General features: G+C 34.1%; 5 pseudogenes; 2 read left to right on the forward strand and 3 right to left on the reverse strand.

The window, feature by feature from the left end:
* Positions 1 to 15,944: 15,944 nt before the first annotated feature.
* On the reverse strand, positions 15,945 to 16,574 carry LOC136033531 (cytochrome c oxidase subunit 1-like; annotated as a pseudogene).
* A 7,088-nt stretch (positions 16,575 to 23,662) lies between these two features.
* LOC136034222 (cytochrome c oxidase subunit 3-like) lies at positions 23,663 to 24,431 on the reverse strand (annotated as a pseudogene).
* Positions 24,432 to 25,875: 1,444 nt separating this feature from the next.
* Positions 25,876 to 29,329, reverse strand: LOC136033532 (cytochrome c oxidase subunit 1-like; annotated as a pseudogene).
* A 4,368-nt stretch (positions 29,330 to 33,697) lies between these two features.
* Positions 33,698 to 34,436, forward strand: LOC136034150 (cytochrome c oxidase subunit 1-like; annotated as a pseudogene).
* Positions 34,437 to 36,120: 1,684 nt separating this feature from the next.
* LOC136033426 (cytochrome c oxidase subunit 3-like) lies at positions 36,121 to 36,822 on the forward strand (annotated as a pseudogene).
* Positions 36,823 to 72,089: the final 35,267 nt, after the last annotated feature.

Below are 72,089 nucleotides of genomic sequence, written 5' to 3' on the forward strand. Positions count from 1 at the left end.
GCCTGTGTCCCGGTCGCTATTTGTGTCCCGGTATCCCAGTCTGTAATTTCTCCTTGAGTGTCCCGGTCGTTATTTATATTCCCTCTGTCCCGGTCGTCATTTGTGTCCCGGTCTGTAATTTCTCTTTGAGTGTTTTTTCTTTTTAGTATTTTTTAGTTTTTTACATTTTTTCTTTTTTCAGTTTTCTTTTTCTTCTTTATTTTTCAGTTTCACTATGAAATACATATCGCCGAACCTTTGTTTTTTTAACTAAAATCTGGTAGGTATTGATGACCTTATCCAAGTCAAGATCCCAAACCCAATCACCATCGCTATCATTTTCAGTTTTGATATGTTTTGACTCTCGCTGTCCAGGTGGATCTTCATCTAACTGCGCGGTTTTGCGTTCTTTAGCCTCAAGCCTGTTTCCTTGCTGTTCTTTTGATTCCTCGGCACGCTTTCTTTTCTGACTTTCTCTATCAGCAGCAAGTTTTTTGGCATAGACTCTTTGAGCATCTTCATCGGCTTTTGCCATTGTAAGTTCATCAGTCATTTTAAACTTAAACATTAATAGATTTCTACGTGAACATATATGTCTTAAATATTTTTAATGACGTCACCGTCATAGCAAAAATGACGACAACTAACTTCAGGACGCCAGTCGACACAGAAACATGACGTCACCTGATCCACAGACAGACAAATTATTTTTATATATATAGATAGATATAATTCTAAAATTGTCGGGTAATTTTCTATTTTGAAATAAAAACTAAAAATTATTGCTCAGACAACATAAATATTTTTGATATTTACATAATAGCTTTAGTGGTTCTGGACTGAAAACTAAATATGCTAATCAAATTGGGAATTGCAATCTTTTAGGTTGAAAAGGCAGATCCATTGGAATCATGAGAATGCGTGGAATAAGAAAAGCGTCACCCTCAAAAGGCCCTGTCAAGATTGTTGCCTCTATTACGTTATAACAGACATAGCACGTCATTTGTATCCCGGTGTCCCGGTCTGTAGTTTCGTTAGTCGACAAACATGACGTCAGACGACAAACAACTTCATGACGACATACCACTCAATCCTTATAATGACGTCAGTCGACAAACATGACGTCAGTCGACACACAAACATGACGTCAGTCAACAGACAGACAAACAATTTATCTTTATATATATATATATGTATATATATATATATATATATATATATATATATATATATATATATATATATATATATATATATATATATATATATATATATATATATATATATCTATATATATAAAAATAAGTTGTCTGTGGATGGATGGATGGATGTGTCAGGTGACGTCACCTGAAAAAACTGGATCAGGTGACGTCAAAACTGAAAAAACTAAAAAAAGGCAAAAACTACAAAAAAAACTAAAAACTAATAAAAAAAATAAAAAAGCTAAAAAACTAAAAAAACTATAAAGGTAAAAACCAATAAAAAACTAAAAAAAAAACTGAAAAAACTAAAAAAAGGCAAAAACTACAAAAAAAACTAAAAACTAATAAAAAAAGTAAAAAAGCTAAAAAACTAAAAAAACTAAAAAAAGGTAAAAAACTAAAAAAAATAAAAAATAAAAAAAACTAAAAAAAAGGAAAAAAATGAAAAATAAGCTAAAATAAAGGTAAAAACCAATAAAAAACTAAAAAAAAAAAGGAAAAAACTAATAAATGACGACACTCAAAGAGAAAAAAAAGGCAAAAACTACAAAAAAAACTAAAAACTAATAAAAAAAATAAAAAAGCTAAAAAACTAAAAAAACTAAAAAAAGGCAAAAACTACAAAAAAAACTAAAAACTAATAAAAAAGCTAAAAAACTAAAAAAACTAAAAAAAAGGCAAAAACTACAAAAAAACTAAAAACTAATAAAAAAAATAAAAAAGCTAAAAAACTAAAAAAAACTAAAAAAACTAAAAAAAAGTAACAAACTAAAAAAACTAAAAACTAAAAAAAACTAAAAAAGGTAAAAACTAAAAGAACTAAAAAAGAAAAAAATAAATGACGACACTCAAAGAGAAAGCGACCAGGACAAAAGGAATGTTCGATTAGCAATCAACAAAGCACCGGGACACAGGGAGTATAAATGACGACCCGGGGGAAACAGGGGGATATAAATGACGACCGGGACAAAAAAACTAAAAAGAAAAAAAACTAAAAACTAATAAAAAAACTAAAAAATCTAAAAATCTAAATAAGCTAAAAAAGAAAAAAAAGGAAAAAAATAAAGGAGAAAAACAAAACTAAAAAACGAATGTATATACAGACCGGGACACCGGGATACAAATGACGACCGGGACCCGGGACACAGGGAATATAAATGACGACCGGGACACAGGGACACAACTCCGGTACACCGGGATACAAATGACGACCGGGACACAGGGAATATAAATGACGACCGGGACACAGGGACACAACTACAACGGGGACACCGGGGGAAACAGGGGGATATAAATGACGACCGGGACAAAAAAACTAAAAAGAAAAAAAAACTAAAAACTAATAAAAAAACTAAAAAATCTAAAAATCTAAATAAGCTAAAAAAGAAAAAAAAAGGAAAAAAAAAAAGGAGAAAAACAAAACTAAAAAACGAATGTATATACAGACCGGGACACCGGGATACAAATGACGACCGGGACCCGGGACACAGGGAATATAAATGACGACCGGGACACAGGGACACAACTACAACGGGGACACCGGGGGAAACAGGGGGATGTAAATGACGACCGGGACACCGGGACAGGGAATGGTCGATTAGCAATCACCATCAACAAAGCTCAAGGGCAATCATTAGAATCATGAGGTATAGATCTGAATACAGATTGTTTTCCCATGGACCATTATATGTTGCATGTTCAAGAGTCGGTAAACCTGACAATCTATTTATATGCAAAGACAATGGGACAGCAAAGAATGTTGTATATTCGCAAGTTTTACGTAGTTAAAACCATATATATATATCTATCTATATTCACAGGTGGGACATAGGGACACAACTACAATGGCGCGTAACTATTATGGCGCGTAACGACTTACGCGCGCGGGGGGGCTTGGGGGGGGCGCGAAGCGCCCCCACCAACTAGGTGTTGGGGTGGCGCGAAGCGCCACCCCAACAGCTAGTATATATATATATATATATATATATATATATATATATATATATATATATAAAAGATACATAAATAAGTTGTCTGTCTGTCAGGTGACGTCATGTTTCTGTGTCGACGGACGTCATGAAGTTAGTTGTCGTCATTTTTGCTATGACGGTGACGTCATTAAATATATTTAATCATGAAGTTAGTTGTCGTCATTTTCGCTATGACGGTGACGTCATTAAAGATATTTAAGACATATATGTTCACGTAGAAATCTATTAATGTTTAAGTTTAAAATGACTGATGAAATTACAATGGCAAAAGCCGATGAAGATGCTCAAAGAGTCTATGCCAAAAAACTTGCTGCTGATAGAGAAAGTCAGAAAAGAAAGCGTGCCGAGGAATCAAAAGAACAGCAAGGAAACAGGCTTGAGGCTGATAGAGAAAGAAAGAACAGAAAGCGTGCCGAGGAATCAAAAGAACAGCAAGGAAACAGGCTTGAGGCTGATAGAGAAAGAAAGAACAGAAAGCGTGCCGAGGAACTACCAGAGCAACGCGAAAGCAGACTTGCTGCTAAAAGAGAAAGTGAAAAAAGAAGGCGTGCCGAGGAATCACAAGAACAGCAAGAAATCAGGCTTGCTGCTGATAGAGAAAGTAAGAAAAGAAAGCGTGCCGAGGAATCACAAGAACAGCAAGAAATCAGGCTTGCTGCTGATAGAGAAAGTAAGAAAAGAAATCGTGCCGAGGAATTAGAACAACCTGAAAGTTATCGCCTGGCATTCAGATACAGCCCAGTCGATGATTATAGCTTGAGTAGATGTGTTCAAATCGGGACAATGTCTAAAATTTGTCCCTATTGCAAGGCCTTGAAATTCAATGGTGAAACAATGGGAATGTGTTGCGCCTCAGGAAAAGTTAAACTTCCTCTATTGGCTGCACCACCAGAGCCATTGAAGACTTTCCTTACTGGAACTACGTCAGAATCTAAGCGTTTTTTGTCAGAAATCAGAAAATACAACTCATGTTTCCAAATGACGTCGTTTGGAGCCCAAATCGAAAATCCAGATCAATTTATGTCTACTTTCAAAGTAAAAGGGCAAATTTATCTTAGAGCAGGGTCCCTTCTACCATTCTCAGGCGAGAATCATAAATTTTTACAATTATACTTCATCAGTGATAGAAATTCTGAATGCACGTTGCGAAATTTCTCCCAACGTTGAAAGGACAATCGTTTCCCAATTGCAACATCTTTTCCACGAAAATAATAATTTAGTGCGTCTGTTCAAAACAGCCATCGATTTGATGCCTACTGATACGCATAAAATTGTTATTTCCGCTGTCAAAACGCCTCCTAGCCAACATTGTGCGTACGTATGGCAAACAAACCTCTTCAGGATTTGGGAATGCCTTCACCTAACCGTATCGCTGCTGTTTCGACATGTGTAGAATTGGATCGTGAACAAAGTTACAGTGCAAGTGATCTATTGTCGTATGTACAAAATAACATTTCCAAGTTAACGTTGGAACAAAAAGACATTTATGATACGATAATGCATTGTGTCGATAACAACGTTGGAGAAATTTTCTTTTTGGATGCGCCAGGAGGTACTGGTAAAACGTTTGTGATAAAACTGATTATGGCATCAATTCGATCAAAAAATGATATAGCGTTGGCAATTGCGTCGTCCAGAATAGCTGCAACATTGCTGCCTGGTGGAAGAAATGCTCATTCCGCTTTGAAATTGCCTCTGAATCTGCATTCTACAGAAACTCCCACGTGCAATATTTCCAAATCATCTGGGATGGGTAAAGTATTGCAGCAATGCAAACTTATTATTTGGGATGAGTGAACAATGGCACACAAAAAATTGCTCGAGGCTCTGGATCAATGCTTGAAAGATTTGAGAGGGAAGTCAAAACCCTTTGGCAGCACATTAATATTGCTCGCGGGAGATTTCAGGCAAATATTACCTATAATACCTAGATCAACTCCTGCAGACGAAATGAATGCTTGCCTGAAAAATTCTAATTTATGGGCACACGTAAAAATATTAAAATTAACTACAAATATGCGTGTCCGATTGCAAAACGATGACTCTGGTCAAAAATTTTCAGATCAATTGCTGGCAATTGGAAACAGAAAGCTCCCAGTAGACTCAATTTCAGGACGTATACAACTACCTGCTGATTTCTGTAATTTAGTGACGTCCAAAAATGAATTGATTGAAAAAGTATTTCCGAATATTCTAAAAAATTATAAAAATAATAAATAGCTTAGTGAAAGAGTGATTCTCGCACCCAAAAATATAGACGTCCACGAAATCAACAATATTGTTTTGACCAAGATTCGAGACCAGGCAGTCCTTTACAAGTCAGTCAACACAGTTTTGGAACCAAATGAAGCGGTTAATATCCATCTGAATTTTTAAATTCCATAGATCTTTCAGGGTTTCCACCACACGTGCTACAACTAAAAATAGGCGTACCAATAATACTTTTAAGAAATATCAATCTACCAAAGCTTTGCAATGGCACGCGACTTGCCGTAAAAAAAACAATGGAAAACCTAATAGAGGCCACAATCTTGACAAGGCCTTTTGAGGGTGAGGCTGTTCTTAGTCCTCGCATTCCCATGATTCCAACAGATCTGCCTTTTCAATTTAAAAGATTGCAATTCCCAATTCGATTAGCATTTGCAATCACCATTAACAAAGCTCAAGGTCAATCATTAGAAAAATGTGGTATAGATCTTAATAGTGATTGTTTTTCCCATGGACAATTGTACGTTGCATGTTCGAGGGTCGGTAAACCTGACAATCTATTTATATGCAGCGACAATTGGACAGCGAAGAATGTTGTATATTCGCAAGTTTTACGCAGTTAATTTGTATTGTATCTATCTATCTATCTATCTATATAAAAACGAGTTGTGTGTATGCATGTTTGTTTGTTTGTAAAAAGAGCGTTTGCATATGACGTCATTATTAGTACATACGGCTTTGTATATGCACAGACAATGGGAAAACCAAGAATGTCGTATATTCGCAATTTTTACGTAGTTTGAAACACATATATAAATCTATCTATATTCACAGGTGGGACACAGGGACACAACTACAATGGCACGTAACTAATGTGGCGCGTAACGACTGACGCGCGCGGGGGGGCTTGGGGGGCGCGAAGCACACCACCAACTAGGTGTTGGGGTGGCGCGAAGTGCCACCCCAACAGCTAGTATATATATAAAAATAAGTTGTCTGTGTGTGTGTGTCGAGTGACGTCATGTTTGTGTGTCGACTGACGTCATGTTTGTCGACTGACGAAATTACAGACCGGGACATCGGGACACAAATGACGACCGGGACACCGAGACATAGGGAATATAAATGGCGACCGGGACACTCAAAAAGAAAGCGACCGGGACACAAGGAATGTTCGATTAGCAATCACCATCAACAAAGCACCGGGATACAAATGACGACCGGGACACTCAAAGACAAATTACAGACCGGGACACCAGAACACAAATGACGACCAGGAAAAAAATGACGACCGGGAAACAGGGAATATAAATGACGACCGCGACACTCAAAGAGAAATTACAGATTGGGACACCGGGACACAAATAACGACCGGGACACAGGGAAAAAACAGCAACGGGGACGCAGAGGGGCACAGGGGGATATATAAATGACGACGGGGACACAGGGAATGTTCTATTAGCAATCACAATCAACAAAGCTCAAGGGCAATCATTAGAATAATGAGGTATAGATCTGAATACAGATTGTTTTTCCCATGGACAATTATATGTTGCATATTCAAGAGTCGGTAAGCCTGACAATCTATTTAAATGCAAAGACAATGGGACAGCTAAGAATGCTGTATATTCGCAAGTTTTACGTAGTTAAATATATATATATATATATATATATATATCTATATTCACAGGTGGGACACAGGGACATTTTTACAATGGCACGTAACTAATATGGCGCGTAACGACTTACGCGCGCGGGGTGGGGGGGGCTTGGGGGGGCGAAATGCCTCCCCAACAGCTAGTATATATATATATATATATATATATATATATATATATATATATATATATATATATATATATATATATATATATATATATATATATATATATATATATATATATATATATATATATATATATATATATATATATATATATATATATATATATATATATATATATATATATATATATATATATATATATATATATATATATATATATATATATATATATATATATATATATATATATATATATATATATTTAGTTCCACCATAGCCGGTCCCAAGTCCGGTTGCAAAAGGAAGAGGGTCGGGCGATAGGCTTGCTACCTGTCCCTTTAAAAAAAGAAACCAGCAACTGAATCGTCGACTTTAGCCTCTGATATGACTACTACTTCCCTAACAACGTCAGCATGCCCCGGGACCCGATTTTTGACTACAAAGCAACAACTGAAGCTCGGATTTTGGATTATGAGAACAATGAGCCAGATCTCAAAAACTGAACAGTTAATGAAAGAACTGATACGGTACAATATAGACATAACAGCCATTAGTGAAACTAGATAGCTTGGTAGCGGGATGGAGCCCCTACAAGATGGCCACGTGCTTTCATACAGCAGACATGAAAACAGACGCCAAGCAGGTGTGGGTGTACTGATATCACCCGCAGCTAGGCGAGCGATGCTAAAGTGGACACCTGTAAACGAAAGAATTATTTACACACGATTTTGGTCAGCTCATGGAAAACTCTCAATCGTTGCCTGCTATGCAGCAACTAACGATGCGGATGAAATAGAGAAAGACAACTTTTATGAAACACTACAAAGTGTTGTTGCAGAAATTCTTAAACACGATATCATATGTGTCGTAGGTGATCTCAAAGCGAAAACAACATATTGATCTCAAAGCGTAAAAACAATAAACAATATATATATATATATATATATATATATATATATGTATATATATATATATATATATATATATATATATATATATATATATATATATATATATATATATATATATATATATATATATATATATATATATATATATATATATATATATATATATATATATATATATATATATATATATATATCTTCTATATATATAAAAATAAGTTGTCTGTCTGTCTGTGGATGGATCAGGTGACGTCACCTGAAAAAACTGGATCAGGTGACGTCAAAACTGAAAAAACAAAAAAAAAGGCAAAAACTACAAAAAAAAACTAAAAACTAATAAAAAAAATAAAAAAGCTAAAAAACTAAAAAAACTAAAAAAAGGCAAAAACTACAAAAAAAACTAAAAACTAATAAAAAAGCTAAAAAACTAAAAAAACTAAAAAAAGGCAAAAACTACAAAAAAAACTAAAAACTAATAAAAAAAATAAAAAAGCTAAAAAACTAAAAAAACTAAAAAAACTAAAAAAAGGTAAAAAACTAAAAAAACTAAAAACTAAAAAAAACTAAAAAAAAGGAAAAAACTGAAAAATAAGCTAAAATAAAGGTAAAAACCAATAAAAAACTAAAAAAAAACTGAAAAAACTAAAAAAAGGCAAAAACTACAAAAAAAAAATAAAAACTAATAAAAAAAGTAAAAAAGCTAAAAAACTAAAAAAACTAAAAAAACTAAAAAAAGGTAAAAAACTAAAAAAAATAAAAAATAAAAAAAAACTAAAAAAAAGGAAAAAACTGAAAAATAAGCTAAAATAAAGATAAAAACCAATAAAAAACTAAAAAGAAAAAAAGGAAAAAACTAAAAAAAATTTTCATCTAAAAAACTAAAAAAAACTAAAAAAGGTAAAAACTAAAAGAACTAAAAAAGAAAAAAATAAATGACGACACTCAAAGAGAAAGCGACCAGGACAAAAGGAATGTTCGATTAGCAATCAACAAAGCACCGGGACACAGGGAGTATAAATGACGACCAGGACATAAGTAAAAAAAAAAAAATATCTATATATATAAAAATAAGTTGTCTGTGGATCTGTGGATCGTGCATCAGGTGACGTCACCTGAAAAAACTGGATCAGGTGACGTCAAAACTGAAAAAACTAAAAAAAGGCAAAAACTACAAAAAAAACTAAAAACTAATAAAAAAAATAAAAAAGCTAAAAAACTAAAAAAACTAAAAAAAGGCAAAAACTACAAAAAAAACTAAAAACTAATAAAAAAGCTAAAAAACTAAAAAAACTAAAAAAAAGGCAAAAACTACAAAAAAAACTAAAAACTAATAAAAAAAAATAAAAAAGCTAAAAAACTAAAAAAACTAAAAAAACTAAAAAAAGGTAAAAAACTAAAAAAACTAAAAACAAAAAAAAACTAAAAAAAAGGAAAAAACTGAAAAATAAGCTAAAATAAAGGTAAAAACCAATAAAAAACTAAAAAAAAACTGAAAAAACTAAAAAAAGGCAAAAACTACAAAAAAACTAAAAACTAATAAAAAAAGTAAAAAAGCTAAAAAAAGGTAAAAAACTAAAAAAAAAAAAAAAAAAAAAAAACTAAAAAAAAAGGAAAAAACTGAAAAATAAGCTAACATAAAGGTAAAAACCAATAAAAAACTAAAAAGAAAAAAAGGAAAAAACTAAAAAAAATTTTCATCTAAAAAACTAAAAAAAACTAAAAAAGGTAAAAACTAAAAGAACTAAAAAAGAAAAAAATAAATGACGACACTCAAAGAGAAAGCGACCAGGACAAAAGGAATGTTCGATTAGCAATCAACAAAGCACCGGGACACAGGGAGTATAAATGACGACCAGGACATAAGTAAAAAAAAAAATTAACAAAACTAAAAAGAAGGTAAAAACTACAAAAAAACTAAAAAGAAAAAAAAAACTAAAAACTAATAAAAAAACTAAAAAATCTAAAAATCTAAATAAACTAAAAAAGAAAAAAAAAGGAAAAAAATAAAGGAGAAAAACAAAACTAAAAAACGAATGTATATACAGACCGGTACACCGGGATACAAATGACGACCGGGACACAGGGAATATAAATGACAACCGGGACACAGGGACACAACTACAACGGGGACACCGGGGGAAACAGGGGGATATAAATGACGACCGGGACAAAAAAACTAAAAAGAAAAAAAAACTAAAAACTAATAAAAAAAACTAAAAAATCTAAAAATCTAAATAAGCTAAAAAAGAAAAAAAAGGGAAAAAAATAAAGGAGAAAAACAAAACAAAAAACGAATGTATATACAGACCGGGACACCGGGATACAAATGACGACCGGGACACAGGGAATATAAATGACGACCGGGACACAGGGACACAACTACAACAGGGACACCGGGGGAAACAGGGGGATGTAAATGACGACCGGGACAGGGAATGGTCGATTAGCAATCACCATCAACAAAGCTCAAGGGCAATCATTAGAATCATGAGGTATAGATCTGAATACAGATTGTTTTCCCATGGACCATTATATGTTGCATGTTCAAGAGTCGGTAAACCTGACAATCTATTTATATGCAAAGACAATGGGACAGCAAAGAATGTTGTATATTCGCAAGTTTTACGTAGTTAAAACCATATATATATATATATATATATATATATATATATATATATATATATATATATATATATATATATATATATATATATATCTATCTATCTATATTCACAGGTGGGACATAGGGACACAACTACAATGGCGCGTAACTATTATGGCGCGTAACGAATTACGCGCGCGGGGGGGCTTTGGGGGGGCGCGAAGCGCCCCCACCAACTAGGTGTTGGGGTGGCGCGAAGCGCCACCCTAACAGCTAGTATCTATATAAAAATAAGTTGTTTGTCTGTCTGTCGACTGACGTCATGTTTGTGTGTCGACTGACGTCATGTTTGTGTGTCGACTGACGTCATGCTTGTCGACTGACGTCATTATAAGGATTGAGCTGTATGTCGTCATGAAGTTTTTTGTCGTCTGACGTCATGTTTGTCGACTAACGAAACTACAGACCGGGACACCGGACACAAATGACGTGTTATGTCTGTTATAACGTAATAGAGGCAACAATCTTGACAGGGCCTTTTGAGGGTGAGGCTTTTCTTATTCCACGCATTCTCATGATTCCAATGGATCTGCCTTTTCAACCTAAAAGGTTGCAATTCCCAATTTGATTAGCATATTTAGTTTTCAGTCCAGAAGCAATAAAGCTATTATGTAAATATCAAAAATATTTATGTTGTCTGAGCAATAATTTTTAGTTTTTATTTCAAAATAGAAAATTACCTGACAATTTTAGAATTATATCTATCTATATATATAAAAATAAGTTGTCTGTCTGTGGATCAGGTGACGTCATGTTTCTGTGTCGACTGGCATCATGAAGTTAGTTGTCGTCATTTTTGCTATGACGGTGACGTCATTAAAGATATTTAAGATATATGTTCACGTAGAAATCTATTAATATTTAAGCTTAAAATGACTGATGAACTTACAATGGCAAAAGCCGATGAAGATGCTCAAAGCGTCTATGCCAAAAAACTTGCTACTGATAGAGAAAGTCAGAAAAGAAAGCGTGCCGAGGAATCAAAAGAACAGCAAGGAAACAGGCTTGAGGCTAAAGAACGCAAAACCGCGCAGTTAGATGAAGATCCACCTGGACAGCGAGAGTCAAAACATATCAAAACTGAAAATGATAGCGATGATGATTGGGTTTGGGATCTTGACTTTGATAAGGTCATCAATGCCTACCAGATTTTAGTTAAAAAAACAAAGGTTCGGTGATATGTATTTCATAGTGAAGCTGAAAAATAAAGAAGAAAAAGAAAACTGAAAAAATGTAAAAAACTAGAAAAATACTAAAAAGAAAAAACACTCAAAGAGAAATTACAGACCGGGACACAAATGACGACCGGGACAGAGGGAATATAAATAACGACCGGGACACTCAAGGAGAAATTACAGACTGGGATACCGGGACACAAATGACGACCGGGACACAGGCAATATAAACGACGACCAGGACAACAATGGCAACACTCGAGGAAGCTGCTCAAAACGAATGTATTCACTCCAAAGCAGCTGAGTTGGTAAAGTCTTATGTTTCAGGTTCTAGGTCCGAGAGGCTCCAGGTTTGAACCTTGGCTTTAGCATTATTACAAAAGAAGAAAAAAAATAAAAAAGGTAAAAACTATAAAAAAACTAAAAAGAAAATATATATATATATATATTTATATATATCATCTTTTCCACAAAAATAATAATTTAGTGCTTCTGCTTAAAAACAGCAATCGAATTGATGCCTCCTGATACGCAACTATCAACAAAGTGGCAATCGTTGTGGTCGGTGATCAGTTCTTACCTCGAGATAATATTCTTTATAGGCGAAACAATCAGTTGACAAGAATTGCTTAAACTCATCGATGCTACGATGCCCTACAATATCCTGACGAATATAAATGACGCCTGGGACACTCAAATAGAAATCACAGACTGGGACACCGGGACACAAATACGACGGGGACACAGGGAATATAAATGACGACCCGGAACAGGGACACAACTATAACGGGGACGCCGGGGGGCACAGGGGGATATATAAATGACGACAGCAACAAAGGAAATTGTCGATTAGCAATCACCATCGACAAAGCTCAAGGGCAATCATTAGAAACATGAGGTATAGATCTGAATACGGATTGTTTTCCCATGGACCATTATGCGTTGCATGTTCAAGAGTCGGTAAACCTGACAATCTATTTATATGAACAGACGATGGGACAGCAAAGAATGTTGTATATTCGCCAGTTTTACATAGTTAAAAACACACACACACACACACACATATATATATATATATATATATATATATATATATATATATATATATATATATATATATATATATATATATATATATATATATATAAATCCGATGAAGATGCTCAAAGAGTCTATGCCAAAAAACTTGCTGCTGATAGAGAAAGTCAGAAAAGAAAGTGGGCCGAGGAATCAAAAGAACAGCAAGGAAACAGGCTTGAGGCTAAAGAACGCAAAACCGCGCAGTTAGATGAAGATCCACTCAGTCTATCGCAGATGGTTCATAAAGTTTCTTCTTCTTTTACTAAAATCGGTCTTTCGCTTAATGTTGATAAATGTGAGTATCTTTCTTTCAATGTTCCCTCTTCTCCTAGGCCTCTAATTTTTCAAAATTTTTCTATCCCTCATGTTGATTCGATCCGGTGGTTGGGTATTACACTTACAAAAAATCTTAAAACTCTTCGGGAGCGTGCTGTCTGGGATGCTAGAGTGAAAATCCAGATTGGTTACTCTAAAATTGTAGCCAATCGAGGGAAATACAATCGTATTGCCCTTGGTAAGCTTTATTCTACTTTTTCCGATCATTCTGTTCTTTACCTTTCTGGGCTTTACCCTATATTTAAGAAAAAAGATATTAGCGATATTCGATCCTCTTATTTCCGTTTCTGTAAATTTCTTCTCTATCTTCCTCTGTGGTATAGGAATCGAAAGATAATCAAAAAGTTCCATCTTCCGAACACTACTGAGAAGCTGACTGATCTACACAAAATGCTCTCAGAAACGGCGTATCGGCGTTTGTCGCCTCACCATGGTCTGATCCGTTTGTATGATTAATGTCTATTGTTGACTCTCGTTTTTTTTTTGTATCACATTTTTTTTTTATTTGTTTTCCGTTTTTCTTCAAGTTTTTACTCCACTATTTATCTTTTTGATGTAAGTGGGTTAGAAATAAATATTATTATTATAAATGACGACCGGGACAGAGGGAATATAAATAACGACCGGGACACTCAAGGAGAAATTACAGACTGGAATACCAGGACACAAATGACGACCGGGACACAGGCAATATAAATGACGACCAGGATACAGGTATTTAAGAATATCGTTCAAAGACAAATTTTTAATTGTAAGAAGACCGTTGAAAGAGAAATTTCTAATTGTAAAATGGCTGAAGAACCTACAATGGCAACACCCGAGGAAGCTGCTCAAAACGAATGTATTCACGCCGAAGTAGCTGAGTTGGTAAAGCGTTATGTTTCAGGTTCTAGGTCCGAGAGGCTCCAGGTTTGAACCTTGGCTTTAGCATTAATACAAAAGAAGAAAAAAACTAAAAAAGGTAAAAACTACAAAAAAACTAAAAAGAAAATATATATATATATTTATATATATATCATCTTTTCCACAAAAATAATAATTTAGTGCTTCTGCTTAAAAACAGCAATCGAATTGATGCCTCCTGATACGCAACTATCAACAAAGTGGCAATCGTTGTGGTCGGTGATCAGTTCTTACCTCGAGGTAATATTCTTTATAGGCGAAACAATCAGTTGACAAGAATTGCTTAAACTCATCGATGCTACGATGCCCTACAATATCCTGACGAATATAAATGACGCCTGGGACACTCAAATAGAAATCACAGACTGGGACACCGGGACACAAATGACGACGGGGACACAGGGAATATAAATGACGACCCGGACACAGGGACACAACTACAACGGGGACGCCGGGGGGCACAGGGGGATATATAAATGACGACGGCAACAAAGGAAATGGTCGATTAGCAATCACCATCAACAAAGCTCAAGGGCAATCAATAGAATCATGAGGTATAGATCTGAATACGGATTGTTTTCCCATGGACCATTATGCGTTGCATGTTCAAGAGTCGGTAAACCTGACAATCTATTTATATGCACAGACGATGGGACAGCAAAGAATGTTGTATATTCGCAAGTTTTACGTAGTTAAAAACATATATATATATATATATATATATATATATATATATATATATATATATATATATATATATATATATATATATATATATATATATATATATATATATATATATATATATATATATATATATATATATATATATGTTAAACCTAAAGCAGAGAAAAACACTCAAAATATATATTATTATTATTATTATTATTATTATTATTATTATTATTTAAGAATTAACGACGCTTTTTGACTACTAAAATCCCTGCGTCGGCCCTGCAGTGCATTCCTGCAGCGTGATTCGATCTATGGGTCCCGTATTACCAAGCTAAGGTCAAATCCACTGCGCCACCACAGGACTACTCAAAATATATAGCTTTCTAAGTTCTGTTTATTTGGAAATTCTGCTGGAAATTTTCTTTCTGGAAATCCAGCAGTTCTGCCGATTGCTGGAAATTTTCTCATGACTAACCATCAGTGTCCCTCATTCTTTACCTTGAATGTACTTTCTGATGCAACAGAGTTTGAAGGTGCTAATCTGGAAAAGGGCTTGTGTGTTTTGGGTCTATTTTTTGACTTTTAAAAGACCTTTGATATGGTTGGACACAATGTTTGTCTGTCTACACTATTTTTATTCTATTTTTACATGTTGAATTTAACTGGAGATATGTTGGATTTAACTGCGGACAAGTTGCATTGAACTGAGGACATGTTGGATTTAACTAGGGACATGTTGAATTTAACTGGGGATATGTCGCATTTCACTTCGGACATGTTGAATTTAACTGAGGTCATGTTGAATTTTAGTGGGGACAAGTAAATTACTGGGGACATGTTGAATTTAACTGGGGAAATAATCAATTTTACTAGGGACATAGACACGTTGATTTTTGCTGGAGACATATTAAATTTAACTGAGGAGATGATGAATTTAACTTTGGATATGTTGCATTCAATTGGGGACATGTTGAATTAACGGCGGACATGTCGAATTTAACTGAGGATTATGTTAATTTTAACTGATAACATATTTGTTTTACTGGAAACACCCTAGGACTGGAAGTGATAAGAAAAGAACAACGACCGTCATTCCCACTGCCCGAACGAAAAGAGGTATACGATCAATAGATATTGATTGAGGTCGTATATTAATAAAAGTAGTAATAAAATTCACAGCCAATAAAAGGGAAGAAACCCCAGCTAAATGAAGTGAAAAAAAATATAAGTCTACAGAAGGTCCGGCATGAGGAATAGCCGGTGAGAGTGGAGGATATACTGTCCATCCAGTTCCTGCACCTCTTTCCACTATATTTCTGGCCAAGAGAAGAGTTAGGGATGGAAGATGTATTCAAAATCTTAAGTGATTTAGTCGGGGGAAGGCTATATCCGTAGCACCTAGTATAATGGGTACTAGTCAGTTACCAAATCCTCCAATCAAGATTGGTATATCCATGAAAAAAATCATGATAAATGCATGAACTGTCACAATGACATTATATAATTGTTCGTAACCAATCAGAGAGCCTGGCTGGCTCAATTCTGCTCGGAAAAGCATTCTTAAAGAAGTCCCAACTATACCTGCTGAAGCCCAATAAATAAAGAACAAAGTTCCAATATCTTTTTGATTTGTAGAATAAAATCAACGTTGCATACAGAAAGTGGCCAACAATAGGTGCTAAATTGTAAATTTAGTTAAGGATTATTCCCTTTACTATGGTTAATTTGTGGCTCAGTAGTTTAAAAAAAATATAAGATTGCAAATCTTGAGTTGTGTCTAACCCGGCCTTAATCAGTTATATCACTTTTCAGGCAGGAAGTAATTTTGTATATAAGTGTTTTGTGCACGTAATATTTTGATTCTTAAAGAGAAATTTACATTTCATATATAATAAACAGATGGGGTGCCTGATAAAAAGGATTGCTTTGATACTGTAATTATGTAGATAATACCCCCATCTATTTTAAGTAGAAATTAATAGAGCTTAAGAATCTCTTATTTCCAGCTTTGAAGGCTAGTAGTTTAATTAACTTAAAGCTTTACAAAAATAACAGGGGAAGAAAAATATTGAGCCCTTTTGATAAAATGCCCAGGATCTCTATTTACTTAGACTTTACCTCTGAAGGGAATAAAAGAGAGATCACAGTAATCTTAAAATAAAAATAGACTGAGAGACAAGAGGATATGACAAGGGCTAGTACAAGAAAAGGGGGGGGGGAGAAACATTTATTTCTAGAGATATTCATTTAATAAGAAATCCCAAAAAGGGGGGTAGTCCGGCTAAAGAGAGGAGACTAAATGAAGTCGAAGCCTTACACATCAATCTGGCATTATTATTTATCTGGGTGAGGGAGCATTTCCCCTTTTGTTGTAGTAAAATTACTACAAAATATAGGATAGCTAGATAAGTGATATAATAAATTAATATCAAGAAAAATCTACTTATATTAACTATTAATTAGGATAAATTTCCAACAGAGGGAAACGTCATAACCAGCCGAAGGTTGGATTGGTTAATTCCCCCCAATCCACCAATCAATGCTCTAACAAGGATAAAAAAAGAATTTGTAATTTACATTATAACTAGTCGGAGAAGAGGTCCAATTTTCTGAAAAGTGATTAAAAGAGATAAAACTTTTCATGGCATAGACTCAGAAATACTTACTAGTCATAGGTAAAACGAGGCTGTGCCAATCTTAATTAGTAGGGCAAAAGGGATAAAGAATGCAAATGATTGATTCAAAATGCTCGCTAAAAAGATGACTGAGGCTACTGACTGAATTAAGAAATACTTTAATCTATTTTCCCTTCTCTCTTCAATCAAAATGGGGATAATGCTTAATAAATTTATTTCTATTCTAAGTCACAGACATAACCAGGAGTGGGAGGATAGTATAAGAACATAAGAAAAAATACGCATGACCACTTAATCATTTAAAGAGAGATTGCTCTATCATTGGGGTAAGAGCCCAGTAGCTTATCTTAACTTACTCTTTAACACCTACACTAGAGAGACTATGCTTCCCAGTGGCTATGCTTTAGAATGAGGCATTACAAGGGAGGTATTTCTTATCATAGGCCAACATCAATAAAACAACCACATTCTATTCCAATAGTAAACAATACTTAGCATACATCAAGTCTTCGATTTCTTCTCCAACTAATAGAGATTACGGTTGTCGCAAGTGATTAAGACGGTCAAATTACCCTCCTCCCCCCGACCAAACGGAACAAAATCCTTAATTTCATAATTTTTGGGGGAAAATTGAGGGCAGCTGAACCTAACCTTTTACAGAATCAAAGGCAGTACCCCAAAGTGGCCATTTTTTGAGGTAATATCAAGAACTGGTGCTTTATTGTGTAAAAGAGTGTTACAAAATACCCTAAACGTGACTTTTAAGCCGTTTTTTTTGTGATTTTAGGGGTTTTTGAATTTAAGATTTGAAAAAAATTTCCCTATACAGAAGGTCATTATCATGATGTTAAATAAAAAAAATAATCTTTTATTATAACTACATATAATAAGATATAAACTTATCCGTAGTATTTTTTCCTTGTCCTAACACTAAGGGTTAGGACAAAAATACTACAAATAAGTTTATAACTCTATTAAATTTCAAACCCTCCTAAGAGGGTTGTATTAAATGAGACAATGATTTTATTCATCCTGGAACACCAAATCTTCCAGGATAAATAGAAATCAATATCTCTAGGCTATTCAAGAAACCCTCTTAGGAGGGTTAGAAGGAAATTTAATATTATATAAATGATATAAATAACGCACATTCAACACACTTTTATTATCTCCCAACTCCCAAGGTAAGAATTTGGTGGTTTCTAAACTTAGAGGAACCTGCCCCGTAAAAGACAATCCACGAGACAATCAACCCGTTCTTGTGAAACAGATTATATACCGTCGTTCAGGGGATTAAACAAATAACTTCTAATCAGGCATAGACCTAGGAGGGAGCCAAAGTTCCATCAAATGGAAATGTTAGCAGGGACAGGCAGGTCTACTAAGGCAGAATTAATAATCTTGAGGGCAGGCTGGGTCTTGCATAAAGATAACATTTTATTTTTTTAAATCACGGGGGCATTAAACCATCGACCGTAGGGGCTTCTTATTGCTGTTTAAAAAGTCAATAGCTAGAACGAAGGCCAAAAATAAGTACACTACTACAAATGAATTGGCTAATAGAGTAGGTCTAGTAACTTTAAAATTAATGACCATGATATCAGCAGGATAGAGATTCCCCGAAGAAGAGCTTATAAATATATTATTATAATCAAAACCAAGAAAGAGAAGATAATTGTAGGAAGAACTCATATGAATGAAGTTAATTTCAATAGCAAAGTTCTCGTTAGCTCTAAGCGAAGATACATAAATAAATATTACCAGAATTCCACCCAAAAAGATCAAAAAAAGAATTAAGAAAATTCACAAGGAAATATTTTTAAGCAGAATACAAATTAATAGAGTTTGGATGAATAACAAGAGCGTAAAAGCAAGAGGATGATTTATTAGGAGCATAAGTATAGAAATAACGACAATAGATCGTAGCATTTAAAAAGGTAGATTAATAAAATTATTAACTTTGGAAGTTAAAGATGTTAATAACTCTTTTGAAGAACGAGACACTTCTTTAAATTTAGTTTACAAGACCTACATTATTTTTTAATTACTCAGTCTATTCAAGTAATTTATTTAGCTCTCTTCTTAGGGTTATTAATCTTCTTTTCAAGAAGCAAGCACCTGTAACTCTGCTGAGATTAGAATTCCTTTTACTGTTCGGATTATTAATATATTCAAATTACCTAAGAATAATCAATGCATTCATCTTCCTCAGAATTACAGTTTGTGAAGAATTACAGTTGCAATCATCTTCCTCAGAATTAAAGTTTGTGAAGGAGCTTTAGGATTATCAGTAGCCTACTAGTATATTTAGTGCGTCCATCAGGAACGGATCAAGTACAATTTTTAAATGAATAAGTGGTTCCTTACCTCAAGTCTAATATACTTAATATTAACTTATAAGTTGATATTCGAACTCCACTCAGAATGGGGGAGCATCCTATTGACTTTAACGTCAGGAATCTTTTTTTTAATAGTTATTAGCTTGAAGCCAAGTTGGCCATTAAGCTATAGAATTATTCTTTTAAGTCTGTTTGTACTTTTATGGCTCACTTTCACTACTCGGTCATTTATTTCATTTTACGTTTTCTTTGAGTGCTCTTTAATTCCTACAATCATCTTAATTCTCGGGTGAGGTTATCAGCCAGAACGTTCTCCTGCTTCCTATTATTTCTTATTTTATACTATATTCTTCTCTTTACCTCTTCTTTTTATCATAATTGCTCATACAAGTCTGTATTCATCCTTTTTCTTGGGATTCTGGGGAAATTTTCCAGGAAAGATAATCTTTCTTTGGCCATTCTTCCATTTTTAGTGAAACTTTCAGTTTACTTTGCACATATTTGGCTACTCAAGGCTCATGTAGAGGCTATGGCCTCTACTTGGTGCAAGGACTAAACATTTATAAAGATAATTTATTAATAGGGGTCTGTTTAGTAGGCGGAATCTTCAGCTGCTTGATTTGCTTGCGGCAATCTGATGTTAAGTAATCAATTACTTACTCTTCCGTAGCTCATATATCGTTTGTCATTTGGGGTTTACTCATATCCTGCACCCACACGAATTTAAGATCAATTTTAATAATGGTGTCTCACGGGATCTGTTCTTTCGGATTATTTTATTTAAGCTATCTATTCTATGTGTGTATTTGAAGTTGGAGATTCAGGCTCACCCACAGAACCATTTTTCTTTTTCTATATTTATGCTTTTGATGGTTCGGTCGTCCTATCTGGAGCCTTATGTTTTTTCTCATCTTGCTATTGCATTGATTAGTACTTCAGCACCGGCCATGGGGAAAGTCTATATATTTTTAGTTGATTAGAATACAGTTTAAGGGAATATCTAGTCGGAAGCGCCCACTTCATCCCCCTATTAACTTTAGTCCTCGTCTACTGTTATAAGTTAAAAAGAATATTAGTTTGTGGAACTAAATAAGAATAATCTCTAGGAGTATTGCTATATTTCGTATCAGGTTACATTTTATTAATTATCGGAGTAACGTCTATTTGTTGTTTATTCTTATTGTTTGTATCGGATGAAATTTACTTCTAAGAAAATCCTTCTTGCATTTGGATTATCAAGTCTGTTTAGAATGATTAGGACTATCATTTATCTTTCTAGTGCTTCTTATTTCTTCTCAAGTTATAATTTATTCTTCTTATTATATAAGCGATGAAATTTTTCTAAACCACTGCATAAGCATAATACTAAGATTCATATCATCTATGGTTTTGTTAATCATATCTTCAGACGGGCTAAGACTGATGTTGGTTTGAGACGGGGTAGGGATCCCCTCTTCTTCATTAATTATATTCTATGAAAATTACACTTCTTCTTCTAGAGGGATATTCACCATTCTAAGAAACCGGGTGGGGGATGAATTAATTTTATGGTCATTGGGGCTAATGTTTTACACTAGGAGTTGAGATTATATATTTTTAAGATATTTCTCTTTATCAGTCATGCTCCTTTTTATTCTATCTTCTTTCATTAAAAGAGCCCAGTTACCATTTTCTGCGCGATTACCAGCAGCCATAGTAGCCCCTACTCCCGTCTTATCTTTAGTTCATTCTTCTACACTGGTAACAGCCGGAATCTATTTGCTGATTCGTTCATCTCCTTCATTTGAAGAGAGAGGATGTTCTCTACTTGTTACCATTGGGGCTCTTCTTTCACAAAAAAAGCTCAGTTACCTTTTTCTGCGCGATTACCAGGAGCCATAGTAGCCTTCACTCACTTCACATCCTTAGTTCATTTTTCTACACTGATAACTGCCGGAATCTATTTGCTGATTCGTTTGTCTCCTTCATTTGAAGAGTGAACGAATCACTCTTCAAACGAAGTGATTCGTTTGATTCTATTCTCCACTTTTAAGAGTAGAGTTACCCTGGGGGCTCTAGCTTCCTTTTTCTCAGGGCTGGCCACTTTCGGATAAAACGATTTAAAACGAGTAATTGCATTGTGCACATTGAGCCAGTTAGGAGTAATAATATGTTCTTTAGGGTTGGGGCTTATACTATTTTCTTACTTTCATCTCTTTGCCTATGCGCTCTTTAAAGCCATTCTTTTTATATGTTCGGTGGTCGTAATCCACTCATTAGGTGTACAAGATATACGTCGAATAGGAGGGGTATCTAAAATACTTCCTAGTATAGCTTACACTAGCTATATCATCTCAGTTTGTTCCTTAAGACTGATGGGATTCCCGTTTTTATCAGGTTTCTTTTCGAAAGATCTAATTATTGAATCTTCAGAGGACCTTGGCCTATTGATTCCCAGCTAACTTATATTAGTCTCATGTCTTTTAACAGGAACTTATTCTTCCCGAATCGCAATAATAGGCTTATGCTCCCATAACTATAATCTAGGCTGTCAGTACAAGGACGACTAAGGCGATTATCTAACCCCCCTTTTTGTCCTTTACTGGGGAGCCGTTATAGGTGGATACATTTTTTATTGGTGCTTTCAGGGGGATGCAAGAATCATCTTAGGTGCATCCGAGAAGATTCTCCTCCTTTCTCTTATCAGAATAGGGGTTGTCCTACCCTACTTTATCAAATCACTCAGCTTAGGTCTCAGAATCTATCGAATTATAATATTATTTTTACCATCCATTACAGGGCGGACAAGATTCATACCCTTAGCTATGGGTGAACTTCTCTACTACTAGGATGACTGCGACTAGGTAGAGGAAGCAGGACCTTAACTTATCTACCAAAACAGTTCGTGGGGCTCAACAATAATTTTGATTTTAACTTCCTCCCCATATAAGGTGCTCATTCTATCTTCTTTATTGTTCACACTATTTATATATTTCTATAGCTTAATAGGAGCAAAACACTGAAGATGTTGGGGCGGATTATTCCTGGAAATAGCTAGGAGACATCTGTCTATCTATGCATTGAAAATGCATTGTATTAAATATACTAAATAGGCAGTGAGTAGAATTTAACTACCCGGCTGAAGAGTTAGCAGCTCCCATTCTTTTTTATGCTTCCAAACAGGGGCTACCCCTGTCCTCTTCATTAACAATGAAGCGCTATTAATTAGCTTCTGTTAAAGATTGGGGGCCAAGAGGCCTAAGTTTAGGTCGAAACTGGATTTGATAACATCAATTTTCACTCTGAGAGAAGGGATATACCCTCCTTTAGGATGCAAACTCAATATTCTGATTAAACTATTCTCCTAAATATACTAACCTCCAATAAAGCTACAATTATTTAATTCATCTGAGGGCAACCTCTTTTCGCTCATAAATACTCCTGCAACAAGGATAAAAGAAAAGAAGATAACCATGTAGGTTCTTGGGTAGGATATATTCAAAAATACTATAGGTAGGAAAAAGGGTAATTTATACATCAAAAATAAGAAAAATTAGAGTAATAACAAAAAACCGAATAGAAAAGGGGGCTCGAGAGGAATTTAAGGATCAAATCCACATTCAAATGGGGAACTTTTCTCACGATCTAGAGACATTTTTTATTAATAAACACCCCAAGGGTCAGCATAATAGAAACAAGTATAAAAATTCTTAATCAAAATAAAATAATTATCTTTACCTAACAGGATCCTTCGATTGGAAGCCAAGTATAATATTTATACTAAAAAGATTTTATTCTCCTCATCAGTAAATAGAAAGATGAAGAAACAACCATACAAAGACAACAAAGTGTCTGTATCAAGCTGCAGCCTCAAAACCGAAATTATGTTGGGGGGAGAAGTAGCATTTAGCGTGCTTATGCTAATTATGAGAAAAATAGTGCCAATAAGCACATATAAACCATGAAAACCTGTCGGTAAAAAGAATATAGATCCATAGATTCCATCTGCAATAGTGAAAGAGGCCTCTATATATTCCAATCCTTGGAGAAACAAGAAGTATACTCCCAACTACACAGTAATCAGGAGCCCCTATAAACACTGATCAAAATTGTTTTCTATCAAGGCATGGTGGGCTCAAGTTACTGTAACCCCTGAAGCCAGAAGGATACTTGTATTCAGTAGCGGTACTTGGAACGGATTAAATCTTTCTACTCCGATTTGGGGTCACAAGGCCCAACTTCAATATTTTGCGATAGACTTCTGGGAAAAAATGCCCAAAAGAAAGAGACAAAAAAGAAAATCTCACAAATAATAAACAAAATTATTCCTCATCATAATCCAAATCCAACCTTTGTTGAATGCATTCCTTGAAAAATAACATTTCGTGAGACATCTTGCCACCATTGATACGAGACAAATATGATTGTAAACAACCCTGTAAAGAAGAGCATTCTATCAAAAGAATGAAAAAATTTTACAAGTCCCGAAGCTATTGCCAAAGTTCCTATACCTGTAGCCAGGGGTCAAGGTCTAATGTTAACTAATTGATAGGGGTGATTTTATTGATTCATTATTCTCTTGCGTAGAGAGTTATTAAAGTCATTAAAACATAAGATTGAATAATAGCCACAGATAATTCTAGTATCAATAAGAAATTCTGTGAAAAGACTACAATTGCAGTAATATAAACTTTTTCTATGGTACCTTGGGCCCCTAAGAGTGTTAGTAGGAGATGGCCGGCAATCATATTGGCCGCAAGTCTGACAGAGAGTTTAGTAGGTCGAATTATATTTCTAATGATTTCAATCACTTCTATGAAAGGTATCAGAGGCACCGGTGTTCCTAGAGGCACAATATGAGCTAAAGCGCTTGTAGTCGCCTTAACTCAAGCAAATATGTTGAAAGAGATCCAGAGAGGAACTGCAAGTCTTAAAATGAACGTTAAATCTCGTAGCAGTGAAAATATAGGGGAATAAACCAATAAAATTATTAAACAAAATAAATAAGAAAAGGGCAATAACTAGGATATTAGCACCAAATCTAGTTGGTCCTATAAGTAAAGATCTCTCCCGAATCAGTCCTATCAGAACTCTCTTAGCCAAAAATTGAGGTCGTGAGGGGATTAATCAAATAGATATCACTATATAAGAGAGGGGTTAACATTCTTAACCAGATGGATAAAAAAGAGGAAGTCGGATCAAATACTGAAAAGAGATTCGCTATCATTTTCAATTCAAATAAATAGTCTGATTAGAGAATCTCTTAGAAGAAGGGACTGAATATGGTTGAAAAGGGAAAAAACTATAGTCATAATTGTTCATAGGAGGGCTATGGAGATAAAAAAGATTATAACTCAAGGGAGCGGTATTATTTGGGGAATAAGAGACTGCCACTGGCTTCTTAAGGTTGATAACCTTATATTTATTCTTAAACTAAGTCTCTATTCCATAGGGGGAAATTACCATAAAAGAGCTTAAGATGCTACCGCTTGACTGATTCATTCCCAACTCAGTTATTAAAGGAAATCAATGAACGAATCCTGCTATAACAGCAAAGGCAGCACCCATTGACAAAACGTAGTGAAAATGGTCGACCACGTGATTGGTATCGCGGAGAATAATATCTATTCTGGAGTTTGAGAGTACAACTCCGGTAAGTCCCTCTAAAGTACATAAGAACACGAACCCAAGGGCCCATAGTATAGAGGGGGGTAGAGTAAGTCGTTTTCCGTGTAAGGTCCCGATTCATCTTAAAATCTTAATTCCATCTAAAAATACAAGGATTTGCACTGATTATAGTTGCAGCAGTAAAATATGCTCGGTTGTCTAAGTCCATTCCCATAGTAAACATATGATGAACCCAGAAAACAAAACCAAGAATACCAATAGCAATTATAGCATAAATCATACCTAATGTACCAAATTCTTCCTTCTTACCTCTCTCTTGACTAATAATATGGGATACCATTTCGAATCCAGGTAAAATTTAAATATATACTTCAGAATGTTCTAAAAATCAGAATAAATGTTGATAAAGGATGTGGTCTCCGCCACCTGCGGGATCAAAGAAAGAAGTATTCAAGGTAGGATCAGTTAAAAATATAGTAAAAGCTCCCACTAGGACTGGAAGTGGTGAGAGGAACGGCCGTAATTCCCACTGCCCAAACGAAAAGAGGTATAAGATCAATAGATATTAATTGAGGTCGTATATTAATAATAGTAGTAATAAAATTCACAGCCCCTTAAATGGAAGAAACCCCAGCTAAATGAAGTGAAAAAATATCTAAGTCTACAGAAGGTCCGGCTTGAGCAATGGCATATGAGAGTGGAGGATATGCTGTCCATCCAGTTCCTGCACTTCTTTTCACTATAGATATGGCCAAGAGAAGAGTTAGGGATGGAGGATGTATTCAAAATTTTAAGTGATTTAGTCGGGGGAAGGCTATATCCGGAGCGCATAGTATAATGGGTACTAGTCAGTTACCAAATCTTCCAATCAAGATTGGTATACCCATGAATAAAAAATCATGATAAATGCATGAGCTGTCACAATGACATTATATACTTGTTCGTCACCATTCAGAGAACCTGGCTGGCTCAATTTTGCTCGGATAAGCATTCTTAAAGAAGTCCCAACTATACCTGCTCAAGCCCAATAAATAAAGTACAAAGCTCCAATACCTTTGTGATTTTTAGAATAAAATCAACGTTGCATACGTAAATTGGCCGACAATAGTTGCTAAATTGTAAATTTAGTTAAGGATTATTCCCTTTACTAAGGTTAATTTGTGGCTCAGTAGTTTAAAAAAATATAAGATTGCAAATCTTGAGTTGTGTCTAACCCGGCCTTAGTCAGTTATATCACTTTTCAGGCAGGAAGTAATTTTGTATATAAGTGTTTTGTGCACGTAAGATTTTGATTCTTAAGGAAAAATTTACATTTCATATATAATAAACAGATGGGGTACCTGATAAAAAGGTGCCTGACAAACAGATGGGGTGCCTGATACTGTAATTATGTTGATAATACCCCCATCTATGTTAAGTAGAAATTAAAAAAGCTTAAGAACCTCTTATTTCCAGCTTTGAAGGCTGGTAGTTTAATTAACTTAAAGCTTTACAAAAAGAACAGGGGAAGAAAAATATTGAACCCTTTTGATAAAATGCCCAGGATCTATATTTAATTAGACTTTACCTCTGAGGGGAATAAAAGAGAGCTCATAGCAATCTTAAAATAAAAATACACTGAGAGACACGAGGATATAACATGGGCTAGTACAAGAAGAGGGGGTAAAACATTTATTTCTAGAGATATTCATTTAATAAAAAATCCCAAAAAGGGGGATATTCCGACTAAAGAGAGAAGACTAAATGAAATCGAAGCCTTATAGATCAATTTGGCATTATTATTAATCATGGCGAGGGAGCATGTACCCTTATGTTGTAGTAAAATTACTAAAAAATATAAGATAGCCAAATAAGTGATATTATAAATTATTATCAAGAAAAATCCACTTAAATAAAATATTAATCAGGATAAATGTCTAACAGAGGAAAACCCCATAACTAGCCGAAGGTTGGATTGGTTAATTCCCCCCAATCCATCAATCAATGCTCTAACAAGGATAAGAAAATAATTTGTAAAATGCATTATAACTAGTCCGAGAAGAGGTCAAATTTTCTGAAAAGTTATTAAAAGAGATAAAACCTTTCATGACATAGACTTAGAAATACTTACTAGTCATATGTGAAACGAGGCCGCGCCACTCTTAATTAGTAGGGCAAAAGGGATTAAGAATGCAAATGATTGATTCAAAATACTCGCTAAAAAGATGACTGAGGCTAATGACTGAATTAAGAAATACTTTAATCTATTTTCCCATCTCTCTTCAATCATGATAGGGATAAAACTTAAAGAATTTATTTTTATTCTAAGTCACAGACCTAACCAGGAGTGGGAGGATACTATAAGAATATAAGAAAAATTTAGGCATAACCACTTAATCATTTAAAGAGAGATTGCTCTATCATTGGGGTAAGAGCCCAGTAGCTTATCTTAGAATACTCTTTAACACCTACACTAGAGAAGGGTCCCCCCCTCAGAGGCGTTGCTTCAGAATGAGGCCAACATCATCGGCCAACATCAATAAAACAACCGCATTCTATTCCAATAGTAAACAATATTTAGCATATATCAAATCCTCGATTTCTTCTCCAACAAAAAGAGATGTTAGCTGTCGCAAGCGATTAAGGTGGTCAAATTACCCCCCCCCCCCGACCAAACGGAACAAAATCATTACTTTCATTATTTTTGGAGGAAAATTGAGGGCAGTTGAACCTAGCCTTTTACAGAATCAAAGGCAGTACCTCGAAGTGGCCATTTTTTTAGGTAATATCAAGAACTGGTGTTTTAATCGTGTAAAAGGGTGTTACAAAATCCCCTAGACGTGACTTTTAAGCCGATTTTCAGCAATTCTAGGGGTTTTTGAATTTAGAATTTGAAACAAATTTACCTATACAGAACGTCATTATCATGATATTAAATAAAAAAAAATAATCTTTTATTATAGCTACCTTTAATAAGATATAAACTTATCTGTAGCATTTTCTCCTTAACACAAATACTACAAATAAGTTTATGGCTCTATTAAATTTCAAACCCTCCTAAGAGGGTTGTATTAAATGAAATAATGATTTTATTTATCCTGGAACACCAAATCTTCCAGGATAAATAGAAATCAATATCTCTAGGCTATTCAGGAAACCCTCTTAGGAGGGTTAGAACGAAATTTAATATTATATAAATGATATAAATAACGCACATTCACCGCTGTTTTATTGAACTAATAAAAGAGGGGTGAATGTACTGTACAGAACGTTATATAAATGAACATTAAATATATGAATATACATACGCAGGCTTGGCTCTTTGGCAAGGCCCCTCCCCAGACATGTAGGTTAAGCTTACATGTCTAAGGGGGGAGGGCTTGTTACAGAGGCAGCCTGCGTATTTAATGTTGCATGTCACTTCGTTTGTATATATATTTACAGTACATTTAGTTACAGCATTGCATTTCGCCATTCGGTGTCGTTTCGATTCGTCATTAGCTACACTCAATTCTTACTCAAGGTTGAACAAGCAACATATTATTTACATGGGCACTTTAGGTACCTAGGGGTGGGCTAGTTCCCTATTTAACCTTTTTATTTTTGTTCATAACTTCTATAATAACATATGCAACATAGCAAGTATTCAAATAATTTGTAATTTACATTTGTGTATGCATTCACTTGAAAGAAATTTAATTCCAAGTACCAAGGAGAAATTTAGTCGGGAGGGGCAATTATTGTATGATAAGAAATTAACTCATCAGACAAGTAGTCACTATTAATTCTATTTCTACTATTATTGACTTACTTGCATGACGTATAATCATACACACATGAAGCTGGCTTATAGTATTTTTCATATTTAAAAATATAAATATCGACCGGATGTTACGCTCTTTATGGCGGCCAGAGAATGGGTTTCGGTCGCTTGCAGGGCTAGCTGCTTTTATTAACCTCCCAGATCTGTCTTCTTCGTATTAATGTCCATAGATTCTATTTTTACGGACTGCTGACCTACTAAGTAAATCTGGGAACACCGTCTTGTTCAATATGCTTTATTTACATTTAACAACACTGCTAACCCATATTCAGGGCTAATCACTAACAGATTCAGCAGTGAAAGTTTGATTCTAGCTAGTCTATTTACTATTTCTACGAGCCATATGCAAGATATCATTTTAGACAAGAGGTGGAGTGGCCAATATTATTGTCTATTTCCTAGGTATAGCGAATGAAAAGATTGGGGGGCGACCTTGTGCCAGCATCCGCGGTCACACAAGGTCCTAGAGGAAATATTTTAGGTGAACAGAGGAGCTTTGGCACAAATATATTTCATATCAATAAGGGTGAAATCTGTATTTATCTCCTATTTTCTTTGATTAAAGCACTTTTTAGATGGTCAAAAAACTAGTATTAGATACCGTACTAGTCCACTCTTAATTAACCTGGATAGTATTATTCAGACCTAAAGAATTTAGTGGTTTCTAAGCTTACTAGAGGAACCTGCCCCATAAACGACAATCCACGAGACAATCAACCCGTTCTGGTGAAACAGCTTATATACCGTCGTTCAGGGGATTAAATAATTAACTTCTCTTAATTGCTTAGGCTAACAAATCAGATCAAGGTGTAGCTTATGTTCGGGAGAGGGTGTGTTACAAAAAGAACTTACACGGAATCTTTATGTTACCATGGAGAAGAAGCTGGGTTTAGAAGTAAGGCCTGCTAAACTGATGAAGGCTCTGAGAAATGTACACATCGCCCGTCGCTCTCGTTTCTGAAGAGATAAGTCGTAACAAAGTAGGCACACCGGAAAGTGTGTCTTGAAAGAAGGAGGGAGTTTGAATAAACATTTTGCTTGCACTAAAAAGATACTCTTTACTGTGCTTCCTAGATCTCTACTCATAAATTTTTTTAAAACATAATGAATCAAAAAATAATGTCGGTCTTGTAAACCGGATTTAGAGAAATCTCTCGGTCTTCAAAAGAGTTATTAACATCTTTAAACTTCCAAAGTTAATATTTATATTAAAATATCTTTTGAAATGCTAATATCTATTGTTGTTATTTCTATACTTATGATCCTAATTAATCATCCTCTTGCTTTTACGCTCTCGTTATTCATCCAAACTCTATTATTGGTATTATGCTTAAAAATATTTCCTTGTGAATTTCCTTAATTATTTTTTTGATATTTTTGGGTGGAATTCTGGTTATATTTATTAATGTATCTTCGCTCAGAGCTAACGAGAAGTTTGCTATTGAGTTAACTTCAATCACATGAGTTCTTCCTACAATTATCTTCTCAGTCTTGGTTTCGCTTGAAAATGATATATTTTTAAGCTCTTCTTTGGGGTATCTCTTTCCTGCTGACCTCACGTTCATTAATTTTAATGTTAATAAACTTACTCTATTAGCCTTTTCATTTGTAGTAGCGTACTTATTTCTGGCCCTCCTTCTAGTTTCCCCTCTGGCCCTCCTATTGACTTTTTAAACAGGAATAAGAAGCCCCTATGGTCAATGGTTAAATGACCCCCCAGATTTTAAAAAATAAGCGATTTTTCATTTTTCATTTCTTAATCCCCTTTCTGGTAGCCGGTTTAACAATAATTCACCTTTTATTCCTTCATCAAAGAGGCTCTAGTAATCCTCTTGGGATTAACGCCAACCTAGACAAGTTACCATTCAACCCTTATTTTACTATTAAGGATACCGTGGGATTTATAGTGCTTATCTTTATTCTTTTAGCTCTATCCCTTACTAGACCTTATCTTCTAGGAGACCCTGATAATTTCATTCCTGCTAATCCGTTAGTTACCCCAGCCCATATCCAGCAACAAGAATATTTTCTGTTTGCATATGCTATCCTACGGTCTATTCCTAATAAATTAGGAGGGATAATTGCTCTTGTCTCTTCTATTCTCACTCTTGTGTCATTTCTTTTACATTTATGCCCAAGCTCTGAGGTCTCGAGTTGTATTCTATCGCTCAACCCATATTTTGATCATGAGTATCCGTATTCTTACTTCTCACATGGATTGGGGCACGACCCGTAGAATATCCTTATATTTTTCTAGGCCAAGTTCTCACGCGTGTGCAATTCTCTTGTTTTGTATTTACTCCAATTATTATTAATATTAACGACACGATTGCGTAGTGAGACCCCTTGGCCGATTAAAGCATCTGTTTTGAAAGCAGGATAAGGTTGATTATACAACCAGGGGTCTTTAATATTAGCCCCTTTGGGAAAGACTTCAATAGAGACAGAGAAATATAAGAGATACCAGCAGAAGGCTTTTTCAGCATAAGTATAATAGTTTATCGTAGCAGTAGCGAGGGAAAGATCCGTGTCTCCAAAGATAGAAGTACACCACTAAGCAAAATATCAAAAAGCTTATTCCCCCGAATACTACACTTAATAGAAGAGATATGAAAAGAATACTAGCATATTCAGATAATATAGTTAAAGCAAAGCCGACCCCTATGTACTCTGTGTTAAAGCCCGACACTAATTCAGATCCCGCCTCAGCTAAATTGAATGGGGTACGATTGGTCTGTGCCAGAATTGTAATGAACCAGCACAATCCTAGAGAGAAACGTAAATATCGGGGTCACCCTAAATACGAGGACTTAACTACATACCCCACTAGATCGAGCTTTTGACTAATATTAAAGGAGAGAGAATAATGATAATTAGAGCTACTTCATAAGAAATAGTCCGTACCCCCGCGCGAATTCTTCCTAGCCAGGAATACTTAAGAGTTAGAAGATCAGCCTTCTACTATGATTCTGTATAATCCCAGTCTCATTTCGCAAATGACTAGGAGGAATGATAAATTGAATTTAGTTCCATAAGATATGAATGGGACTAAGGTTTATAGGAAGAAAGAGAGGAATAGGCTAAACACAGGGGCAAACAGATATGGTAAGAAGTTTGAAACAAGGGGAAGTGAAACTTCCATACAAAATAGTTTGATACCGCCAGAGAAAGGCTATAAGATCCCTAAAAAACCGACTTTGTTTGGGCCCTTACGTAATTGAGTGTACCCCAAAATCTTTCGTTCTAATAGTGTTAAGAAAGCAACTGAGATTAAAACCATAACTACCCGTGGAAAAATAAAATAGATCATTTTAGCTAGTGCTATCAACTAAGGACTCCTTATAAATAGATCCTAAATCTAACACATTTATCTGCCAAGTTGACATAAAATCTCAAATGGTCCTTTCGCACTATTATGAGTGAATTTGCCCTGGGGGTGGAAACAAACCTTGCTTACGCCGGTCTGAACTCAGATCGCGTAGGGGTTTAATAATCAAACAGACTACCTTTCGAGGGTGCTACACCGAGTAGGGTCCCTGAACCAATATCGAGGTCGCAAACTCTTTTGTCGATTTGAACTCTCAAAAAGAATTACGCTGTTATCCCTAAGGTAACTTGGTATTTATTCATCTAAGGATTAATGGTCATTTATCGATGTATTTGTACTATGAGTGTTTATTCTTCTCTCACCGTCGCCCCAACCAAACATTATTTTCTTGTGTCTAGTTACTTACCGTAGGACAGAAGGATTAAAAGTAAAGATCTATAGTGTCTTACCACCCTCCATGTACACTTAAGCATTTTCACTTAAAAATTAACTTCAATCTAATCAAAGGGACAGGCCATCTCTCACAAGCCATTCCTTCCAGCCTCAAATCAAAAGGCTAATGATTATACTACCTTCGCATGGTCGGTATACCATGGCCATTCAATTCATCAGTGGGCAGGCCCAACCTCCTAAAATTGGGAGGCGATGTCTTTGTTAAACAGGCGGAGATGAGTTTTGCTGAATTACTTTCGGATTTTTAAAATGAATTATATGAAATATATTTGTGTTTCTACTAATTCTATCATTATAGTTGCTAAATTTCTATAATTAGCCCCACCTAGTCTGAATTAATTATTTTGAAATTATCATTTTAATGACGATGTTCGTTACAACCAGGCAACTTTTAAGCCATCACATGTCCTCCTTGATATTATAATATAATTTTTTCTAGAGCTCGTTCCCTAGAAAATCTTCCTTGTGGGGTATCCGAAAGGAGTAGTCCTAGCGGGAGCTATTACTATATTATTAACTGATCGTAACTTGAATACTTCTTTCTATGATCCCGTAGGTGGTGGAGACCCCATCCTTTATCAACATTTATTCTGATTTTTCGGACGTCTTGAAGTATATATTTTAATTTTACCTGGATTTGGAATGGTATCCCATATTATTAGTCAACAGAGAGGTAGGAAGGAAGAATTTGGTACATTAGGTATGATCTATGCTATACTTGCTATTGGTATTCTTGGTTTTGTTGTTTGGGCCCATCATACATTAACTGTGGGAAAGGACGTAGACACCCGAGGATATTTTACTGCTGCAACTACAATCATTGCAATTCCTACGGGAATTAAGATTTTTAGATGAATCGGGACTTTACAAAGAACAAGACTTACTATAACCCCCTCTATATTATGGGCAACTGGGTTCGAGTTCTTATTTACTGTAGGGGGAAAAAGGAGTATTGCTATCAAACTCCAGAATTTATATTGTTCTCCAAGATACCTATTAGATAGTCGCCCATCTTCACTACGTTCTGTCAATGGGTACTGTCTTTGCTATTATAGCAAGATTTGTTCATTGATTTCCTTTAATAACTGGGTTGAGAATGAATCAGTTCCTTCTTAAGGTGCATTTCTTTATCATTTTCTTAGAAGAGAACTTACCTTTTCTCCCTCAACATTTCTTAGGTGTCGCCGGAATACCACGTCGTTACGCAGATTATCCCGATACATTTGCTTCAGGAAATGTAATTTCTTCTTTAGGGAGAGTTATGTCTATATTTGCCGCACTCATGTTTATCTTTTGTATCTGAGAGTCCATGATCGCCAAACGAATTAATGTTTTTTCGCTTAATCTAAGATCAAGTGTGAAGTGAAATCACCCCCGTCCGCCCGCTGATCACTCTTACGAAGAAATTACTATGATCTCTATATTTTAAAGTGGCAGAAAATGTATGCATTGGATTTAAGCTCCAAAGATGGGTAACCCCTATAAAAGTGTCTCAATGATTCCAACTGGGCTTACAAAATGGGAACTCACCCCTTATAGAACAACTTATTTTTTTTCCATGACCATGCCTTACTAGTAGTTTATCCTAATTACTTCACTTGTCGGCTTTTTCTTAGCTGCTTTTTTTTCTTATAAGTTTCTACATCGTTATTAACTTGATGGTCAAGCAATCGAGACAATTTGGACCGATATTCCTGCTCTTATCTTAGTAGTTATTGTCCTTCCTTCTATTCGACTTCTTTATTTAATTGATGAAATCCCCAATCCTGCTCTAACAATTAAGGTAACAAAACACCAGTGATACTTACTTATCTTATGAGTATACTAATCTTGATGTAGATAATCATATACCGCTACCTTAAAATTAAGCTATTAGTCTAATGATTACTTCAGATGACGTTTTACATTCAAGGGCCGTACCGTCTCTAGGCATTAAGATGTATACTCTCCATGGTCGACTTCATCAATCCAGACTTCTAGTAAATATACCCGGAGTATTTTATGGATAATGTTCTGAAATTTTTGGATCTTGACATAGTTCAATACCTATTGTAAATGAGGCTGTAGGGGAGAGAGACTTTCTAAAGTAACTTGAGTTACAAATTTCATAGGGTGGCTAAAGGTCAAGCGGTAGCCTCATAAGCTCTCTTATCGTAATTACCCCCTATGGAATAGAGACTTAGTTTAATAATAAATATAAGGTTGTCAACTTTAAGAAGCCAACGGCAGTCTCTTATTCCCCAAATAATACCGCTCCCTTGAGTTATAATCTTTTTTATCTCCATAACCCTCTTATGAACTATTATGACTATAGTTTTTTTTCCTTTATCAACCACATTCAATCCCTTCTTGTAAGAGATTCTCTAATCAGACTATTTATTTGAATTGAAAATGATATCTTATCTCTTTTTAGTATTTTACCCGACTTCCTCTTTTTTATCCAACTGGTTAAGAATAATAACCCCACTCTCATTTATAGTGATATCTTTTTGATTAATCCCCACACGACCTCAATTTTTGGCTTAGAGAGCTCCGATAGGATTGAATTTGGAGATGTCTTTACTTATAGGACGGACTAGATTTGGTACTAATATCCCAGTTATTGCCCTTTTCTTATTTATTTTGTTTAATAATTTTATTGGTTTATTTCCCTAAATTTTCACTGCTACTAGACATTTTACGGTCACTATAAGACTTGCAGTTCCTCTCTGGATCTCTTTCATCATATATGCTTGAGTTAAGGAGACTACAAACGCTTTAGCACATCTTGCTCCTCGAAGAACACCAGAACCTCTGACACCTTTCATAGTGGTGATTGAAATCATTTGAAATATGATTCGACCTCTTACACTCTCTCTCTGACTTGCGGCCAATATGATATTCGGCCATCTCCTACTAACTCTCTTAAGGGCTCAAGGTACCATAGAAAATGTTTATATTACTACAATTGTTATCTTTTCACAGATTGTCTTATTGATACTAGAATTCTCTTTGGCTATTATTCAATCTTATGATTTTTTGACTCTAATAACTCTTTACGCAAGAGAATAATGAATCAATTAAATCACCCCTATCATTTAGTTAATGTTAGACCTTGACCCCTGGCTACAGGTATAGCAGCTTTTGCAATAGCTTCGGGACTTGTAAAATGATTTCATTCTTTTGATTGAATACTCTTCTTTACAGGGTTGCTTGCAATCCTATTTGTCTCGTATCAATGGTGGCGAGATGTCTCACAAGAAGCTATTTTCCAAGGAATGCATTCAACGAAGGTTTATTTTGGATTTCACAGAACCCTATCGCCAAATATTGAAGTTGAGGCCTTATGACCCCTAATCGGAGTAGAAGGATTTAATCCATTCCAAGTACCCCTACTTAATATGAGTATCCTTCTGGCCTTAGGGGTTAAAGTAACTTGAGCCTACCATGCCTTAATAGAAAATAATTTTGGTCAGTGTCTACAATGGCTCCAAATTACTTTGTTGTTGGGAGTATACTTCTCGTTTCTCCAAGGGTTGGAATATATAGAGGCCTCTTTCACTATAGCAAATAAAATCTATGGATATACATTCTTTATAAGAACAGGTTTTTATGGTTTACATGTGCTTTTTGGCACTATTTTTCTCATAATTTGTATTTTGCCCCATGCTAAATGCTAATTCTCCCCCCAACATCATTTCGGGTTTGAGGCTGCAGCTTGATACTGACACTTTGCTGACGTTGTATGGTTGTTTCTTCATCTTTCCATCTAAGGATGAGGAGAATAAAATCTTTCTAGTATATATATTATACTTGACTTCCAATCGAGGGATCCTGTTAGGGAAAGATAATTATTTTAGTTTGATTAAGAATTTTTATACTTGTTTTTATTATGCTGACCCTGGGGGTGTTTATTAATAAAAAATGTCTCTAGATCGTGAGAAAAGTTCCCCATTTGAATGTGGATTTGATCCTTAAATTCCTCTCGAGCCCCCTTTTCTATTCGGTTTTTTGTTATTAGTCTAATCTTCTTATTTTGATGCAGAAATTACCCTGCTCCTACCAATAGTATTTTTGAATATATCCTACTCAAGAACCTACTTGGTTATCTTCTTTTTTTTATCCTTGTTGCAGGAATATCTTATGAGTGAAAGAAGGGTACCCTCAGATGAATTAGATAATTGTTAGCTTTATTGGAGGTTAGTTTATTTAGAAGAATAGTTTAATCAGAACATTAGGTTTGCATCCTAAAGGAGGGGATATCCCTTCTCTCAGAGTGAGAGTTGATGTTATCAAATCCAGTTACGACCTGAATTAAGGCTTCTTGGCTCCTACTCTTTAACAGAAGCTAATTAATAGCGCTTCATTGTTAATGAAGAGGAAGGGGTAGCACCTGTTAAGAGGCAAAAAGAAGGATGGGAGCTGCTAATTCTTCAACTGGGTAGTTAAATTCTACTCACTGCCTATTTACGAAATATATTTAATACAATGCATTTTCAATGCATAGATAGACAGATGGCTCTTAGATATTTCCAGGAATAATAAACCCCAACATCTTCATAGTTAGGCTCTTATTAAGCTATAGAAATAAATAAATAGTGTCAACAATAAAGAAGATAGAATGAGCACCTTATATGGGGAGGAAGTTAAAAACAAAAATAGAGATGAGCCCCACGAACTGTTTTGGTAGATTAGTGAAGGTCCTGCTTCCTCTACCCAGCCGCAATCACCCTCATAGTAGAGAAGTTCACCCATTGCTAAGGGTATAAAGTTTTTCCGCCCTGTAATGGATGGTAAAAATAATATTCTAAATAGATAGTGTCTTAGACCTAAGCTGAGCAATTTGATAAAGTGGAGTTGGACGACCCCTATTCTGATAAGAGAAAGGATGTACCTAAGTGATTCTTGCATCCCCCAGAAAGCACCAATAAAAAATATATCCTCCTATAACGGCCCCCCAGTAAAGGACAAAAAGGGTGGTTAGATAATCGCCTTCTTCGTCCTTGTACTGACAGCTTAGATTATAGTTATGGGAGCATAAGCATATTATTGCAATTTGGGAAGAATAAGTTCTTGTTAAGAGACATGATACTAATATAAGTACGCTGGGAATCAATAGGCTTAGGTCCTCTGAAGATTCAATGATTAGATCTTTCGAAAAGAAACCCGATAAAAACGGGAATCCCATCAGTCTTATGGAACAGACTGAGATGATATAGCTAGTGTAAGGAAGTATTTTAGATACCCCTCCTATTCGACGCATATCTTATACACCTAATGAGTGGATTAAGACCCCTGAATTATAAAAAGAAGGGTTTTAAAGAGAACATGGGCAAAGAGATGAAAGTAACAAAATAGTGTAATCCCCAAACCTAAAGAAAATATTATTACTTCTAACTGGCTTAATGTGGACAATACAATTTTTCGTTTTAAAGCGTTTTCTCCGAAAGGGGCCAGCCCTGAGAAAAAGAAAGTTTGAGCCCCCATGGTAAGAAGTAGAGAAAATCCTCTTTCTTCAAATGAAGGAGAGAAACGAATCATCAAATAGATTCCAGCTGTTACCAATGTAGAAGAATGAACTAAAGAAGAGACGGGAGTTGAGGCTGCTATGGCTGCTAGTAGTCACGCAGAAAAGGATAACTGAGCTCTTTTAGTAAAAGAAGATAGAATAAAAAGGAGGATGATTGATAAAGAGAAATATCTTAAAATATATAATTTCATCGCTTATATAATATGAAGAATAAATTATAACTTGAGAAGAAATCAGAAGCACTACAAAGATGAATGATAGTCCTAACTAATCTAAACAGACTTGGTAATCCAAATGCAAGAAGGATATTTTTACAAGTAAATTTCATCCGATACAAAAAATGAGAATAAACAACAAATAGACGTTACTCCGATAATTAATAAAATGTAACCTGATACGAAATATAACAATACTGTTAGAGATGATTCTCCTTTAGTTCCACAGACTAATATTCTTTTTAAACTATAACAGTAGACGAGAATTAAAGTTAATAGAGGGATGAAGTGGGCACTTCCGACTAGATATTCCTTTAGACTGAATTCTATTCAACTAAAAATATATAGACTTTCCCAATGGCTGGTGCTGCAGTACAAAAAAATACAATAACAAGATGAGAAAAAACATAAGGCTCCGGATAGGACTACTACCATTCAATCGAAACTTAATACCCCGATAAAAAAGTATATCTCGCAAAAGAAGTTGAGTTATGGAGGGATTCCTATATTGAAAAAACTATTACCGAGCCATCAAAAAGAATAGCTATGGAAAAAGAGAAATTGTTCTGCGGGTGAGCAAGAATCTACGACTTTAAATACGTACATAGAATAAATAGCTTAGATAAAATATTCTGGAAAAACAGATCCCGTGATACACCATCATTAAAATTGATCTTGAATTCTTGTAGGTGCAGGATATATGACAAACGATAAAATATGACAAACAAAACAGGAAATATGACAAACAAAATGACAAACGATATATGGGCTACGGAAGAGTCAGGAATTATCGGCTTAAAATCGGATTGCCGCAAGCAAATCAAGCAGCAGAAGATTCCGCCTACTAAACAGACCCCTAATTTTAGGCCATAGCCCCCTAGTTTTAGGAGGCTGGCAGCTAACGCTATGGATCCTGTAACTGGGGCTTGTACATGAGCCTTGGGTAACCAAATATGTGCAAAGTAATCTGGAAGTGTCACTAAAAATGGAAGAATGGTCAAAGAAAATATCATCTTGTCGGTAAAATTTCCCCAGAATCCCAAGAAAGAGGATGAATACAGACTTTTATGAGCAATGATGATAAAAGGAAGAGGTAAAGAGGAAAACAGAGTATAACAAGAAATAATAAGAAGCAGGAAGCCGCTCTGGCTGATGACCTCACCCGAAAATTAAGATGATTGGAGGAATTAAAGAGTACTCGAAAGTAAAACAGTTCAGAATAGGGATGAAACCTTTTTATTGACAGTGAACAGATATAAAATTTAACTGGATATTTCGAACACTTGTACAGTGTTCATCATCAGCAGAAAACTAAAAGACCTGAATAAAACAAAACAATATTTATACCTAATAAACTAATTACATATAGTTTATTGTTCTTATTTTTTTTTTTTCAATGCAACACCGGAAGCCAGTCTCATTGACCTTTTTGGTTCCGGTTCATTAAATCTATCTGACATATTACGTGGACAGATGTCATACCTTTTAGGTGAGGTAATATTTACTTTATTTGAACTCAGTAAACTATCAGAAATTGAATTCAATCCAAATTCACCTGTATCTGTGTTTATGGAATTATTCTTGAATATTTTTTTTCTAATTTCGATTGTTTCGCTGAAAATTTGCTTTAAACCTTGGTCCCTAGAAATCAAAGAATCATTTTCAAACAAAATAAAATGATTTGGAAAATTTTAGATATGTTCCGAGAGGGCCGACGTGAAATCTTCAGGTTTAGTATATTGCTTTAAAGACGATAAAATAGAATTATGATGTTGTAGCAATCTCATTTTTTAATTCTGTTTAGTACGTCCCACATAAGAGCTTTTACAAGTACATGGGATTTTATAAGCCCCACTTTGTTGCTCTATGGAAGTTTGATCCTTTCCAGAATTTAAAAAACTAGCCAAAGTATTACTACCTTTTAAAACTATCTTTAAGCAATTATTTTGTAAAATTTTCTTAGCCTTTTCACTCAACCCTGGAACATATGGTAGAGAACAAAAATATCTTTCTTTTCTGTTGTTTCCAGAATATCGTCAGAAAATTATAGAAATTTTGAAATTTAGAATTTTTGTAGAAAGTTCTATATTTAGGAACTTTTAAAGGAAGAAAATTTGAACGAGGTGTACAATTAAAAGGCTTTAAATCATCTGATTAAAGATAACAGGAGAAAAAGAGCCTTATTAGTGAAAGATAAACTTTTCCTGGAGAATATTTTATCAAAAAAGGTGAGTGCAAGTGATTTTTGTTTTATTCAACAAACAGCAAGAAATCATTTCAATTTTCTACAGTAAAAACCCTGTCAGACATTGCTTTAAAACCAGTAATCCCTTATAATTCTATCAATGACATAAAGATTCCTAATAATTTAAGAAGTGATGAATCTATTATTGTTACAAAAGCAGACAAGGGTAGCACTTTAGTGGTAATGGACACCAAGGGCTGCGATTCAAAATTAAACACTTTACTGAAAGATGAAAAAACGTACAAAAAAGTTTCTTTTGACCCGACGGACTCATACACAAAGAAGTTTAAGAACGAGTTAAAGTGTTTGAAGGAAGAAGGGAAGATTAAACCTCAACTTTTCTACAAATTCTTACTAAGAAGTTCTTTATGCCCTAAATTATATGGACTTCCAAATATACATAAGCCAAATCTGCCATTACGACCAATTGTTGCAAGGACAAAGTCACCAACAAGTGCTCTGAGTAAGTGGTTAGTGTCATAATGTAAACCAATCATGTCTACACAAATTTCTTACATTAAGAACTCGTCAGAACTTACAAAAAAAAACTAAAAGAAGTGGAGATTTCTTCTAATTGTATAATTTCAAGTTTTGACATAGTGTCAATGTATACGAGTATTGATGTAAAAGCCACAGAAATTCTTCTTGAAAGAAAGATACTAAGAAATTTGGACTTAATTAGTGGTGAAACAGTTTTGGAAGTCGGTGTAATTATGAATTTAGTTAGGTTGTGCAACACGTTCGCTTATTTTTTTCATTTCAGAGGAAGTTTTTCCGAACAAGTAAATGGTTTACCCACGGGGGCCCCATTAAATCCTTTATTAACAAATTATTTTGTAGAAAATATTGAAACAATAGCTTTAGATTCATACTTTGTGAAACTTAAATTTTGGAGGCGATATATGGGCGAAATAATTTTAGTATGGAATTATGGGGTGGAGGAATTAAAAGGTTTTTCTAGAACATCTTAATTTTTGGGGAGGTGATTTAAAATTTACAATTGAATTAGAAGAGGATAATAAACTTCCTTTACTGGATGTTCTTCATTTAAAAAATAAAAATAGTCTGGATTTTAAGATTTACAGAAAACCTACTAAACATTAACAGATATTTGTCGTTTTTCTCTGGTCATGCTCGCCAAGTAAAAATTGATTTAATCATATCCTTAACTGACCGCGTTTTTAGAATTTGCTCTCCAACATTCACTGAGGAGGAACTATTGTTGTTAAAAGAGATTTTAATAAGTAATCATTATCCGGGTTTGTTAATTGACCTGACTTTTTCAAAAAGAAGAAAAAGAAGAATTTTCTGACGATATTCTGGAAATAACAGAAAAGAAAGATATTTTTTGTTCTCTACCATATGTTCCTAGGTTGAGCGACTTAAAAGAATTTTACAAAATAATGGCTTAAGGATAGCTTTAAGAGGTAGTAATACTTTGGCTAGTTTTTTAAATTCTGGAAAGGATCGAACTTCCGTAGAGCAACAATGTGGGGTTTATAAAATCCCATTTACTTGTGAAAGCTCTTATGTGGGACGTACTATCCAGAATTTAAAACTGAGATTGCTAAAACATCATAATTCTATTTCATCGTCTTTAAAGCAAAATACTAAACCTGAAGATTTCACGTCGGCCCTCTCGGAACATATCTATAATTTTGCAAATTATTTTATTTTTTTAAAAACATTTTTTTTATTTCTAGGGACCAAGGTTTAAAGCAAATTTTCAGGGAAACAATCGAAAAAAAAAATTATTCAAAAATAATTCCATAGACAGAGATACAGGTGAATTTGGATTGAATTCATTTTATTGTAATTTACTGAGCTCAAATAAAGTAAATATCACCTCACCTAAAAGCTATTACCTCTGTCCACGTAATATGTCAGATAAATCTAATGAACCGGAACCGAAAAGGTCAAAGAGACTGGCTTCCGCTGTTGCATTGAAAAAAATAGGAGCAATAAACTATATGTAATTAGTTTATTAGGTATAAATTTTGTTTGGTTTTATTCTTGTCTTTTAGTTGTACTGCTGATGATGAACGCTGTATATGTGTTCGAAATATCCAGTTAAATGTCATATCAGTTCATTGTTAATAAAAAGGTTTCATCCCCCTATTTTGAACTGTTTTACTTTTGTCAAGTCAGTGTGGTCTTCGAAGTTATCTATAAAGAGCACTGAAAGAAAACAAAAAATAAATAAATGACCGAGTAATGAAAGTGAGCCATAAAAGAACAAACAGACTTAAAAGAATAATTCTAGAGCTTAATCGCCAACTTGGCTTCAATCTAATAACTATTAAAAAGAAGATTCCTGACGTTAAAGTCAGTAGGATGCTCACCCATTCTGAATAGAGTTCGAATAATAACTTATATGTTGATAATAAGTATATTAGACTTGAGGTAAGGAACCACTTATTCATTTAAAAACTGTACTTGATCTGGTCCTGATGAACACACTAAAGATACTAGTAGTCATAACCCTGAAGCTCCTACACAAACTGTAATTCTGAGGAAGATGAATGCATTGATTGTCCTTATGTAGTTTGAATATATTAATAATCAGAACAGTAAAAGGATGAGGAATTCTAATCTCAGCAGAGTTACTAGAAGGTGCCTGCTTTTTGAAGAGAAGATTAATAGCCCTAAGAAGAGTCATAAATAAATTATTATAATAGACTGAGGAATTGAAAAATAATTTCGGTCTTGTAAACTGGATTTAGATAAATCTCTCGGTCTTCCGAAGAGTTATTAACATCTTTAACTTCCAAAGTTAATATTTTTATTAGACTACCTTTTGAAATGCTAAGATCTATTGTTGTTATATCTATACTTATGCTCCTAATAAATCATCCTCTTGCTTTTACGCTCTCGTTATTCAATCTAAACTCTATTATTCGTATTATGCTTAAAAATATTTCCTTGTGAATTTCCTTAATTCTTTTTTTGATCTTTTTGATTCGAATTCTGGTAATATTTATATATTTATCTTCGCTCAGAGCTAACGAGAAGTTTGTTATTGAGTTAACTTCATTCATATGAGTTCTTCCTACAATTATCTTCTCTTTCTTGGTTTTGGTTAAAAATAATATATTTATAAGTTCTTTAGCCTATTAGCCTACTCTATTAGCCTATTCATTTGTAGTAGTGTACTTACTTTTGGCACTCCTTCTAGTTATTGACTTTTTAAACAGCAATAAGAAGCCCCTTCGGTCGATAGTTTAATGCCCCCGTGATTTAAAAAAAATAAAATGTTATCTTTACCCAAGACCCAGCCTACCCTCAAGATTATTAATTCTGCCTTAGTAGACCTGCCTGTCCCAGCTAAAATTTCAATTTCATGGAACTTTGGCTCCCTCCTATGTCTCTGCCTGATTATCCAGATCGTTACTGGACTACTCTTAGCCATGCATTACACAGCAAGAGTAAACTTAACCTTTTCCAGAGTAGCTCATATTTGCCGAGATGTAAACTACGGTTGACTGCTTCGTACTATTCATGCCAACGGTGCCTCCTTTTTTTTTATTTGCATTTATTTTCATATTGGTCGAGGAATATAATTATGGCTCTTTTCATTACTTTGAGACATGAATGACTGGAAACGCTCTCTTATTCCTTGTAATAGCCGCTGCTTTTTTATGATATGTTCTTCCATGAGGTCAGATGTCCTTTTGGGGAGCTACTGTGATTAAGAACTTAGTATCTGCCGTACCCTATATCGGTAATAATATTGTGCAATGATTGTGGGTTGGATTTGCTGTTGATAATCCTACTCTAACGCGATTTTTATTTTTCATTTCTTAATCCCCTTTCTGGTAGCCGGTTTAACAATAATTCACCTTTTATTCCTTCATCAAAGAGGCTCTAGTAATCCTCTTGGGATTAACGCCAACCTAGACAAGTTACCGTTACACCCTTACTATTAAGGATACCGTGGGATTTATAGTGCATATCTTTTTTCTTGTAGCTCTATCCCTAACTAGACCTTATCTTCTAGGAGACCCGGATAATTTCATTCCTGCTATCCGTTAGTTACCCCAGCCTATATCCAGCCAGAAGAATATTTCCTGTTTGCATATGTATCCTACGGTCTATTCCTAATAAATTAGGAGGGTTAATTGCTTCTGTCTCTTCTATCCTCATTCTTGTGTCCCTTTCCTTTACATTTATGCTAAAGTTCCGAGGTCTTGAGTTCTAGTCTATCGCTCAACCCATATTTTGATCATGAGTTTCCGTATCCTTACATCTCACATGGATTGGGGCAGGACCCGCATAAAATCCTTATATTTTTCTAGGCCAAGTTTTCACGTGTGTGCACTTCTCTAATTTTGTATTTACTCCAATTATTATTAATATGAATGACAAGATTGTGTAGTGTGACCCCTTGGCCGGTTAATGCATCTGTTTTGAAAGCAGGATAAGGTTGATTATACAACCAGGGGTCTTTAATTTTAGCCCCCTTGAGAGAGACTTCAATAGAGACAGAGAAATATAAGAGATATCGGCAGAATAAGATTCAGAAGATTCAGGGAAAGATTTAACATAAGTATATTAGTTTATCGTAGCGGTAGCGAGGTTAAGATCTGCGTCTCCAAAGATAGAAGTAAATCACTAAGCAAAATATAAATATGCGTATTCCCCCGACTAGAATAGACTAGAGCCATTTTTTTAAGATTTTTAATCGTTCTTCTGTCAGGAACTGGGATCAAACACTTATTACTACACTAATTTTACCAAATACAGAGATTCAATTAAATATTCTTATTCTTACACTGACCAAGTGTTACCGAACGCTAGATGGTGTTGAGGGTTTTTAGTCAAAACTAGAACCAGTTCCAGCTTTTATAAGTTAACCATTCTTTTTAGACGGCGTCGTTACAATTTACAAATTTCGGAAAATTTCGGAAATTTTTAAGTTTCGGATAATGTAACAAATGTGGGTGTTAAAAATGACAATGTTAGTAAAACAGAAACAATGGGCAACAAAGACGAAATTGTAGTGCTGCCTTAAAAACTTAGTGAGCACGAAGAGACCAATAAAAAAACAAAATGTGTTTTTATTTTGGGGTCCTCGATACTTTAAAGATACTACGAAAATATTACTGATTTCAATACCTTTTTCTGTAGGTTATAAACTAGTTTATTTTGATTTTGTGCGCTGTCCCTGTATGCTGCAATTCTTGTTTTTAGGGCGCATCTTTCCTCTTCAAATGTTGCTATGTAACGAGGAACTGTAAATACTGAGTCTCGATGAATGTGAGTTTCCCCTGGGAGGTCGTATGACACAAGAGATCTCAGCAACTAAAAAGCCAGAAAACGACAAGATTACGGAATATTTATAAATAATCCTTGACTTCTAATATAACCTGGGTGAAACTTATAAACAGTCCTCTTCACAACAACTTTGCGAAAACTTTTCAAATGTCAAATTTGTATATTCCTCAGAAAACTCTTTGATTTTTTTTTAAAACCCCAACTGCAAAACCACATTACTGATTTTTCTTCTTTTTTTTGTATTTTGAGCTCACGGTTCAATTATTCTAGGTACAATTTTACTTTAGCTACTTTTTGCTTGCTTAAAAAAGGGTTAAGTTAGGAAAATCAAACATTCAGTAATGAATCCAGGACCAAAAATATATTCTTCTGATCTCAAAGTCTTAGAAATTTGCCTGCTTGACAATTACTGAAATACTTATACCTATTGAAATTTTGACGAAACATCATTTTACCCTTAACTTTTAGTTATCAGTTTCTTTTTCTCTGATTTTAGTCCTGAAATTGCAGCTCTCGTTATTTGAGTAGAATTCTAAGCCATATCAATGGTTTTTTTTTCTAAATTTAGGAAATGTGTTTGCAGATCTTTGAAACCTCATATAATGGTATATAATTCTCATATATAATTTCTCATATAATTCTTTGATAATTGAGACTGAGCAAAGTTGTGAAGCTGAAAAGAGTTTTCTTGTACTTCATTTAAGCAGAAGATCTATTTTGCAAGGTTTCCTTTTCATAAAACAAAGATTTTTAAAGGTCATCTAAGGTCACTGGCCTCTAGAGGGAGAAGGAGTGGAGGTAGGTACTTTAAAATGCCTTCCTAGGGGATACTTCTAGTCTATAGACCCATCCATTTTCTTAACCTGACCCCTTTCCAAAACGGCAAAAAGTAGCTAAACAAGACTTTTATCTTATTCTAAAGTATGGAATCAGAAAATGCTTAAATTGGGAGTATCTTTTAAAGCTATAGGGGGGGGGGGTGATGCCTTCAGTTAAATGTGTAATTTTGTTTTTAATTATTTATTTGTTTAAAAACTATGGATTTTTACGAAATATACAAGGCAATATCTTGTACAACAAGAAATGGCCGATACGTTCTTTATTTGTTGACAACTTTCCCCAATACAATTGGTAAGCTTAAATAATGAGTTTTTATGAATGTAAGCGGGTCGTTCCATACAAAAGATCTCAGTAAATAAAAGACCAAACAATAACAAGGCTATTTCCCACCTCTTGGGACGAAAGGAAATATCCGGGAAAGTAAAGTTTGGAGAATGGTCCAAGTTTTCTTCAGTAATATTTAATTTAAAACGTATAATTACTAGTTTAAGTGGTGATTCAGAATATTTAAAAGACTTTTCGTCAGGGTATTAGTTTGAGGGAATTAATAATACTTATAATAAAACTTACATCTGAACCTCGATGCAAAACCTCTTGACATTTAAAAGCATAAGATTTTAAGTCTTGCATTAAAAGCGAAGTTATTCGTATAGAAATAGGTGGAAGGGATTGAATGTAAAAGGACACTGGAGAGTAACTCAGTGGTGACAATACACGAAAATGTTGGGGGGAGGGAGTGGGCAAACATTTATATCGATTACTCAAATAAGAAAACAAAAAAGGTGTTTTTCAAAATTTATGGGATTTGATTTTTTTTTTATCTTTAATACCCACACAAAAGATACATTTTCCAAAATCGAAGGAAAAGGCGGCCATTTTCGATATATTTTTCATTTTTTAAAACAAAGATAAAATACACATTTTTGAAATAGAACCCCATTCCTCGAATTAGCACCCACGGAGCTACGGCCATATTGACATGAGAAATATTGATAAGCATATGTAGATTAGTATGCAGAATAGAATGGAGTTCCTGAGCAATAGGTATATGTATTTTGCTTCCCTTGTCATTTCTTCTTTAGGTACCTTTTCACGAGTTCATGCATTCCTCATGCATTCTCCTTCATGATTTTAAATTTATTTTGGTAAGCCTTTCATTGAGTTTTTATTCTATTTATTATTTTGTGAAATACAGTCCGCGTGGATTTCGTGTTGAAATATATACAAACATACACATACTAAGTAATGTAATGTTAATTGTGGAGTGATTCTATCTTTCGCCTTTATAACTAGCGTGCCTAAATAGACCCTTAACAATACGGCACAAAATTTGGATATATTACCTTGTCAGTATGTGCAGTACCATTGTATTGGATCACATAAGCTATTCTTTAAATCGTTGAATTTTACTACTACTACTACTAACAACTCATCTCAGCATCAAGCCACCTGAGGCCAACAGTGCTTCGCACGCTCCTCCTCCATGCCAATCTATCCAGAATCTCCCTCTTTGAACCCTTCCAGGAACTTCTTATTTCAATTAAATGTTTTTTTACGACTTACTCTCCTCTCAACCAAGAATGACCTGCTTAATGTTTAGCCCTTGATGGTTGGCCGAAAAGGGCAAACTTCGGAAATCTGTCATCCTTCATCCGCAGAACGTGCCCTAGTCATCTCAGCCTTTATCTCATTATAGCTCTAGAAAGCAGGATTTAGCCATATTTTTCGTACTACCTACTGTTAAAATACGATAAGTCAGTTGGGTACCCAAAACAACACGTACAAGTTGGATTTTGACTTATAATTATTTAATTGTGTGCAAAATTACACATGATAGAATTAAAAAATGTATAGAACCATGCTGGCTAGGCATTACAATATGAAAAAAATCACAAGGAAAACGGAGAATAATAACAGCCAGTGAAAAATAGAAGAAAACTATGTAAATATTTCGATCAAGACCACCACTCGACCGTCTTCAGTGCTGAATAAAATAATAAAAATACAGATAAGAATCCACAGGACAATAAAAAAAAACGTAAAAACAACTTTTAACTTCAAAAAAGACCCTTCCCAAGTAACGATGAAAGAGTAACTGAGTAAGAAGTTGGATAATGAATAGCAATTTAAACTTTCATTTTATGAACGACCTTTTTTAAGAATTAAATAAAAAACAAGTTTTTTTTTAACTGCAAGTAAGGAGCAACATTAAAACCTAAAAAGAACAGACATTATTCTGTATTTGAAAGGGGTTGCCCCTCCTATACGCCTCGCTCTTTACGCTAAAGTTTGACTCTTTTTTACAGTTCTACTTTTTTTTAAATAAAAAACTTTAGCGTAAAGAACGAGGCGTTGAGAAGGGGAAAACCCCTTTTATATATGGAATAATTTCTATTCGTTTTAAGTTTTGATGGCCCTCCCTACTTGCAGTAAAAAAAACTTGTTTTTTTATTTAATTTCTGAACGTTTTTGAATTAATGTATGTTTTGATTTTGGCTAACCGCACATGAATAATCAAAACGAAATTTTTATATTAATTTTTTTTGGCTAAATGGCTTTCTCGTAGTTTTGATCGGACCATTTTGGTAAAAGAGGTGGGGGAGGAGGCCTATTTAAAGATTCGACTAGAACTTTTTATTTTTTTTACGATGTTTTTATTGGTAATAAGTATACATAACTTACGAATTAACTTATGTAACAAACTTCTATATTTGTATATTTTTATTACGTATATGAGGGGTTTGACCCCTTGTCAATATCTCGCTCTTTACACTAAAGCTTGAATTTCGTCCCAATTCTTTAAGAATGAACCCTGAGTCACAAAGGCCGTAGAATAATTAGTTGAAATTAATAGAAATACTTTAGCGTAAATAGCATGGTATTGTGGAGGAGACAAAAAGCGGTTATATACGTAATATTTTCTGTTCGTTTTAAGTTTTAATGGTACTCCTTACTTCTAGTTAAAAAAACTATTTTTATATTTATTTTCTCATTGTTTTTTTTTTAATAATGTCAGAAAATCCTTCGCCCCCTTCAAGGAAATTCTCTTCCCTCACGATTAATTCCTCCATGGAAAGATCCTCCCACGTAGCCCCCTTCCCACGACCCACCCCAACCCCAACGCAAAAAGGTCCCCCTGAAAACATCTGTACACTTCCCAATAACCATTACTAGGTGTAAACAATGGTCAAAGTTTGTTACTCGCATCTAGGACCACTGGATCGATACGATCACCCCTGGAAAAAAACCAACGGACAAATAAACACGCATCCGTGATCTGTCTTCTGCCAAAAAATACGAAATTCCACGTTTTTGTAGATACGAGCTTGAAGATTTTACAGTAGGGTTCTCTGATAGGTTGAATCTGATGGTGTAATTTTCGTTAAGATTTTATGACTTTTAGGGGGTGTTTCCCCCTATTTTCCAAAATAAAAAAATAAATAAATTAAAAATTTCTTCAGTATCTCTATTAAGGGTAAGCTTTTGGTGGGATATGCTTTTTTATTTATTTAATTATTTAAATAAAAATAATTTTAAATTATTTCAAATTTATTTTCTTTCGAAATATTTTTTTAAATCTAGTTTTGTTCACGTTTTAATGATTATTGAAATTTTTCCCCTTTGAACAGCTGTTGGACTTTCAATCTTACACTATATAGTTTATTGCATTTATTTTTTTCCATTTTTACTTCCTAAAAAGTTTTCAAGTTCTGCAATTTAGTCATCAATTTAGCATCATCAGGATTTTACTGTTTGGATTAGTTTATAATGCTGGTTTGTAAGATAACACTTTTTTGACAGCAACTATCTCCTACTACGACTACTGTTAACAACTCACTACAGTACCAAGCCACCTGAGGCCAACACATCTAAGCACGTTCCTTCTTCATCTCAATATATTCCAAGCCTCCCTCTTTCAAATCTCCCAAGAAATTCTATTCTATATTTTCCCTTATATCCTTCTTTAGGATTTCCTCCCATCAAATTCCTAGCCCTCGCAAACTTTCTCTCATTGTAACCCTACAAGGCAATATAGAACCACACTTCCCGCATGGTTTATTGTCTGAAAAATTGTCAGGCAGACGTGTACCCAAAAGAATACGTAGACGATGCTTTTGGAAAACATATAACAAATCCTTCGTCTTTTGGAGCACCCACTTTAAGAGCTATACTTGAACACTGCAACCACTGTAGCTTCCAATGCTTTATTCTTCGTTACCAGACTTATCTTCCTATTTTTCAAACTACTTTCAACCGGAAAAAAACACCCTTCGCCTTGGCCATTCTAGTTTTAGCATGTTCGCTGCACCCCCCATTTTTACTAAAAATACTACCTAGGTAAGTGAAGGTATCCAATTAATCGATTTTCTCGTTACCCAACACCATCTCTTAGCCTTCACTTATTTCCAGTCTAAACGACTTAGTCTTCTTAACATTAAATTTTTAACCAATAGTTTAAGGAGAGTTTTATTTACCCACTGTGACAGTCTTGCACAAAGACTACCTAATTGTAATAAAGCCAAGTACTCCGGGTCAAACAATATAAAAATCTAAACATAAAGCATAATTTGGAATACAAGTAAAAAAAAGAAAACAAGTTAAAAACAAGTAATAAAAAATGAATGTTTTTAGATCAAAATTACAACGCTAAAAATTTTTCTAGCATTATAAACATTTTATTACTTCGACTTTTTATTTTAACTATCACAAATAATTGAATAAAACAAACAACACTTCCGCACTGAGGATAAACCAATGAGGGTTAGCGATCGTGCGAAATGACTGACCTGTTAAATTAATTATTCAACTGAATCAAACTAAATAATATTAAAAAAAGAAATAAAGAATAATAAATAAATCAAAATAACAAAAATAAAAAGACTCAAACCAGAATCATACTAAATAAATAAAAAAAATAACAATGGAGAATCCATTCTCCATCAATCTTCAATATTCAACTCCCTCTCTCTACCCTCCCAAGCTCACCTACCCCCATACCCTCTTATTTCCCCAGCCCTCCCACCATCAAAACATTCATTTTAGGTTTTTCACAATACTCAACTCCCCCTCCCTGCCCTCCCAACCTCACCTACCCCCAGACCCTCTCCTACCTCCCCAGCGCACCCACCATCAAAATATTTAATAAAGTAAATCAATAAATAAAATTGCGAAAAGGGACCATGGAGCAACACTTGTTCAAGGTAAGACACTAAACTTGATGAGGTGTCCCGTGATAAAGGCAATGAAACTCCTTTAAAATCTCTTAATAAAAGCACTGCGATGAATAAGTTATGAGAGCCGAGGAGGCAGATCGTTAAAGACAGGGCAAAAAGAGTATGTGTATCTTATAAGAGTGGAAACTGCTGCAAGTATCAACGACATCCAGCGTTTGGCAACACGTGCCATTTTTTTAAGATTTGTAATCGTTCTTCTGTCAGGAACTGGGATCAGACACTTATTACTACACTAATTTTACCAAATACACAGATTCAATTAAATATTCTTATTCTTACACTGACCAAGTGTTACCGAACGCTAGATGCTGTTGAGGGTTTTTAGTCAAAACTAGAACCAGTTCCAGCTTTTATAAGTTAACCATTCTTTTTAGACGGCGTCGTTACAATTTAAAAATTTCGAAAAATTTCGGAAATTTTTAAGTTTCGGATAATGTAACAAATGTGGGTGTTAAAAATGACAATGTTAGTAAAACAGAAACAATGGGCAACAAAGACAAAATTGTAGTGCTGCCTTAAAAACTTAGTGAGCACGAAGAGACCAATAAAAAAACTACTTGAAAATTGTGGATTTCAGATATAAATAGACCAAAGATGGGTCTATGGATAAAATGTGTTTTTATTTTGGGGTCCTCGATACTTTAAAGATACTACGAAAATATTACTGATTTCAATACCTTTTTCTGTAGGTTATAAACTAGTTTATTTTGATTTTGCGCGCTGTCCCTGTATGCTGCAATTCTTGTTTTTAGGGCGCATCTTTCCTCTTCAAATGTTGCTATGTAACGAGGAAGTGTAAATACTGAGTCTCGATGAATGTGAGTTTCCCCTGGGAGGTCGTATGACACAAGAGATCTCAGCAACTAAAAAGCCAGAAAACGACAAGATTACGGAATATTTATAAATAATCCTTGACTTCTAATATAACCTGGGTGAAACTTATAAACAGTCCTCTTCACAACAACTTTGCGAAAACTTTTCAAATGTCAAATTTGTATATTCCTCAGAAAACTCTTTGATTTTTTTTTAAAACCCCAACTGCAAAACCACATTACTGATTTTTCTTCTTTTTTTTTTGTATTTTGAGCTCACGGTTCAATTATTCTAGGTACAATTTTACTTTAGCTACTTTTTGCTTGCTTAAAAAGGGTTAAGTTAGGAAAATCAAACATTCGGTAATGAATCCAGGACCAAAAATATATTCTTCTGATCTCAAAGTCTTAGAAATTTGCCTGCTTGACAATTACTTAAATACTTATACCTATTGAAATTTTGACGAAACATCATTTTACCCTTCACTTTTACTTATCAGTTTCTTTTTCTCTGATTTTAGTCCTGAAATTGCAGCTCTCGTTATTTGAGTAGAATTCTAAGCCATATCAATGGTTTTTTTTTCTAAATTTAGGAAATGTGTTTGCAGATCTTTGAAACCTCATATAATGGTATATAATTCTCATATATAATTTCTCATATAATTCTTTGATAATTGAGACTGAGCAAAGTTGTGAAGCTGAAAAGAGTTTTCTTGTACTTCATTTAAGCAGAAGATCTATTTTGCAAGGTTTCCTTTTCATAAAACAAAGATTTTTAAAGGTCATCTAAGGTCACTGGCCTCTAGAGGGAGAAGGAGTGGAGGTAGGTACTTTAAAATGCCTTCCTAGGGGATAGTTCTAGTCTATAGACCCATCCATTTTCTTAACCTGACCCCTTTCCAAAACGGTAAAAAGCAGCTAAACAAGACTTTTAACTTATTCTAAAGTATGGAATCAGAAAATGCTTAAATTGGGAGTATCTTTTAAAGCTATAGGGGGGGGGGGGTGATGCCTTCAGTTAGATGTGTAATTTTGTTTTTAATTATTTATTTGTTTAAAAACTATGGATTCTTACGAAATATACAAGGCAATATCTTGTACAATAAGAGGTGGCCGATACGTTCTTTATTTGTTGACAACTTTCACCAATACAATTGGTAAGCATAAATAATGAGTTTTTATGAATGTAAGCGGGTAATTCCATACAAAAGATCTCAGTAAATAAAAGACCAAACAATAACAAGGCTATTTCCCACCTCTTGGGACGAAAGGAAATATCCGGGAAAGTAAAGTTTGGAGAATGGTCCAAGTTTTCTTCAGTAATATTTAATTTAAAACGTATAATTACTAGTTTAAGTGGTGATTCAGAATATTTAAAAGACTTTTCGTCAGGGTATTAGTTTGAGGGAATTAATAATACTTATAATAAAACTTACATCTGAACCTCGATGCAAAACCTCTTGACATTTAAAAGCATAAGATTTTAAGTCTTACATTAAAAGCGAAGTTATTCGTATAGAAATAGGTGGAAGGGATTGAATGTAAAAGGACACTGGAGAGTAACTCAGTGGTGACAATCCACGAAAATGTTGGGGGGAGGGAGTGGGCAAACATTTATATCGATTACTCAAATAAGAAAACAAAAAAGGTGTTTTTCAAAATTTATGGGATTTGATTTTTTTTTATCTTTAATACCCACACAAAAGATACATTTTCCAAAATCGAAGGAAAAGGCGGCCATTTTCGATATGTTTTTCATTTTTTAAAACAAAGATAAAATACACATTTTTGAAATAGAACCCCATTCCTCGAATTAGCATCCACGGAGCTATGGCCATATTGACATGAGAAATATTGATAAGCATATGTAGATTAGTATGCAGAATAGAATGGAGTTCCTGAGCAATAGGTATATGTATTTTGCTTCCCTTGTCATTTCTTCTTTAGGTACCTTTACACGAGTTCATGCATTCCTCATGTATTCTCCTTCATGATTTTAAATTTATTTTGGTAAGCCTTTCATTGAGTTTTTATTCTATTTATTATTTTGTGAAATACAGTCCGCGTGGATTTCGTGTTGAAATATATACAAACATACACATACTAAGTAATGTAATGTTAATTGTGGAGTGATTCTATCTTTCGCCTTTATAACTAGCGTGCCTAAATAGACCCTTAACAATAGGGCACAAAATTTGGATATATTACCTTGTCAGTAGGTGCAGTACCATTGTATTGGATCACATAAGCTATTCTTTAAATCGTTGAATTTTACTACTACTACTACTACTACTAACAACTCATCTCAGCATCAAGCCACCTGAGGCCAACAGTGCTTCGCACGCTCCTCCTCCATGTCAATCTATCCAGAATCTCCCTCTTTGAACCCTTCCAGGAACTTCTTATTTCAATTAAATGTTTTTTTACGACTTACTCTCCTCTCAACCAAGAATGACCTGCTTAATGTTTAGCCCTTGATGGTTGGCCGAAAAGGGCAAACTTCGGAAATCTGTCATCCTTCATCCGCAGAACGTGCCCTAGTCATCTCAGCCTTTATCTCATTATAGCTCTAGAAAGCAGGATTTAACCATATTTTTCGTACTACCTACTGTTAAAATACGATAAGTCAGTTGGGTACCCAAAACAACACGTACAAGTTGGATTTTGACTTATAATTATTTAATTGTGTGCAAAATTACACATGATAGAAGTAAAAAATGTATAGAACCATGCTGGCTAGGCATTACAATATGAAAAAAATCACAAGGAAAACGGAGAATAATAACAGCCAGTGAAAAATAGAAGAAAACTATGTAAATATTTCGATCAAGACCACCACTCGACCGTCTTCAGTGCAGAATAAAATAATAAAAATACAGATAAGAATCCACAGGACAATAAAAAAAACGTAAAACCAACTTTTAACTTCAAAAAAGACCCTTCCCAAGTAACGATGAAAGAGTAACTGAGTAAGAAGTTGGATAATGAATAGCAATTCAAACTTTCATTTTATGAACGACCTTTTTTAAGAATTAAATAAAAAACAAGTTTTTTTTAACTGCAAGTAAGGAGCAACATTAAAACTTAAAAAGAACAGATATTATTCTGTATATGAAAGGGGTTGCCCCTCCTATATTCCTCGCTCTTTACGCTAAAGTTTGACTCTTTTTCACAGTTCTGCTTTTTTTAAAATAAAAAACTTTAGCGTAAAGAACGAGGCGTTGAGAAGGGGAAAACCCCTTTTATATATGGAATAATTTCTATTCGTTTAAGTTTTAATGGCACTCCCTACTTGCAGTAAAAAAAACTTGTTTTTTTATTTAATTTCTGAACGTTTTTGAATTAATGTATGTTTTGATTTTGGCTAACCGCACATGAATAATCAAAACGAAATTTGTATATTAATTTTTTTTTGGCTAAATGGCTTTCTCATAGTTTTGATCGGACCATTTTGGTAAAAGAGGTGGGGGAGGAGGCCTATTTAAAGATGCGACTAGAACTTTTTATTTTTTTTACGATGTTTTTATTGGTAATAAGTATACATAACTTACGAATTAACTTATGTAACAAACTTCTATATTTGTATATTTTTATTACGTATATGAGGGGTTTGACCCCTTGTCAATATCTCGCTCTTTACACTAAAGCTTGAATTTCGTCCCAATTCTTTAAGAATGAACCCTGAGTCACAAAGGCCGTAGAATAATTAGTTGAAATTAATAGAAATACTTTAGCGTAAATAGCATGGTATTGTGGAGGAGACAAAAACCCGTTATATACGTAATATTTTCTGTTCGTTTTAAGTTTTAATGGTACTCCTTACTTCTAGTTGAAAAAACTATTTTTATATTTATTTTCTCATTGTTTTTTTAATAATGTCAGAAAATCCTTCGCCCCCTTCATGGAAATTCTCTTCCCTCACGATAAATTCCTCCATGGAAAGATCCTCCCACGTAGCCCCCTTCCCACGACCCACCCCAACCCCAACGCAAAAAGATCCCCCTGAAAACAAATGTACACTTCCCAATAACCATTACTAGGTGTAAACAATGGTCAAAGTTTGTAACTCGCATCTAGGATCACTGGATCGATACGATCACCCCTGGAAAAAAACCAACGGACAAATAAACACGCATCCGTGATCGGTCTTCTGCCAAAAAATACGAAATTCCACGTTTTTGTAGATACGAGCTTGAAGATTGTACAGTAGGGTTCTCTGATAGGTTGAATCTGATGGTGTAATTTTCGTTAAGATTTTATGACTTTTAGGGGGTGTTTCCCCCTATTTTCCAAAATAAAAAAAAATAAATTACAAATTTCTTCAGTATCTCTATTAAGGGTAAGCTTTTGGTGGGATATGCTTTTTTATTTCAACTGCCTCATGCCTCCTGAAAATTTGCACGAGGCTTTTAACGGGGGCAATAATGGAGGTGCTATCAAACAAATTGGAATTGTGCGGGTAGTCATTTACGCATTGAATCAAAGCGGAATCAAGTGTCAAGCTTTTGGCGTAGCTTCATGGCTTTGTCAATTGAGAATTTGTGTTCCGATAACTTCTCTTTCAATTACTGGTGATTCCTTCCAACAGGGAATTCTAAGAACACCACTATCTAGAATGGGGTAGTGGGGTAGTTATCCTACCACACTTGAAAAAGCTCTCTATTTTGTTTAAATTGATAAATTAAGATTAAGGGCATATTTCCCCTTCTTGTCACTAAATTTAGGAATGTAGAGTATAACAGTGAGATATTTCTTATTACCGATCAAAGGAATGCTATCCTTTGGGGGCTGCGGGGTTGATGCGTCTTTTTCTGACTTTTTCTATTATGAATTTAAGAAGTTTATAGGATATCCATTGCAAAATGAAACTCGTTAAGATAGATCAGATCATCAACAAAGCTTCTGAGCATATTCGTAGTAAAACATCAACCAAAGATACAACTACTCCCCTTTTAACGATAGGAGAAAAATACAAATGCCTGTCGTTATGTCTATGTTTTCTATTAATCGGAAACTAAAGGCTGAGATATTTATTGAGAATTATTACGTTTAGAAAAGGCAGTTTAAGAGTATTTTCTAGTATTAAGGCGGACTGAAGTTCAGAATCTAAAGTGTTAAAATGGGTCAGGGAGAAAATAAGTGACGTCTCTCCGTAATACCACGCAGAAATAACGTCATCCACAAACCGACCTAGAAACGGCTTTTTATAGGCAAAATTTTCCAAGGAGAGGTCTCAGTAAATTCCAAGTAGAAAGTGACCAAAAGAGGTGAAAGGCTAGTATCCATTGCTAGACCAATAATTTGGGTGAAAAATTGGTTATTGTATCGGAAATTTAAGGAAGAAACATTGCAAAGACGGACTAGACACATAATAATTTCGATATCCAAAGTTTTATAGTTCATTTGGTCTACTTTATCTTCTAGTTTCCTTTGAAAAGCAAGTTCACATTTTTAATATCACGAGCTGTATACATAGAAATTGCACTGAAACTGACCACAATTGTATCTTTTTCTTTTGTGTCAAGGTCTTTTAATTCTTCAACAAGGTGAACTGAACTTTTAATGTATAATTAAAAAAACAGGTTTTTTTTAACTGAAAGTAAGGAGCGACATTAAAACTTAAAACTAACAGAAAATACCTCGTATATGAAAGAGGCTGCTTCCTTATCAACGCCCCGCTCTTTACGCTAAAGTTTGACTCTTTCTCTAAATTCTTCTTTTTTAAAACGGTAAAAAACTTCAGCGTAAAGAGCGGGGCGCTGATGAGGAAGCAGCCTCTTTCATATACGAAGTAATTTCAGTTCGTTTTAAGTTTTAATGTCGCTCCTTACTTTCAGTTAAAAAAACCTGTTTTTTTTATTTAATCTATAAAAAAGAAGCTATTTTCCTAGTTTTATAGTTTTATACATTCCAATAACTCTATCGGATTGTTCTGAAATTTTGAGAACAAAATGACCACTTTACACTTGTATATCTATAAAAAAGAAGCTATTTTCCTAGGCTACATAGTTTTATACATTCTGATAACTCTATTGGAATGTTCTCAAAAGCAGGATGGAATGTTCACATTGGAATGTTCTAGGAAAATAGCATCTTTTTTATAGAGATTTTTTATAGAGATTTTTTTATAGATAAAACATTTTTTTATGACCCTACAGTGGTCATTTTTTTCTAGAAATTTTAGAACATTCCGAAAGAGTTATCGGAATGTATAAAACTATGAAACTAGGAAAATAGCTTCTTTTTTATAGATATACAACTGTAAAGTGGTCATTTTTTTCTACACAATTTGATAACATTCCGACAGAGTTATCGGAATATATAAAACTATGAAGCTAGGAATATAGCTTCTTTTTTATACATATACAACTGTAAAGTGGTCATTTTGTTCTAAGAATTTGAGAACATTCCGATAGAGTTATCGGAATGTATAAAACTATGAAACTAGGAATATCGTTTTTTTTTGCAACTCTACAGTGACCATTTTGTTCTCAAAATTTGAAAACATTTCGATAGTTATCGGAATGTATAAAACTATGAAACTAGAAAAATAGCTTCTTATCTATAGATATTCAATTGTAAAGTGGTCATTTTGTTCTCAAAATCTTAGAATATTCCGATAGAGTTATCGGAATATATAAAACTATGAAACTAGGAAAATAGCTTCTATTTTGTAGATATACGACTATGCAGTGACCATTTTGTTCTAAAAATTTTAGAACATTTCTATTTAGATATCGGAATGTATAAAACTATGAAACAAAGAAAAAAGCTTCTTTTTCATATGTATACAACTGTAAAGTGGTCATTTTGTATTCAAAATTTGAGAACATTCCGATGGAGTTATAGGAATGTATAAAACTATAAAACTAGCAAAATAGCTTCTTTTTTGTAGATATACAACTCTACAGTGACCATTTTGTTCTAAAAATCTTAGAACATTTCTATAAAGTTAGCAGAATGTATCAAAACTATGAAACAAGGAAAATAGCTTCTTTTTCATATATATAGAATTGTAAACTGGTCATTTTGTTCTCATAATTTGAGAACATTCCGACTGGAGTTATCGGAATGCATAAGACTATGAAACTAGGAAAATAGCTTTTTTATATAGATATGCAATTTTGCAGTGACCATTTTGGTCTCAAAATTTGAAAACATTCCGATAGAGTTATCAGAATGTATATAACTTTGAAACTAGGAAAAGATACATTCCGATAACTCTATCGGAATATTCTCAAATTTTGAGAAAAAATGGTCAATGTAGAGTTGCATATCTATAAAAAAGAAGCTATTTCCCCAGTTTCATAGTTTTATACATTCTGATAACTCTATCGGAATGTTTTCGAATTTTGAGAACAAAATGGTCACTGTAGAGTTGCATATTTATAAAAAAGAAGCTATTTTCCTAGTTTTTTAGTTTTACACATTCCAATAACTCTATCGGGTTGTTCTGAAATTTTGAGAACAAAATGACTACTTTACAGTTGTGTATCTATAAAAAAGAAGCTATTTTCCTAGGCTACATAGTTTTATACATTCTGATAACTCTATTGGAATGTTCTCAAAAGCAGAATGGAATGTTCATATTGGAATGTTCTAGGAAAATAGCATCTTTTTTATAGAGATTTCTTATAGAGATCTTTTTTATAGATAAAACATTTTTTTATGACCCTACAGTGGTCATTTTTTCTAAAAATTTTAGAACATTCCAATAGAGTTATCGGAATGTATAAAACTATGAACTTAGGAAAATACCTTCTTTTTTATAGATTAAATAAAAAAAAAACTAGTTTTTTTAACTGAAAGTAAGGAGCGACATTAAAACTTAAAACGAACAGAAATTACTCCGTATATGAAATGGGTTGTCCCCTCCGCAGTCCCTCGCTCTTTACGCTAAAGTTTGACTCTTTGCCATAATTCTACTTTTTAAAACAATTAAAAACTTTAGCGTAAAGAGCGAGGGACTGCGGAGGGGACAACCCATTTCATATACGGAGTAATTTCTGTTCGTTTTAAGTTTTAATGTCGCTCCTTACTTTCAGTTAAAAAAACTAGTTTTTTTTATTTAATTTCTGAACGTTTTTGAATTAATGCATGTTTGATTTTGGCTCTCCGCACATAAATCATTGAAATGAAATTAGTAGATTAATTTTTTTTTTTTGGCTAAATGGCTTTCTCTTAGGTTTGATCAGACGATTTTGAGAAATAAGGGGTGGGGAAGGAGGCCTAGCTGCCCTCCAATTTTTCGGTTACTTAAAAAGGCTACTAAAACTTTTAATATTCAACGAACGTTTTTATTAGTAAAAAATATACGTAACTTAAGAGTTAACTTACATAACAAACTTTTATATTCTTATATTTTTATTATGTGTACGAGGGGGTTTGTACCCTCGTTAATACCTCGCTCTTTACACTAAATCGTAAGTTTTGTCCCAATTCTTTAAGAATGACCCCTGAATCAATTAAATAAAAAAAACAAGTTTTTTTAACTGAAAGTAAGGAGCGACATTAAAACTTAAAACGAACAGAAATTACTCCGTATATGAAATAGATTGTTCCCTCCGCAATCCCTCGCTCTTTACGCTAAAGCTTTTAATTGTTTTAAAAAGCAGAATTGTGGCAAAGAGTCAAACTTTAGCGTAAAGAGCGAGGGATCGTGGAGGGAACAATCTATTTCATATACGGAGTAATTTCTGTTCGTTTTAAGTTTTAATGTCGCTCCTTACTTTCAGTTAAAAAAACTAGTTTTTTTTATGTAATTTCTGAACGTTTTTGAATTAATGAATGTTTGATTTTGACTCTCCACACGTAAACTATTCAAATGAAATTTGCATATTAATTCCTTTTTTGGCTAAATGGCTTTCTCTTAGTTTTGATCATACGATTTTGAGAAATATGGGATGGGGAAGGAGGCCTAGTTGCCATGCAATTTTTCCGTTACATAAAAAGGCAACTATTAATTTTAATTTTAACGAATTTTTTTATTAGCAAAAAATATACGTAACTTTAGAATTAACTTACGTAACAAACTTTTATATTCTTTAATTATTATTATGTATATGAGGGGGTTTGTACCCTCGTTAATACCTCGTTCTTTACACTAAATCGTAAGTTTTGTCCCAATTCCTTAAGAATGACCCCTGAATCAGAAAGGCCGTAGAATAAATAGTTGAAATTACTAAAAATACTTTAGCATAAAGAGCGAGGTATTTATCTCCTCCTAAATACCTCGCTCTTTATGCTAAAGTATTTTTAGAACCCCTCATATGCGGAATAATCTCTGTTCGTTTTAAGTTTCAATGCTGCTTCTTCCTTTCATTTGAAAAAACGTTTTCATGTTTATTTTTCATTGTTTTCTTATAGTAATGCTAGAGAATCCTGCGCCCTTTTCATTGAATTTTTCTTCCCCCATGACAGATTCCTCCAAGGAAAGATCCTCCAACATAGCCCCCTCTCCTCAGCCCCACCCCCAAACAAAATAAAATCCCCCTGAAAACGTCTGTACACTTACCAATAACCATTACTATATGTAAACACCGGTCAAAGTTTGTAACTTGCAGCCCCTCCCCCAGGGATTGTTGGGGAGTAAGTCATCCCCAAAGACATAGTTAATATGGTTTTCAACTATGCTGAACAAAATGGCTATCTCAAAATTTTGATCCGTTGACTTTGGGGAAAAAATGAGCGTGGGAGGGGGCCTAGATGCCCTCCAATTTTTTTGGTCACTTAAAAAGGGCACTAGAACTTTTCATTTCCGTTAGAATGAGCCCTCCTGCAACATTCTAGGACCACTTGGTCGATACGATGACCCCTGGGGAAAAGAAAAAAAAAAAAAAACAAAAAAAAAACAAACAAATAAACACGCACCCGTGATTTGTCTTCTGGCAAAAAATACAAAATTCCACATTTTTATAGATAGGAGCTTGAAACTTCTACAGTAGGGTTCTCTGATACGCTGAATCTGATGGTGTCATTTTCGCTAAGATCCTACGACTTTTAGGGGGTGTTTCCCCCTATTTTCCTAAATAGGGCAAATTTTCTCAGGCTCGTAACTTTTGATGGGTAAGACTAAACTTGATGAAACTTATATATTTAAAATCAGCATTAAAATGCGATTCTTTTGATGTAGCTATTGATATCAAAATTCAATTTTTTAGAGTTTTGGTTACTATTGAGCCGGGTCGCTCCTTACTACAGTTCGTTACCACGAACTGTTTGAAAAGGCCGTAGAATAAATAGTTGAAATCACTAAAAATATTTTAGCATAAAGAGCGAGGTATTTATCTCCTCCTAAATACCTCGCTCTTTATGCTAAAGTATTTTTAGAACCCCTCATATGCGTAATAATCTCTGTCCGTTTTAAATTTCAATGCTATTCCTTACTTTCATTTGAAAAAACGTTTTCATTTTTTTTTCATTGTTTTTTTTATAGTAATGCTAGAAAATCCAGCGCCCTTTTCATTGAATTTTTCTTCCCCCATGACATATTCCTCAAAGGAAAGATCCTCCCACAAAGCCCTCTCCCATCAACCCCACCCCCCAAACCAAAAAATCCCCATGAAAACGTCTGTACACTTCCCAATAACCATTACTATATGTAAACATTGGTCAAAGTTTGTAACTTGCAGCCCCTCCCTCAGGGATTGTGGGGGAGTAAGTCATTCCCAAAGACATAGTTATTATGGTTTTCGACTATGCTGAACAAAATGGCTATCTTAAAATTTTAATCTGTTTACTTTTGGAAAAAAATGAGCATGGGAGGGGGCCTATTAGCCCTCCAATTTTTTGGTCACTTAAAAAGGGCACTAGAACTTTTCATTTCCGTTAGAATGAGCCCTCTCGCGACATTCTAGGACCACTTGGTCGATACGATAACCCCTGGAAAAAAAAAACAAAAAAAACAAACAAATAAACACGCACCCGTGATCTGGCAAAAAATGCAAAATTCCACATTTTTGTAGATAGGAGCTTGAAACTTCTATTGTAGGGTTCTCTGATACGCTGAATCTGATGGTGTCATTTTCGTTAAGATCCTACGACTTTTAGGGGGTGTTTCTTCCTATTTTCCTAAATAAGGCAAATTTTCTCAGGCTCGTAACTTTTGATGGCTAAGACTAAACTTGATGAAACTTATATATTTAAAATCAGCATTAAAATGCGATTCTTTTGATGTAGCTATTGATATCAAAATTCTATTTTTTAGAGTTTTGGTTACTATTGAGCCGGATCGCTCCTTACTACAGTTCGTTACCACGAACTGTTTGATATACAACTGTAAAGTGGTCATTTTTTTCTACAAAATTTGATAACATTCCGATAGAGTTATCGGAATATATAAAACTATGAAGCTAGGAATATAGCTTCTTTTTTATACATATACAACTGTAAAGTGGTCATTTTGTTCTAAGAATTTGAGAACATTCCGATAGAGTTATCGGAATGTATAAAACTATGAAACTAGAAAAATAGCTTCTTATCTATAGATATACAATTGTAAAGTGGTCATTTTGTTCTCAAAATCTTAGAATATTCCGATAGAGTTATCAGAATATATAAAACTATGAAACTAGGAAAATAGCTTCTTTTTTATAGATATACGACAATACAGTGACCATTTTGTTCTTAAAATTTGAGAACATTTCTATTTAGTTATCGGAATGTATAAAACTATGAAACAAAGAAAAAAGCTTCTTTTTCATATGTATACGACTGTAAAGTGGTCATTTTGTATTCAAAATTTGAGAACATTCCGATGGAGTTATAGGAATGTATAAAACTAGCAAAATAGCTTCTTTTTTGTAGATATACAACTCTACAGTGACCATTTTGTTCTAAAAATCTTAGAACATTTCTATAAAGTTATCGGAATGTATTAAAACTATGAAACAAGGAAAATAGCTTCTTTTTCATATGTATACAAGTGTAAAGTGGTCATTTTGTATTCAAAATTTGAGAACATTCCGATGGAGTTATAGGAATGTATAAAACTAGCAAAATAGCTTCTTTTTTGTAGATATACAACTCTACAGTGACCATTTTGTTCTAAAAATCTTAGAACATTTCTATAAAGTTATCGGAATGTATTAAAACTATGAAACAAGGAAAATAGCTTCTTTTTCATATATATAGAATTGTAAAGTGGTCATTTTGTTCTCATATTTGAGAACATTCCGACTGGAGTTATCGGAATGCAAAAAACTATGAAACTAGGAAAATAGCTTTTTTATATAGATATGCAATTTTGCAGTGACCATTTTGGTCTCAAAATTTGAAAACATTCCGATAGAGTTATCGGAATGTATATTACTTTGAAACTAGGAAAAGATACATTCCAATAACTCTATCGGAATATTCTCAAATTTTGAGAAAAAATGGTCACTGTAGAGTTGCATATCTATAAAAAAGAAGCTATTTCCCCAGTTTCATAGTTTTATACATTCTGATAACTCTATCGGAATGTTTTCGAATTTTGAGAACAAAATGGTCACTGTAGAGTTGCATATTGTAGAGTCCCCTCCGCAGTCCCTCGCTCTTTACGCTAAAGTTTTTAATTCTTTTAAAAAGTAGAATTGTAGCAAAGAGTCAAACTTTAGCGTACATAGCGAGGGACTGCGGAGGGGACAACCCATTTCATATACGGAGTAATTTCTGTTCGTTTTAAGTTTTAATGTCGCTCCTTACTTTCAGTTAAAAAAACTAGTTTTTTTTATTTAATCTATAAAAAAGAAGGTATTTTCCTAAGTTTATAGTTTTATACATTCCGATAACTCTATCGGAATGTTCTCAAATTCTTAGAACAAAATGACCACTTTACAGTTGTATATGTATAAAAAAAAGCTATATTCCTAGCTTCATAGTTTTATATATTCCGATAACTCTATCGGAATGTTATCAAATTGTGTAGAAAAAAATGACCACTTTACAGTTGTATATCTATAAAAAAGAAGCTATTTTCCTAGTTTCATAGTTTTATACATTCCGATAACTCTTTCGGAATGTTCTAAAATTTCTAGAAAAAAATGACCACTGTAGGGTCATAAAAAAATGTTTTATCTATAAGAAAATCTCTATAAAAATCTCTATAAAAAGATGCTATTTTCCTAGAACATTCCAATGTGAACATTCCATCCTGCTTTTGAGAACATTCCAATAGAGTTATCAGAATGTATAAAACTATGTAGCCTAGGAAAATAGCTTCTTTTTTATAGATATACAAGTGTAAAGTGGTCATTTTGTTCTCAAAATTTCAGAACAATCCGATAAAGTTATTGGAATGTATAAAACTATAAAACTAGGAAAATAGCTTCTTTTTTATAGCTTAAATAAAAAAAACAGGTTTTTTTAACTGAAAGTAAGGAGCGACATTAAAACTTAAAACGAACTGAAATTACTTCGTATATGAAAGAGGCTGCTTCCTCATCAGCGCCCCGCTCTTTACGCTGAAGTTTTTTACCGTTTTAAAAAAGAAGAATTGAGAGAAAGAGTCAAACTTTAGCGTAAAGAGCGGGGCGTTGATAAGGAAGCAGCCTCTTTCATATACGAGGTATTTTCTGTTAGTTTTAAGTTTTAATGTCGCTCCTTACTTTCAGTTAAAAAAAACCTGTTTTTTTAATTATACATTAAAAGTTCAGTTAACCTTGTTGAAGAATTAAAAGACCTTGACACAAAAGAAAAAGATACAATTGTGGCCAGTTTCAGTGCAATTTCTATGTATACAGGTCGTGATATTAAAAATGTGAACTTGCTTTTCAAAGGAAACTAGAAGATAAAGTAGACCAAATGAACTATAAAACTTTGGATATCGAAATTATTATGTGTCTAGTCCGTCTTTGCAATGTTTCTTCCTTAAATTTCCGATACAATAACCAATTTTTCACCCAAATTATTGGTCTAGCAATGGATACTAGCCTTTCACCTCTTTTGGTCACTTTCTACTTGGAATTTACTGAGACCTCTCCTTGGAAAATTTTGCCTATAAAAAGCCGTTTCTAGGTCGGTTTGTGGATGACGTTATTTCTGCGTGGTATTACGGAGAGACGTCACTTATTTTCTCCCTGACCCGTTTTAACACTTTAGATTCTGAACTTCAGTCCGCCTTAATACTAGAAAATAGTCTTAAACTGCCTTTTCTAAACGTTTTAATTCTCAATAAATATCTCAGCCTTTAGTTTCCGATTAATAGAAAACATAGACATAACGACAGGCATTTGTATTTTTCTCCTATCGTTAAAAGGGGAGTAGTTGTATCTTTGGTTGATGTTTTACTACGAATATGCTCAGAAGCTTTGTTGATGATCTGATCTATCTTAACGAGTTTCATTTTGCAATGGATATCCTATAAACTTCTTAAATTCATAATAGAAAAAGTCAGAAAAAGACGCATCAACCCCGCAGCCCCCAAAGGATAGCATTCCTTTGATCGGTAATAAGAAATATCTCACTGTTATACTCTACTTTCCTAAATTGAGTGACAAGAAGGGGAAATATGCCCTTAATCTTAATTTATCAATTTAAACAAAATAGAGAGCTTTTTCAAGTGTGGTAGGATAACTACCCCACTACCCCATTCTAGATAGTGGTGTTCTTAGAATTCCCTGTTGGAAGGAATCACCAGTAATTGAAAGAGAAGTTATCGGAACACAAATTCTCAATTGACAAAGCCATGAAGCTACGCCAAAAGCTTGACACTTGATTCCGCTTTGATTCAATGCGTAAATGACTACCCGCACAATTCCAATTTGTTTGATAGCACCTCCATTATTGCCCCCGTTAAAAGCCTCGTGCAAATTTTCAGGAGGCATGAGGCAGTTGAAATAAAAAAGCATATCCCACCAAAAGCTTACCCTTAATAGAGATACTGAAGAAATTTTTAATTTATTTATTTTTTTATTTTGGAAAATAGGGGGAAACACCCCCTAAAAGTCATAAAATCTTAACGAAAATTACACCATCAGATTCAACCTATCAGAGAACCCTACTGTAGAATCTTCAAGCTCGTATCTACAAAAACGTGGAATTTCGTATTTTTTGGCAGAAGACAGATCACGGATGCGTGTTTATTTGTCCGTTGGTTTTTTTCCAGGGGTGATCGTATCGATCCAGTGGTCCTAGATGCGAGTTACAAACTTTGACCATTGTTTACACCTAGTAATGGTTATTGGGAAGTGTACAGATGTTTTCAGGGGGACCTTTTTGCGTTGGGGTTGGGGTGGGTCGTGGGAAGGGGGCTACGTGGGAGGATCTTTCCATGGAGGAATTTATCGTGAGGGAAGAGAATTTCCATGAAGGGGGCGAAGGATTTTCTGACATTATTAAAAAAAAAACAATGAGAAAATAAATATAAAAATAGTTTTTTCAACTAGAAGTAAGGAGTACCATTAAAACTTAAAACGAACAGAAAATATTACGTATATAACGGGTTTTTGTCTCCTCCACAATACCATGCTATTTACGCTAAAGTATTTCTATTAATTTCAACTAATTATTCTACGGCCTTTGTGACTCAGGGTTCATTCTTAAAGAATTGGGACGAAATTCAAGCTTTAGTGTAAAGAGCGAGATATTGACAAGGGGGCAAACCCCTCATATACGTAATAAAAATATACAAATATAGAAGTTTGTTACATAAGTTAATTCGTAAGTTATGTATACTTATTACCAATAAAAACATCGTAAAAAAAATAAAAAGTTCTAGTCGCATCTTTAAATAGGCCTCCTCCCCCACCTCTTTTACCAAAATGGTCCGATCAAAACTATGAGAAAGCCATTTAGCCAAAAAAAAATTAATATAAAAATTTCGTTTTGATTATTCATGTGCGGTTAGCCAAAATCAAAACATACATTAATTCAAAAACGTTCAGAAATTAAATAAAAAAACAAGTTTTTTTTACTGCAAGTAGGGAGTGCCATTAAAACTTAAACGAATAGAAATTATTCCATATATAAAAGGGGTTTTCCCCTTCTCAACGCCTCGTTCTTTACGCTAAAGTTTTTTATTTTAAAAAAAGTAGAACTGTGAAAAAGAGTCAAACTTTAGCGTAAAGAGCGAGGCGTATAGGAGGGGCAACCCCTTTCATATACAGAATAATATCTGTTCTTTTTAAGTTTTAATGTTGCTCCTTACTTGCAGTTAAAAAAAAACTTGTTTTTTATTTAATTCTTAAAAAAGGTCGTTCATAAAATGAAAGTTTGAATTGCTATTCATTATCCAACTTCTTACTCAGTTACTCTTTCATCGTTACTTGGGAAGGGTCTTTTTTGAAGTTAAAAGTTGGTTTTACGTTTTTTTTTTATTGTCCTGTGGATTCTTATCTGTATTTTTATTATTTTATTCTGCACTGAAGACGGTCGAGTGGTGGTCTTGATCGAAATATTTACATAGTTTTCTTCTATTTTTCACTGGCTGTTATTATTCTCCGTTTTCCTTGTGATTTTTTTCATATTGTAATGCCTAGCCAGCATGGTTCTATACATTTTTTACTTCTATCATGTGTAATTTTGCACACAATTAAATAATTATAAGTCAAAATCCAACTTGTACGTGTTGTTTTGGGTACCCAACTGACTTATCGTATTTTAACAGTAGGTAGTACGAAAAATATGGTTAAATCCTGCTTTCTAGAGCTATAATGAGATAAAGGCTGAGATGACTAGGGCACGTTCTGCGGATGAAGGATGACAGATTTCCGAAGTTTGCCCTTTTCGGCCAACCATCAAGGGCTAAACATTAAGCAGGTCATTCTTGGTTGAGAGGAGAGTAAGTCGTAAAAAAACATTTAATTGAAATAAGAAGTTCCTGGAAGGGTTCAAAGAGGGAGATTCTGGATAGATTGACATGGAGGAGGAGCGTGCGAAGGACTGTTGGCCTCAGGTGGCTTGATGCTGAGATGAGTTGTTAGTAGTAGTAGTAGTAAAATTCAACGATTTAAAGAATAGCTTATGTGATCCAATACAATGGTACTGCACATACTGACAAGGTAATATACCCAAATTTTGTGCCCTATTGTTAAGGGTCTATTTAGGCACGCTAGTTATAAAGGCGAAAGATAGAATCACTCCACAATTAACATTACATTACTTAGTATGTGTATGTTTGTATATATTTCAACACAAAATCCACGCGGACTGTATTTCACAAAATAATAAATAGAATAAAAACTCAATGAAAGGCTTACCAAAATAAATTTAAAATCATGAAGGAGAATGCATGAGGAATGCATGAACTCGTGAAAAGGTACCTAAAGAAGAAATGACAAGGGAAGCAAAATACATATACCTATTGCTCAGGAACTCCATTCTATTCTGCATACTAATCTACATATGCTTATCAATATTTCTCATGTCAATATGGCCATAGCTCCGTGGGTGCTAATTCGAGGAATGAGGTTCTATTTCAAAAATGTTTATTTTATCTTTGTTTTAAAAAATGAAAAACATATCGAAAATGGCCGCCTTTTCCTTCGATTTTGGAAAATGTATCTTTTGTGTGGGTATTAAAGATAAAAAAAATCAAATCCCATAAATTTTGAAAAACACCTTTTTTGTTTTCTTATTTGAGTAATCGATATAAATGTTTGCCCACTCCCTCCCCCCAACATTTTCGTGGATTGTCACCACTGAGTTACTCTCCAGTGTCCTTTTACATTCAATCCCTTCCACCTATTTCTATACGAATAACTTCGCTTTTAATGCAAGACTTAAAATCTTATGCTTTTAAATGTCAAGAGGTTTTGCATCGAGGTTCAGATGTAAGTTTTATTATAAGTATTATTAATTCCCTCAAACTAATACCCTGACGAAAAGTCTTTTAAATATTCTGAATCACCACTTAAACTAGTAATTATACGTTTTAAATTAAATATTACTGAAGAAAACTTGGACCATTCTCCAAACTTTACTTTCCCGGATATTTCCTTTCGTCCCAAGAGGTGGGAAATAGCCTTGTTATTGTTTGGTCTTTTATTTACTGAGATCTTTTGTATGGAACGACCCGCTTACATTCATAAAAACTCATTATTTAAGCTTACCAATTGTATTGGGGAAAGTTGTCAACAAATAAAGAACGTATCGGCCATTTCTTGTTGTACAAGATATTGCCTTGTATATTTCGTAAAAATCCATAGTTTTTAAACAAATAAATAATTAAAAACAAAATTACACATTTAACTGAAGGCATCACCCCCCCCCCCCTATAGCTTTAAAAGATACTCCCAATTTAAGCATTTTCTGATTCCATACTTTAGAATAAGATAAAAGTCTTGTTTAGCTACTTTTTGCCGTTTTGGAAAGGGGTCAGGTTAAGAAAATGGATGGGTCTATAGACTAGAAGTATCCCCTAGGAAGGCATTTTAAAGTACCTACCTCCACTCCTTCTCCCTCTAGAGGCCAGTGACCTTAGATGACCTTTAAAAATCTTTGTTTTATGAAAAGGAAACCTTGCAAAATAGATCTTCTGCTTAAATGAAGTACAAGAAAACTCTTTTCAGCTTCACAATTTTGCTCAGTCTCAATTATCAAAGAATTATATGAGAAATTATATATGAGAATTATATACCATTATATGAGGTTTCAAAGATCTGCAAACACATTTCCTAAATTTAGAAAAAAAAACCATTGATATAGCTTAGAATTCTACTCAAATAACGAGAGCTGCAATTTCAGGACTAAAATCAGAGAAAAAGCAACTGATAACTAAAAGTTAAGGGTAAAATGATGTTTCGTCAAAATTTCAATAGGTATAAGTATTTAAGTAATTGTCAAGCAGGCAAATTTCTAAGACTTTGAGATCAGAAGAATATATTTTTGGTCCTGGATTCATTACCGAATGTTTGATTTTCCTAACTTAACCCTTTTTAAGCAAGCAAAAAGTAGCTAAAGTAAAATTGTAC

This window comes from Artemia franciscana, chromosome 12, assembly GCF_032884065.1.
Source record: "Artemia franciscana chromosome 12, ASM3288406v1, whole genome shotgun sequence".
NCBI classification, from domain to species: Eukaryota; Metazoa; Arthropoda; class Branchiopoda; order Anostraca; family Artemiidae; genus Artemia; species Artemia franciscana.